Below are 72,089 nucleotides of genomic sequence, written 5' to 3' on the forward strand. Positions count from 1 at the left end.
CAGTCCTTTAATAACCTTGGTCGCTCTTCTCTGCACTCGCTCTAGTTCAGCTATGTCTTATACACCGGAGACCAGAACTGTACACAGTATTCTAAGTGTGGTCGCACTAGTGACTTGTATAGAGGTAAAATTATGTTCTCCTCATGCGCATCTATGCCTCTTTTAATGCATCCCATTATTTTATTTGCCTTTGCAGCAGCTGCCTGACACTGGCCACTAAACGTGAGCTTGTCGTCCACCAATACACCCAGGTCTTTTTCAGTTACAGTTTTGCCCAGTGTTTTACAATTAAGCATATAATTATACATTTTATTTCCTCTGCCCAAGTGCATTACCTTACATTTATCCCCATTAAAGCTCGTTTGCCATTTATCAGCCCAAGCTTCTAGTTTACATAGATCCTCCTGTAATATAAAATTGTCCTCCTCTGTATTGATTACCCTGCAGAGTTTAGTGTCATCTGCAAATATTGAAATATTACTCTGTATGCCCCCTACAAGGTCATTAATAAATATGTTAAAAAGAAGGGGGCCCAATACTGACCCCTGTGGTACCCCACTGTTAACTGAGACCCAGTCTGAGTGTTTTCCATTAATAACCACCCTTTGTTTCCTATCACTGAGCCAATTCTTAACCCACATACATATATTTTCCCCTATCCCCATTGTTCTCATTTTATGCATCAACCTTTTGTGTGGAACCGTATCAAAAGCTTTTGAAAAGTCCATATACACAACATCCACTGCATTTCCTTGGTCCAGTCCCGAACTTGCCTCCTCATAAAAACTGATCAGATTAGTTTGACAGGAACGGTTCCTCGTAAATCCATGTTGATATTGGGTCATGAGGTTATTCTTCTTCAGATACTCTATTATAGCACCTCTTAGGAAACCCTCCAGGATTTTACACACAGTAGAGGTTAAGCTTACTGGCCTATAAATTTCCAAGTTCAGTTTGTCCCCTTTTTGAATATTGGCACCACATTTCCTATACGCCAGTCGTGTGGACCCTGTTATTATTGAATCTTTAAAGATTAAAAATAATGGTCTATCTATGACGTTACTTAATTCCTGCAGTACTCGCGGGTGTATCCCACCTGGGCCCGGGGATTTGTCAACTTTAGTGATTTTTAGACGCCGCCGTACTTCCTGCTGGGTTAAGCAAGTGACATTTAATGGAGAATTTTTGTTATCACTAATCATGTTTTCGGTCATGCGATTTTCTTGTGTAAATACGGTTGAAAAAAAAATCATTTAGCATATTGGCTTTTTCCTCATCCTCATCCACCATTTCACCCAGACTATTTTTAAGGGGGCCAACACTATTATTTTTTAGCTTTTTACTATTTATGTAGTTAAAGAATATTTTGGGGTTATTTTTACTTTCTCTGCAATGATTCTCTCTGCCTCAATCTTTGCCGCCTTGATTTGCTTTTTACATAATTTATTTAATTTTCTATATTTATTTAATGCCTCATCACTACCTACATGCTTTAGTTCTCTAAATGCTTTCTTTTTGTCACTTATTGTGCCCCTTACAGCTCTATTTAGCCATAGTGGTTTCCTCCCATTTCTAGCATGTTTATTCCCAAAGGGTATATATTGTGCACAGGTCCTATTCAGGATGTTAATAAATGTCTCCCATTTGCTTTGTGCAGCTTTATGTCTCAGGATATCGTCCCAGTTTATTGCACTAAGATCATCTCTCAACCGTTGGAAATTAGCCTTCCTGAAGTTTAGTGTCCTTGTAACCCTTCTACTACACATCTTATTAAAGGTTACATGAAAATGTATTATTTTGTGATCACTATTACCCAAGTGACCCCCAACTCGTATATTTGATATGCGGTCTGGCCTATTGGTTAATATTAGGTCTAGCAGTGCCCCCCTTCTTGTTGGGTCCTGAACCAGTTGTGAAAGGTAATTGTCTCTCATAGTTGTCAAAACCTATTACCTTTGCTTGAACTACATGTTTCTGTCCCCCAACGTATTTCAGGGTAGTTGAAGTCTCCCATAATAATGACTTCTCCTTGAGTCGCTGCTTCATCTATTTGCTTTACGAGGATATTCTCCGCTACTTCCATTATTTTTGGAGACTTATAACAAACCCCTATCAGTAATTTATTATTTTTTTCCCCCTCCCCTTATCTCCACCCACAGGGACTCTACATTTTCATTAGATTCATATATCCTCCCGCAAGACAGGTTTTAAGGATGATTTTACATATAAACACCCCCCCCCCCCTCGCTTGTTTGTACGGTCATTTCTGAACAGACTATAGCCCTGTAAATTAGCTGCCCAGTCATGGCTCTCGTCCAGCCACGTCTCAGATATTCCTACCATGTCATAATTATTTTCCAACAAAATGAATTCTAATTCCTCCATTTTGTTGGTGAGGCTTCTGGCATTAGTGTACATGCATTTTATGTATCTCTCTGTACCTCTATTCCTTCTTACTTTATTGGCTGTTCTAACCCCACCCCCAATTTATTTGTGCCCAGGTCACTATCTGCACTATCTTCCCCACCTATAAAATGAATACCCCCCCCCCAATCCCTAGTTTAAACACTCCTCCAACCTTCTAGCCATTTTCTCCCCCAGCACAGCTGCACCCTCCCCATTAAGGTGCAGTCGGTCCCTAGCGTAGAGTCTGTAGCCAACTGAGAAGTCGGCCCAGTTCTCCAGGAACTCAAATCCCTCCTTCCTACACCAGTTCTTGAGCCACTTATTTATCTCCCTAATCTCCCGTTGCCTCTCTGGCGTGGCACGTGGTACCGGTAGTATTTCAGAGAATACCACCTTGGAGGTCCTTGCTTTCAGCTTGCAGCCTAATTCCCTGAAGTCATCCTTAAGGACCTTCCACCTACCTCTAACTTTGTCATTTGTGCCAATGTGCACCATGACCGCTGGGTCCTCACCAGCCCCTCCCAGTAATCTGTCAACCCGATCAGCGATGTGCCGGACTTGAGCGCCAGCTAGGCAGCACACTGTTTGATGATCCCTGTCTTTGTTACAGATTGCCCTATCTGTTCCCCTAATAATTGAGTCGCCCACTACCAGCACCTGCCTGGCCTGCCCTACTCTCCTATTTCCCTCTTTACTGGAGCTGACACTCCTCCGGCTTTCAGGATACATGCCTTGCTGCAGCAGTGCTACCCCTGTACCATCACTCCCCTCATCTGCCAACTTTGCAAACTTATTGGGGTGTGCCAGATCAGGACTAGCCTCCCTTGCACTCTTCCCTCTACCCCCCCTTCTAACTGTCACCCAACTAACGGCCTCACTGTCCTGCAGCTCCAGACTACCACCCTCCCCCACATCTACCCCAGTGAGCGGCTGCTCAGTGAGCAGCAGACTCCTTTCCATTTTGTCAATGGATCTCAGTGTTGCCAGCTGCTCATTTAGATCCAGTATCTGGGCTTCCAAACGCACAACGTGCTCACATCTCGCGCAGCAGTAAGCAACCACGACCGGCTGTTCAGGATTGCATACATGTGGCAAGATGTACACTGGATAGCATTGTCAATAATGGAGCTCATTTCCTAATGGGGATTGCAACAGACAGAATGTTAAGTAAAAAGAAAAGCAAAGAATTAATGAAATACAGACAGCAATTCAGTCCAAAGTCCTCCCTTCCAAACTTCCTGAATCCAAGTCACTGAAAAATAAGTCACACACTTACTTTCGTTCGCACTTACACTCTGGTCACACTCCGCTCGTTCACACTCGCAAATTAAGAGATTTAAAGAGGTTTTGTTTTGTTTTTTCCCCTTTTCCAGCAATACACCCTTCACCTCAATGCACTTCCAAAGGCAAGTTTGCCGTCACCAATATTGACGGAGATTGATATCAAATATAATATTTCTATGACGTTCAGAAGCTCAGAAACCATTTCCTAGGTTTCTGGTGGTTTCCCAGTTATGAAAGCTACACCATCATAACTGGAAAAAGGCGAGCATCCCAAAAATGTGGTCCATGTGTTTGTGACAGTCATGTGCATTATTAAACTAGACATTAAAATTTGTACAGTTACACAATAGGGCTTTGGAGGGGAAATCCAGTGTAAACCAGTATGCTTGCCCTGGGCTGAGGTTTATGGCGGTTATAAAAATTCCTTGTTTGGGGGAAGCAAGAGTAGAGTTCTATGGAGGTCCCTTCCAAGTGAACAGGGGACGGAGATTTAAGACATCTCTGGCTGTCCTTTCAACATTTTTAAAACTAGGACAAAAATACATTTTGCCTGACAAAGGAAATGTCACTAGGTTTATTGCCACCTGATCTGAGCACAGCACAACGTGTGGACAAAGATCCCCAATTCCAGCGACGTGTTGCTCTCTGGGCTGACTGATGTAGTTTTGATAAGTGATCCTCCACCAGCAGGAGACTGCCACCAGAGGACTAGTAAAGCTGCTGCCATGTAGTCCAACCCTGTCCCCACAACTGATGAATAGCTCTGTACACTGTGCATTGGTAGCTTTCTGCCCATCAGTGGTGTGGGTGGGGTTATACAGAGCCCAGCATTCAGAGAATTAGATCTGCAGCAGACACAGTTAGAGTATGTGCCCACGAAGCGTTTTTCAAGAGGATATGCTGCAGAATTTCCGCAGCGTAAAGGCTTTTTTATCGCTATGTTATCCGCCCCCCATGGTCCCCAATGTGATTACGCAAGTTCAATGCCCATGCTGCGTTTTTTTCCGCAGCGTTTTTCCGGCGGGGAAAAATCCGCAGCACGCTCATTAATTTTGCGTTTCCGCAAGCGGAATTGCCTTTGCAGTGCAATTAAAAACTCAAGGCAATTCCGCATGCGTTTATCCGGGAGAGGACATGCAGAAATGAAGCAGAAAATTTCTGCTTCATTTCCACAGCATGGGAACATAGCCTTACTCTGAACTGCACCAAGCGATCCATCACTGTAATCAGGGTCTCTGCCCCTAAATCACCCTGCTCTCAGATGGGGCAGCAAAATCCTGGTGACAAATTCACTAACCCCATCCAGCTTCAGATGCAAGTATTAGAATTGATTCTGATGCTCAAAATTAAATGTAATGGCCAGTGGCTAATGGCAGGCAATAGGTACAGCAAAGTGTGGAAAAGTTACCTGCAGGATTGTAGGGAACAAACTTCTCAGTGTCGGGGTACTGCTGCTCGTCTGTCTTATCAGAAGTGCCAGAAACCTAGTGGGGAACAGGAACCAGGTCACAAGCTTCATTTATCCAGGGTTTACCATTAGGTTCTCCATATAGGATCTGAAAAGTAGTGTTGAGCCACCCCCGTAGTGTTAGAGTTCGGTTCGTCGAACACCCGTATGTTCGCCGAACACCTTTGAACACTGTTAAAACCAATGGCAGGCAAACAAAAACACATAGAAAACACCTTCAAAAGGTGTCCAAAAGCTGACAAACTGCTCAGTAGACACAACTAACACATGGAAAAGTGACAAGTACAAATAGTCATGCGAAAAGAAAAGAGGTGGAGGAGTAAAAGGAGGGGGAGACACAGATATAGGCATGTCATGCCCTTCTAAAACCCCAAAAATGCGAAGCTAACACGGCCAGTCCGTTCCTGCCTGTGCGACCTCCGTGTCGCCGGGTTTGTGCCAGAGCTGCGGTGGACCCTGACGGCTAGCACCCTCTCCCAATACTGGTGCCTGTCCGCTGGTGGGTCGAGCGAGCCCCCCTGCGGTGGAGGCAGGTCTAAGCTTTTTAATTTAAATTGTCTCTCTAATTTGAATGAGTACACTTTAAATCCTTTTACAAGGATCTATTGGAGGGCAAGTCTGATGCCAGCAGCCGCGGGAATTCCAGCTCTAGTAGCGTCCACTAAAGCTGCTGCAGTTAAAAAGCTTTTATAAGATCGAGCTCGGCGGTCCACCGCAAGGCGTCCTACCGCCAGTCCCAGGCCCTGTGCCTTGGGGTGCCTCCCCGATGCTCTTCACTGAGTGTCCCGGGGGCCCGAGGCATTTCCTTTGAAAAAATTAAGTGTCCAAACTACAGGTGGTGCAGCTTGCTTAACAGTTGGGATAATCCACCGACTAGCAGATACTGCTACTAGGTCCAAAGTATTTCCTGGGCTAGATACAGTTAAAAATTTGTAATTAGATACTCTCGTTGGATGCCGAGAAAGCATTCCATAGAGTCTCCTGGCACGCCATATATTATTCTCTTAAAAAGCTTGGGGTAGGGATCTAGGGGACCCTTTCATAGGCAAAATCACAGCCCGGTATCGCAATACGTCACCTAGGCTGAAGATGAATGGAACATTTTCATCACCTTTCATAATCACCAATGGGACAAGGCAGGGATGTCCTCTGTCCCCTCTCTTATACATCCTAGTGATGGAGCACCTGCTCTCATCAATTCGCCATAACCCCAATATTAGGTGGATTGAGGTGGCAGGCACAGAGTACAAGTGCTCTGCATTTGCTCATGATGTCCTAGTATATAGCACTCAATCACATATATCCATCCCTGCTGTTATGGCTGAAATCGATCACTTTGTTACATGGTCAAATTTTAAAATCAATGCAGCGAAGTCTGAGGCCCTCGATGTCTCACTCCTCAAATCCATACAGGATTCCATCCAGTCCAACTTTCCCTTTGCCTGTCCCTCACAGGGTATCAAATACTTAGGAATTCGTATTTATAGAGACCTCTCCCGTCTATGTTATCTTAATTTTGGGCCCTTTATTGAACAACTCCATACAGACCACGGTTGGCAAGTTAGAACTGTAAGATTCACTACGTGAACCACTGGTGTTTTGTGGAAAAGCACATGTACACTGTTCCAAATTATTATGCAAAAAGTGTTTAGGAGTGATAAGGGAAGAATTTTTTTGTTTCTCAGTTAAACTCATTGATGGTGATGTGTGTCAGGGCTCTTTATATCACTGTAAGCAATTGCAGACACCTGTGCTAATTAGTTTGGCAGGGGTGTCCAATGAAAGGCAAGACTTCTTAAGAAGGCTGTCCCACATTATTAAGCAGCCTACATTTTCTGCCAAAATGGGAAAGAAAAAGGATGTGTCGGCTGCTGAGAAGCAACAAATTGTGGATTGTTTAGGTCAAGGCATGACTACAATCAACATTGCCAAGACACTTCATCCTGATCATCGCATAATCAAGAAGTATGTAGCTGATTCACAGTACACATGTGTGCGTGCTGATAAGGGAAAATTGAGGACTCTTTCCTACAGGCAATTACGTCAGGTTAAAAGAGCAGCGGCAAAAAAGCCTTGTCATAGCAGCAGACAAGTTTTTGACGCTGCTGGTGCCTCCAACGTCCCCCGAACAACAAGATGCAGGGTCCTTCAGAGGTTTGCAGCTGTGCGCAAGTTATCCTGTCGACCTCCTCTATCTAATGTACACAAGCAGAAAGGGCTACAGTGGGCCAAACAATACATGAAGACTGACTTCAAAACTGTTTTGTTCACCGATGAGTGCCGTGCAACGCTCGATGGTCCAGATGGATGGAGTGGAGGATGGCTGGTTGATGGACACCCCATGCAAACACGGCTACGGCGCCAACAAGGAGGAGGTGGAGTAATGTTTTGGGCTGGAATCATGGGGAGAGATTGTCGGCCCCTTTAGGATCCCTGAAGGAGTAAATATGAACTCCATAATGTATGTGGAGTTTCTCAAACAGCACTTCCTGCCATGGTTCAAGAAGAAGAACCGTGTATTCCGCAGCAAGATCATTTTCATGCATGATAATGCACCGTCTCATGCTGCACATAACACATCTGCATCTCTGGCTGATATGGGCATAAAAGGGGACAAACTTATGGTGTGACCCCCATGCTCCCCTGACCTCAACCCCATTGAGAACCTCTGGAGCATCATCAAAAGGAGTGTCTATGATGGCGGGAGGCAGTTCACATCTAAGCAACAGCTCTGGGAGGGTATTCTGTCCTCATGCAAAACAATTGAAGCAGAAACCATTGAAAACCTGACAAATTCAATGGACGAGAGAGTTCAGAAGCTCCTTTCGAACAAGGGGTCCTATGTGCAAATGTAACATCACCTAGAATAAAGTTTTGAGCTGAAAACTGTTTGATTACAGTTTGTAATAACCGGCTAATGCTTATAATTTCAAAAATGACCATTTTTTTGCTCTTTATTAAAATGAAAAGGTTGATCGTAGAGTGTGGGGGATCTAAGAGTGTGGCAACCCAGTAGTCAGGATTATTTCGAATTCTGACAATCTGAGGGTCATGTTGCAGGTAGTGCAGCAAGAAGGCACTCATGTGTCTTGCACATCTCGGAGCCCCAAAATTATTTTCCGGGCTAGATGCAGCAAAAAATTATTAGTAATTTGAAAGCTGGTGGAGCTTAGTATAGATGGTCTAATAGAATCAGTACTGTAAACTGCTACAAGGCCCAAATTATTTTCCAGCCAAGATACAGATAAACATGATTAGTAATTTTAAATCTGGTGGAGTTTAGTATAGATGGCCTAATAGAATCAGTACTGCAAACTGCTACAAGGCCCAAATTATTTTCCAGCCAAGATACAGATAAACATGATTAGTAATTTGAAAGCTTATAACGGTTGGTGAGGTGATTTTAACAAATCAAGCTTTTACTCTCCCCAGCATGACACAGGGGTAGAAAAGTCGTTTCGGATCCATGATTTGTTCATCTTTATGAACGTGAGTCTGTCTACATTATCAGTGGAGAGCCCCGTGCGCTTATCTGTCAGCACACCACCAGCAGCGCTGAACACACGTTCAGACAGAACGCTGGCTGCGGGGCATGACAAGATCTCCAAGGCGTAAGTGGCAAGCTCCGGCTATTTATCCAGATTGGAAGCCCAAAAAGAGCAAGGGTCCAGTGACACAGTCATGGCTTCAATGTTTACTTGGATATACTCCTGTACCATCGTCTCTAGGCGTTGACTATGTCAGACTTCTTGTCTCCTGTGGCCTTGCAAAGGATGGGCTAAAAAAGTGGTGAAATGATTCCGCAAAATTGATGTTACCAGCAGATACTGTGTTTATGTTAAGTTTTGAGTGCTGAACACTCGACGGTCCCACGGTTGGCAAGTTGGAACTGTGAGACTCACTACGTGCACCACTAGTGTTTTGTGGAAAAGCACATGTAAGATTCTGAAACAGTCTCTGCTGATACTCCAGCATGCGTGCATCTCTTTCTATGGCAGGAATAATTTCTGCAAATTTACTTTTGTACCGGGGATCTAAGAGTGTGGCAACCCAGTAGTCAGGATTATTTCTAATTCTCACAATTCGAGGGTCATGTTGCAGGTAGTGCAGCAAGAAGGCACTCATGTGTCTTGCGCATCCAGGAGCACCAAGTCCCTGTTGTGTTGGTGGCGAGGTAACAATCATGCTTCCTTCCTCTGCCCTCTCCCCCCAACCTCGCACAACAGAAATGTGATCAAGGTCTCCCTCATCTGATGAGTCTTCCATCAGTTCGTCCTCCACTCCTGCACCTTCCTCACTAGTTTGGCTGCTACCATGCGCCCTGGTAAAACCATCTCCCCCACCCTCACATGCCTGCCGCCTTGGTGCTGCCGACCATCTGGACCTTGCAGATGTTAGCCCTTCCTCATGCAACTCCTCCTCCTCTACTTCCTCCACCTCCTCTTCTGCCACCACCTGACTCCGAATTCTGTTTAACATGTGCTCCAGCATGTAAATCACCGGAATAGTCATGCTGATAATGGCATCGTCAGCACTAAACATCTTCTTCGCCATTTCAAAACTGTGCAGAAGGGTGCATAGGTCCCTGATCTGAGACCACTCCTCCAGCGTGATTTGCCCCACCTCTGGATCTCGTTGGCCCAGGCTATACGTCAGAACGTATTGCACCAGGGCTTGTCGGTGCTGCCACAGTCGCTGCAACATGTGCAGAGTTGAATTCCACCGGGTAGGCACATCGCATTTTAGCCGGTGAAGTGGCAGGCCCAACGACTTCTGTAGAGATGTAAGTCGCTGAGCTGCGGGATGCGAATGGCGGAAGCGAGCACACAGCGACCGTGCCCTCTGCAGAAGGCCATCTAGTCCGGGATAGTGGGCTAAAAGTTGCTCGACAACCAGGTTCAACATGTGAGCCATACAAGGCACGCGTGTGACATTGCCTCGGCAAAGGGCCGCACCCAGGTTTGCAGCATTGTCGCACACGACTTTCCCTGGTTTCAGGTCCAGTGGAGACAACCATTCATGAAATTGGTTCTCCAGAGCTGACCACAACTCCTCAGCTGTGTGACTCACATTTCCCAGACATTTCAAAGTAAAAACCGCCTGATGACGTTGAGCCCTGCTGCCAGCATAGTAAGGAGGTGTGCAGGATCCCTTCTGCGCAGTTAGAAAGCTTGTGGAATGACCAGACAGGCTTTGGGTGCAGGTGGAGGACAGAGAGGAGGTTGAGGAGGCAGAAGCAGTGGAGGAAATTCGAGATAAAGAGGATTGACGCACAACTCATGGGGACGGCAAGACTTGGACAGCAGCCCCTTGTCCTGCTGTCACCATAGTTACCCAGAGCCCAGTCAGCGACATGTAACGCCCCTGTCCATGCCTACTCGTCCAAGTGTCTATGGTGAAATGCACCCTGTCACACACAGTTTCTCAAAGAAGTGGTGATGTTGTGTGCGACATGCTGGTGGAGGAGCGCAGGCACACCTTTCTTTGAGAAGTAGTGCCGACTGGGCATCTGGTACTGGGTCACTGCGACAGACATAAGGTCTCGAAAATCCTCTGTGTCCACCAGGCGGAAAGGCAGCATTTCTGTAGCCAAAAGCTTGCAGATGGTGAAATTCAACCTCTTAGCTTTCTCATGGCTAGGAGGAAATGGTCTTTTACTTGTCCACATCTGAGGGACCGAGGGCTGGCTGTTGTGCTTAGACGAGGTTGAGAAGGGTGTCCCCGGCAAACTGCCGGTCCGTGAGGAAGATGCAGGCGGACATGTTAGGTTGCCTTGATCCAAAGGTGGTGCTATCGATGTCGGACAGCGCTGAACACCAGCTGGTGTTTCCACCTCCAAAGAAAATGATGACCTGCCAATCACGCTGGCTGTTGCAGGTAAAGAGGTGGCAGGTCTGCGTCCCAAAACAGGTGTGACTGCTGTCCCCCCAGTCACAGAGGATGAAGAGGCCGCGGATGCACAAGATGTGGCAGACGGCGGTTGGCCCGGCCGGCTAGGCCGCATTGTAGCACAGTGAGCTTCCCACTGCAATTTATGCTTCATATCCATGTGCCGGTTCATGCATGAAGTGCTCAAACTATGTATTTTTTGGCCTCTACTTAGCTTTTGCTGACAAATGTTACAGATAACACAAGTTGGGTCATCCTTATCAATCTGAAAAAATGCCCAGGCTATGCAAGGCTTAGCACCCATGCGACCTGAAGAGCCACCACGACTTGTGGTCAGAGGCAGAGTTGTGTTTGAGGATGCAGTTGTTGACGTGCTTCCAGTACTACGTCTGTCCAGGAAGGCGCAACCTGACCTCGTCGTCACTAGCATCCTCCTCCACCTCCTCTGCTGACCTCATCGACTGGCTAACTGTGGGTTGACAGTAAGTGGGATCTCCAACCTCATCATCATCACCCTGTGTGTTATCACACCCGTCGTCCTCAGAGCCAACCTCTTCCTGCCCTGACAAAAAACTAAAGTTGTCGCTCCAATCAGGTATATGAGTCTCATCATCATCTTCCTCATTGTCTCCACCAACAGGAGTTACAGTTTGGGAACGAGGGTCTACATTATGGTCAGAACCTTCTGCCTCAGGTCCTGGATCCGACTCCAAGATTCTGGGCATCAGTGCAGATCATTTCCTCGTCTGGATTCACAGAAGCTCTGCAGCCGACCTCTAATTCCCAGGCTATAGTATGAGTAAACAGCTCTGCAGACTCCACCATCTGTGTTACCCCATACTAAGACGGGCAGCTGGAGACTTGGGAGCTGTGAGGAAGCAAGTGCGATTGGGGTGACACCTCTGAGGACTGGAGTATTTGTGATGTTGAAGTTGAGGTGGAGGAGAGCCCACTTAAAGGAGCACTTGATATCTGTTGAAGCACATGCTGTTTTTGTGCCTCATCTGGAATTTGTAGCGATTGGCGTGGCCGTAAGAAAGGGATCTTCTCACATTGTCCGCTAAAAGAAGTAGACATCTTAGTTTGGCTGGAAGATTGTCTTTCTTCAGCAGATGTTACTGTTGCTTTAACACCTACCCCATGGATACAACCTTTCTTTCCCTTCCCAACATGCCTATTCCCCTTTCCACAAGCAGCAGGCCTTTTTCCACTCATTTTGGTGGTTAACTAATTGACAACTCTGGAGTTGTTTGCACAAAAACAATGAATGGGAACCGAGCAGAGCTGAGTGGCCAAACTGTGGTATTAGCCCAAAAGTATTGGCTGGGTTAGATGCAGAAAAAAATTATTTTGAATTTGCAACCTGGTGGAGGTTAGTATAGATGGACTAATAGAACAAGTCCCACACACTGCTACAAGCCAAAATATTTTTTTTTCAGAGCAAGATGCAGATAAAAATTATTTTGAATTTCCAACCTGGTGTAGGTAAGTATAGATGGACTAATAGAATGATGCTATGCCCAAAAGGTTTTCCTTCACTAGGTGCAGTAAAAAAATGTGCATTCTATACACAGGTGGTGTAGCTTGCAACACAGATAGGCTACTCCACTGACTAACACACACTGCAAGAGGCCAAAAAGGATTTGCTTTGCTAGATTTAGCCAAATGCTGTGAAAAAAACTTGCACAGCACTAGTACAGACCTGCCTGGCAAAAAGTGATAGGAACTGATGTAACCTAGTCCTCAAAAGGACTGCAATCACAACTATTCCCTACTCCCAAGCTATCTGTAGATTTGTGCGAAAATTGGCTTGAAATTAACACAAAGTATAGCGCACACAGCAACAGCAGTGCCGTCTAACACGCAGCTGCAGCAGTGAGAAAATGGTGGTGACGGGGAAAATGGCTGGGTCTTATAGGGCAAGGACATGTGACATACACTGCCAATGACATGCCCTTGCTTGTGTGAAAAAAAGCAGTTCGCTCCGTGTGTGCGCTGCTGATAGGCTGACAGATTGCACCTCCCCACTGTAAATGCGGGAAAGAGAAAAAAAAATGGAGATCTTCATTATTTATGCAGAGATCCATCCCCTGCCCCTCCCCCCACCCCGCTGTACACTCAAACTGCGTATTTACATTAATTTTCAGCATTACTGAGAAAAAATCCAGTTATGATTTTGGTGCACGAACAGTTATCGAACATAACCTCGAACAGCCGAATTTTTCTCAAATTGTTCGTGTTCGCCGAATGGCTCGAACACCGCCCAAAACAGCTCGAAGTTGAGATTGGCGAACAGTTCGAGTCGAACACCGCTCCTCTCTACTGAAACTGAGTCAGCCAAGTCCTTGTGGCATAGCTGTGGCCTGGCCATACACTATTTGGCTAGCAGCCATCTCTCCCAACATACAGATGAGTTCTCATGTGTTCTGTGGGGAGGAGGGTAATCGCCTGCCTCTAAGCAATTTGTGCCTAGAGAACAAGGAGCGGGTATTTGAACTGAACATTTGTTAGGGGAGCTAGATTAGCCAGATATTAGCCCACTTTAATCAAACAGAAAACAATGGGACTTGTAATTGTGGTGCCCCTGATGGTTCAGTCACCACAGAGATAGTGCACCTCACCCAGAGGTGTGGAGTCTCCTTCTCTCAGGTGAGGAGGGAGTGCTGCCCAGAACCCCAACACCCGCATTCAACACTACACTGCTCCAGGCCGGCTGGAGGGGCAACATGCATGAGCGCAACTGCTGAGCCCTGTCCCAGGCTGGAGTAGGGGGAACCCAGAGGTAGGGGGAACCAGTAGTGGGTGTGGGTGGAGGAAGTAGTTTAAGGGAGCACTATAGTAGTAGGTATATAAAGGGGAGCCATTTTAGGATGGCAGGAGAGTTCGGTAGAGGAGTCAGTGGAGAACAGTCAGGGATCAGAGTCTCTTTAGGAGCTCTGCTCCACAAGCAGGGCCCAGTGCTAGAGGCCCAGGAGGGGAGCAGAGGAGTAGGCTCCGATCTAAGGAAGGGATCCTAGGGGGTACGGCGAGTGCAGGACGGCACCCGTATGCCCCGCATCTGTCAGAAGACAGGGATCGTAAGCAGCAGGAAGGGGACGGACCCCTGGTCCAGCCGTGTAACTCCAGGTCTTGGCTGGGAGGCTTCTGGCTTATATAGTCAGTTGCTGAAGCCTCATTCTAATCCCCGTGAGGGACAAGCAGGTCCGGGAACTCCAACGTACAGGAGGGGCTTCAGAGCACCCAAATGGGATTGAGAGTGGGAAGCACAGGGCAGGAGGGAGACAGACCCAGTGTGAAGACTGTCTAGCTAGGAACACAGAAAGTGGAGTTCTGTCAGGTGCTCCTAATCTACCTGAGGAAGTGCTGAACCCCTGCCTGGTGAACGCAGCACGACGTGGGGAGGCTGACAACTGTACAGTGCACCAATGGAACTGTCATAAGAACTGTGAGAAAAGACTCTGATGACTGCATCGCACTGCCTCAGTCCATTCTTTATCTGCGCCATCTTTCCCTCCCTACACTACAACGCCCAGTGCAACTTTCACTGCCTTACACTGCCCAGGAGCAAGCTCTACCTGTGGAGAGCCACACCATCCCTGCTGCCGTAACATCAGCTCCAGAGGACTGCTCCGCAGCGGCAGCTCCCTTTGGCTGCCTTCCACAGGTGGCGTCACAAACACTTTCCCCAGATCCTCCAATATCTTCCCCTTTTTACTGACCGCCCTGGGTCACGGACCGGGCCAGCCACGGTGATATCCCCTATACCGGCATCCATAGGCCCAGCTGCCAGGGGGCGCGTCAGCTCTGGAGTCATGAACAAGATAAGTGACCAACCCGTTATCGGTGGGTGAAGTGTGCCTAAAGAACTGTGTAATGATACTGATGTGGTGCCCGCCCCAGAAGAACGGGCGCCATTATGTGCGTCATCAAAGACAACAGTATGGAACCTCCCATCGTGGGCCGGGTCCCAGAATGGCGCCAAAAGCATACCCTGCCCCTTGCAACTGTGACTGTCCGCATAGATGTGTCCGTCAAGGCAGGGAGGCCGTCACAAGGAGTGACCGACAGCAGATTGCCATGGGACCGACCCCGAAAGAGGAGGAGGAGGAGGAAAGAAGGAATGGAGACAGGGTGTGGTCTTAACCAGTCTAGACCAGGGTTCCCCAACTCCAGTCCTCAAGGCCCACCAACAGGTCATGTTTTCAGGATTTCCTTAGTATTGCACAGGTGATGGAATTATTGCCTGTGCAGGTGATGCAATTATCACCTGTGTAATACTAAGGAAATCCTGAAAACATGACCTGTTGGTGGGCCTTGAGGACTGGAGTTGGGGAACCCTGGTCTAGACAGACCGCACCCGGCAGACAACATGGACGGAAGTCAGGATCAAGCCTCCGCCTCTGGCCTGCTGCCGTGGCAAGCGACCCCCCTCACCCTGGAGGGAGAAGCCAGTAAGTTATCCCCGGAGTTCGCGGAGTTCCTCCAGAGTGAGATTCTGGAGCTGAGCCAACAAGTGGACCGGGCCCAGCAAGCAGCAGTTACCAAGTGGAGGAGCGAGCTGTTGGAGAAGTTTGCAGCACGGTGTAGAGCAGCACAGGATGCCAGCAGCGGCAACCCAGCGGAACCCGCTGAATACCAGGAGGCCGTGTGCAGCACAGGAGCAGGTGGGAAGAAATCCCCTGTCCCAGACGCTGCAAGCGCCGACCTGCTCCTGGGCTTCCTACACCAACACTCTCCGTACCCCGCCATGCCCTCCCTGGAGCAGCTGCTCAGCCCGGAACCTCCACCCCAGGGCACTGACTGAGGACCTTCCACTTGTTGCCCTCCCGGAACCTCCACTCCCAGGCACTGAAGTCAGGAACCTTCTGCTGGGTTCCCTCGCGGAGCCTCCACCTCCGGCACCTGAGTGGGTGTACGGCGCGCCGGGCTTCGATTGGTCCACCCGGTTTGAGGACCAGCAGCCGTGCACGCTAGTGTTGATCGAGCACTAAAATGCTCGGGTGCTCAAATCTCGGGCCGAGCTCGCTGTGATACTCGGGTGCTCGACCCGAGCAACGAGCCCAATGTTAGTCTATGGGAGACCTGAGCATTTTTGGCATGGCACTCCCGGCCGTCTTTTAAAAGCCTAACAAGTGCCCAAAACGATAGTGACAGTGCTCAAATGACATGGGGACAGCATGGGGATCGCCCCAGGAAGCATTTCTGATGCCCAGGTCACTGCTGTCAACAACGTGGTCAGAGGTATTAAGCCACTTTTAAGGGCTCACAATAAAACATTCAAAAATGAAACTGAAACTGCTTTCCTGTGAAATATGTTAAGGAACTTCTTTTCCAGGGTAAAGACTTGTGTATAAGGTAAAATAAATAACCCCCCCCCCCAAAAAAATACTCCTCCACACCTTGGGCTATGTTAACAAGTAGCATTTTTTTAGAAGTTTTTGCACTTTTGTATTGCTTTCAACCGTGACAAATGCATTCACCGGGAAATGTCATTTTAACATTTTACAACCTTATCTGACCATGTGCTGTGTGACACATGCATACAGTGCTGAAAATACATGGGAACAGCATGGGGAATACCCCTGGAAGCATCTCTGACACCCAGGTCACTGCCTAAAAGTGTGCCCATCAGAAATGATCCTTGCCGCGTCAGAAGATGCAGACTTGCAACTATCCCCGTGCAAGTTCTTGTCCCAGGGTATTGTTCAATTGTACCTCCCCCATTCCTTGCAATGCAAGCGCAAGTATGCAGCCTGCCACCCACCCACCCCCAGGCTGCAATACCATACTGCTTGCTTGCATAAACGGTCCCCAGCCGCCCCCATTTCTCCTGTCAACTTCCCCCCACACACTTTTCTTAGCCCGGCCTGCTTTAGGGCAGCATTGGACGAGACCACCAGAGAACCAGACTCCTCTGGTGGGCCCTGGCTTCTCCATCAGGGGAGTTGAGAGTGCCAAGGTGAGGACCATGATGATGATGATACAAGTTAGCATCTGCTTTGTTTTCTTGGAATGCAAGCGCATGTATGTAGTAGCGGCTAGGCCTGAGGTGGTCAGCGTTTTGGCGCATATCCTACCTCCTCCGAGGATTTCTGGATGTTTTCCTGCTACTATCACAGTTCTATGACTCCCATTAAAACAAAGCTTCAGGTGAAAAATGATGGATGAGGTAGTGGCAAAGGAGAAGGAGGAACAGGGACCATTCACATCAATATCAGGCCAGTCAACCACATATGTCTTGTAGGATATGTTTCTGTAACAAAAAGGAGCAGTTCGGCTACACAGTTATAGGGCATACAGTGAGTGCAATGCCTACCAAAAATTTTGAGGCACTCCAATGCCCCTTGGAAATGACATGGAGGTCAGAGGGCCTTAACTAAACAGTTTTTTCCATTTATACCAACTGGGTCTCCTGTACACTGTTAGCCTAAGCAGTGAATGGAAGGCTTTCCAAAAATTATGAGGAACTTGCAATGCCCCTTACAAGAGCCATGCAGCACAGCATATTACAAACATAAGTCCCATTATTGGGGAGTGGGTCTCCCATAGTATTTTCTTATGCCTTCCAAGCAAAAGCTTCAAAAAATTAGGAGGAAATGCAGAGCCCGTTCAAAGACTCGTGGAGGTCCCAGTAGCTTAACAAGAAGGTTTTAATGCCCCTTACAAGAGACGTGGAGGTCAGAGTGGTATAACAAGATGCTGTTAATGCCCCTCAGAAGAGACGTGGAGGTTAGAGTGGTATAACAAGATGCTTTTAATGCCCCTTACAAGAGCCAGACAGTACAGCATCTTAAAAATAGTATTCCCATTATTGGGGAGTGGGTCTCCCACAGTCTTTGCTTATGCCTTCCAAGCAAAAGCTGACAAAAATAAGGACGGAGAAACTTTCAATAATGGCAACACGGACCACGGTCACCCTGGTGGTATAGTGGTGGTGGAGGCTGAGGATAAGGAGAAGAACATAAAACAGCTGAAATGAGGAAGCGTATACCCATGTGTGGGTGTGAAGTGGTGCATGGGAATACACCTCCCGAAATAACACCGTGGATTTGACTTTATGTTACTCTGCTGTCATTTGGTGGTGATGAGAAGTCTGGCCCAATCTAGCCCTTGTTCATTTTGATAAGGGTCAGCTTGTCAGCATTGTCAGTTGACAGGAGAGTGTGCTCATCAGTTATAATTCCCCCAGCGGCACTAAAAACAAGCTCCAATAACATGCTAGCGGCAGGGCAGGCCAGGACCTCCAAGGCGTATAGAGCGAGTTCATTCCAAGTGTCCAGCTTGGATACCCAATAATTAAAAGGCACGAAGGACGCTGGTACGGTCGGCAAGGTACTCCCTCACCATCTTTTGAAACTTTCCACTCCTTGTGAGAGTACCCCATGCCTCAGGGTCTGAGAAAACTGTCCCAGAACGTTGACAGTGTTCCCCTGCCTCTACTAGATTGGAGTTGCCTCTCTCTCGCTTGTACGCTTTGGTTGGTCAACGAACTGTGACCTCTGCCGCTAGCGTGTTCAGATGGGAATTTTTTTTAACAGTTCTGCAGCAAGGGCCTTCTGGTACAGGCCCATTTTTGTAGACCTCTCCACCTCAGAAATAAGACAGTGAAAGTTCTCCTTGTAGCGGGGGTCTACAAGTGTCACCAACCAGTAATGACTGTCACCCAACATTTTGACAACGCGAGGGTCACAGTTAAGGCAGCGCAACATAAAGTCAGCCATGCGTGCTAGACTGGTAATGGGCAAGATTTCCTTGTCCTCACCAAGATGACGACTGACCATGCTCTCCTCCTCCCCCCTGTCCTCAGGCCACCCACGCTGAACCGACGGTATAACACTTGTACAGGTACTACCATCTACAGCACTTGATAGCAGCTCCTGTTCCTCCTCTCCCTCTGTCCCCCAATGCACGTTGGGATGAGATGAGGCTGGGCTGTGTGTAATCGCCCACTACGGCTTCTTGATCCATCTCATCATACTCTGGCTGCAATGCCTCCTCTTTAATTCTCTGCAGAGAGCGTTGCAAAAGACAGACAAGTGGGATGCTGACACTAATGATGGCGTCATCGCCACTCACCATCTTGGTGGCCTCCTCAAAGTTTGTCAGGATGGTACATATGTCAGACATCCAGGTCCACTCCTGAGGTCTTATGTGTGGAGTCTGACCTGAACATCGACGGCCTTGTTGTATCTGGTACACCACAACTGCTCTCTTCTGCTCACAAATCCTTTGCAACATGTGGAGGGTAGAGTTCCAACGTGTGGGGACATCACACACCAGTCGGTGTGCTGGAAGCTGCAAACGCTGCTGCAACACAGCAAGGGCGGCGGAAGCTGTAGCAGACTTGCGAAAATGAGCTGACAGGCGGCGTACTTTCACGAGCAGATCTGGCAACTCGGGGTATGATTTAAGAAACCGCTGAACCACGAGGTTAAGCACATGAGCCAGGCATGGTACGTGTGTGATCTCACCTCAGAGCCGCCACCAGGTTACGGCCATTGTCACACACGACCATGCCGGGATGTAGGTTCAGCAGTCTCAGCCACAGATCTGCCTGCTCTTTCACAGCTGTCCACAACTCACAAGCAGTGTGAGGTTTATCACCTGAGCTTATGAGTTTCAGCACAGCCTGTTGCCACTTGGCGGAGGCAGTACTGCAGTGCTTCCAGCTTGTAACTGATGTGGTGATATCTGAGATGGAGATGGAGGCTGAACAGAAGGAGGAGATGGAGATGGAGATGGAGGCTGAACAGGAGGAGGAGATGGAGATGGAGGCTGTACAGGAGGAGGAGATGGAGATGGAGATGGAGGCTGAATAGGAGGAGGAGATGGAGATGTGGGCTGAACAGGAGGAGGAGACTGAACAGGAGGAGGAGATGGAGGAGGAGATGGAGGAGGAGGCTGAACAGGAGGAGGAGATGGAGATGGAGGAGGAGGCTGAACAGGAAGAGGAGATGGAGGAGGAGGAGATGGAGATGGAGGCTGAACAGGAGGAGGAGATGGAGATGGAGGAGATGGAGGAGGAGGCTGAACAGGAGGAGGAGATGGAGATGGAGGAGGAGATGGAGGCGGAGATGGAGGAGGAGGAGCTATAAACTATGGGGGCAACTATGACTGACATAGGGCCCGCAATCCTCGGTGTGGGGAGGATGTGTTCCGTCCCAAGGTCCGACTGGGTCCCGGCTTCCACTATGTTTACCCAGTGTGCCGTCAGAGAGATGTACTGTCCCTGGCCACAAGCACTTGTTCATGTGTCTGTTGTCAGGTGGACTCTCCCAGTAACTGCGTTGTTGAGGGCACGGCAGATGCTTTGGGACACGTGCTTGTGTAGTGCGGGGATGGCACACCGGGCAAAATAGTGTCGGCTGGGGACCGAGTACCGAGGGACGGCCACCGCCATAAGATTGCGGAAGGATTCCATCTCCACCAGCCTAAAAGGCAGCATTTCCAATGCAAGCAGTCGTGAAATGTGCGAATTTAGGACTGTGGCCTGTGGGGCGTTAGCTGCGAATTTCCGCTTTCGTTCAAAGGTCTGGGATATGGACAACTGAACGCTGCGGTGGGACGTGGACGTGGATGCTGTTTCTTGAGAAACTGCCATAACAAGTGAAGACTGAGAGGAGGGGGAATCTTTACATGCAGTATGGACAAGGGATTGCCTTGCACACACAACAGGGGGTTCTATTGCACGCACAACAGTAGAAGAAGCAGTGGTGACACCCGCTGACACTGGTCGTGGACCCTGGGTTTCGCCCCACAAAGTCGGGTGCTTTGCTGCCATGTGCCTGATCATGCTGGTGGTGGTCAGGCTGGTAGTTTTGTCACCCCTGCTGATGCTGGCATGGCAGGTGGAACATATGACCTTTTTGGGGCTATCAGCAGAGTCTTTAAAAAAATTCCAGACTCTGGAAGACCTACCGCTTGTACTGGCAACGTCCCTCGTGTTGGTGTTACGGGGAACGGTTGCCCGCCTTCTGTCTGCGGCCACCACACTGCTTCTTCCTGCCTGTTGAGGTACTCTGCCTCCCTCCCCCTGTGTGCTGCTGGCCTCACTCTGCATGTCCTCCTGCCACGTTGGGTCAGTTACTAGATCATCCACCACCTCCTCCTCTTCCACTTGCGCACCACGATGCTCCTCCTCACTTCCTGGCAATTGTGTCTCGCCATCGTCCACCTCTTGTGACAAATTGGCAGCGTCGACTTCCTCTGGCCGTGGCTGTTCAAATATTTGGGCATCGCTACATGGGATCTCCTCTTCCACCACAAGCTTATCAGGCGAGGGGCACAAATATGGAAATGGACCAGTGAACAGCTCTTCAGAGTGTCCAAGTGTGGGATCAATTGCTGTCTGACGACACTCAGCATGGTGGGAGGAAGGAGCATCAGGGTGAGGAGGAGTATGCGGTCGAGACTCACGGCTACTAAGAGCTGACTGTGTGGAAGACAGAGCGGAGGTGGTGGTGCCCATGTAACTGGAAGTATTATCTGCTATCCAATTAATAACCTGTGCACACTGATCAGTTCTCAATACTGGTGTTGTTCTGTGCTTCCCTAATAATTCGGTCAAGAAGTGGGAGCGAGAAGATGTGGCGTTGGTTGTGGCACGTTTTCACCTTGGCCACGGCCCCGTCCTCTGCACAAACCATCACCAGAACGTCCAGTTCCACGTCCCTTGCCACGCGCCTTGCCCATTGTAAAGGAAGTAAAATAGCTTACACTCACACTATCAATGGAAAAAGGGTAATAAAAAGTAGATTAGATCCGTGGAAGAGGAAAACCACAGTTCTATTTCTCTGGCCTACACCCGACTCTTTTAAACAATCTGAACAATCAGGGAGAAACTATTACGGTTTTTCTTTACGTAAAAACTACTAAAACCTGAATAATAGAGATTTTTTACCGTGGGATGGCAAAACCACAGTTATTGTTTACTGGGGTATACCAGACTTTTTTAAATAGATATAATTGCGGCTGAACAGTGAGCGACACACTCAAACCATGTTTTTTTTTAGATACAAATGGGCCAAAGTGGATAATACAGAGGTTTGAACCGTGGAAGTGCAAAACACTTCTGTTTCTCTAGCCTACACCTGACTATTTTCAAAAGATATATTTGTGTCTGAAAAATCAGACACGCTTTTTTTTTTGGGGGGGGGGCAAAAGGTTAATAAGATGGGTATTTGTACAGTGTGAAGGAGAAAAAAAAAAAAAAAAGGATTTTTCCTGTCCCCTGAGACCTGGAGCTAAGTCCAGCAATTTCAGCAACAGGAGCACACAGGACTGTAATGCAGCGTTTGCTGGTATAACCACTGTGTCTCCTATACAGCCTGCCTGGTATCTGGGATGGATATTAGTCCTGAGAAGGACTGTTTGTTTGATCTGGCAGCCTTTACAGACCCTACACTAACTATTTCGCAGTTTATATCTCTCCCTAAATCAGCAGCGCTGTCTCTACACTGTCTGATCCGGAGCGACTGTTTCCAAGATGGCGGCGCCCGGTTTTAAATACTCGAGGTGACGCTGTGCGGCCAACCAATCACTGTAATGCCCACAAACATGGCTGCGGCATTACAGTGACTGGCTGGCAATCCCTGCATGTTCATTGGCTCGGTAAAGAGCGCCAAACATGCAGGGCGGAGACCCGAGCTCCCGCCCGAGTAACCCGGAAATGCTCGGTGCTCGCCGAACATCCCGAGTAGTGAGATGCTCGGGCGAGTACTGAGCAGTGTCGAGCATGCTCGCTCAACACTAAAAATGACCTCTTGAACAAATTGAAGTTTAATAACAATAGGACAAATTTCATCAGAATTTCTTCCTTTGTTTTTATATTATAAAATACTCATCTGAAGACTTAATAATACAGATACATCGATACAATCAGAATAAAAGTCAACCCAATGTCTATTATTATGGACATATTGATACGATCAAATGAAATGAACTTTGAGGAAAGAGACGTCCGCAAGCGTTTGCTGGTGCGGAAGCAGTGACATAGCCAGATGGCATTTGTCACGATGAAAGGAAGTTCTGCATCGATGTAAGTGTAGGTGGGACGAGGTAGCACATGAAACAGGCAGATCTGTCTGTAAACCAAACAAATGACAAACTACGAACAAACACTATTAACAACTCATATCGCAACAAACTCGTAGAGACTACATTATAAGATGCAATGCAATATACCAGTCTCCTTCCCTAGATATAAAAGACATATTAATACTGTGAGATCGCAGTGCAGCCAAGACACGAGACGAGTCCCTGCATGATTATATGATCGCAACATAATACGCCTGCAACGCACCCGAGTCACTCGATTGGATGACAGAAGGGGGGGCGCACAAGAGGGGGCACCAACTTTCCTATAAAGTCACGCTGGTTTAGCCGCCAGACGCTGCCGGCAACCCTGCCAATAAGTTTATTACAAAACCATCGTACTATCAAACCAAAAAAGATCATAGACTGTGAGCCCCTGATGACCATGAGAGTCTCATATAAGAATGATGAAACGCGTAGGGCTGAGCATTTCTATAGAAAGTCCTACAAGAGATGATTAGCCAGGCTACCTCAATATAAAGCTCCTAGATCAGGAGAAACAAGCACCGCACCGGTATATGACGGCAGCACTATAAAGCCGTTCTGAAGAGAATAGCACAGGACATGGTAAAATGAATATTATTAATGCCATTATCAGACTGCAGACTCACAATGAGGAGAAATGAGATGGCATGATTTCTAATAGCCAGAGGCCAAATTGAAAAGGGAGTTATACATATAAATAAAGAGATACCCCTAGGAATTGTGACTAATCCCTGGCCTCCCAACAAGACAATATATATAAATGGTTAGCCGGTGAGATAAATTAAAACCATACACAATAGTCCTATGTTTAGGATAATTTTAGGAAATTTGTCACGGATTTTGGACACTTAAAATCTTTTTAAAATATTGAATAAAGGTTATTTTTTATATTTTACTCCCATTGGATTTGACTGTGAAATACTGCAGAATTATCTTGGAGCATATTTATACTACACTGCTCAAAAAAATAAAGGAGACACTCAAATAACACCTCCTAGATCTGAATGAATGAAATATTCTCATTGAATACTATGTTCTGTACAAAGTTGAATGTGCTGACAACAAAATCACACAAAAATCATCAATGGAAATCAAATTTATTAACCAATAGAGGCCTGGATATGGAGTCACCCCCAAAATTAAAGTGGAAAAACACACTACAGGCTGATCCAACTTTGATGTAATGTCCTTAAAACAAGTCAAAATGAGGCTCAGTATTGTGTGTGGCCTCCACGTGCCTGTATGACCTCCCTACAACGCCTGGGCATGCTACTGATGAGGTTGCGGATGGTCTCCTGTGGGATCTCCTCCCAGACCTGGACTAAAGCATCCTCCAACTCCTGGACAGTCTGTGGTGCAACGTGACGTTGGTGGATGGAGCCAGACATGATGTCCCAGATGTGCTCAATCTGATTCCGGTCTGGGGAATGAGCGGGCCAGTCCATAGCTTCAATGCCTTCATCTTGCAGGAACTGCTGACACTCCAGCCACATGAGGTCTGGCATTGTCCTGCATTAGGTTTCACCCAGGGCACCAGCATAAGGTCTCACAAGGGGTCTGAGGATCTCATCTCGGTACCTAATGGCGGTCAGGCTACCTCTGGCGAGCACATGGAGGGCTGGTAGGTCCTTTCACAAGCATTTTGGTCGTACTATCACTTCTGGTCGGCCTGGGCTCGCGTCATTGTCGTGCACCAGCTGTGCCAAGGCCTGCATTTTGTCATGGAAGCGTAAGACATTCAATGACTGACACTCCAGGGGAGGCCAAGTCCCCTTCCCAGACCTCCTTCACCAGAGCCAGGCGCCCCGCGCACGCCAGTCGTACAGGAGCTCAAAAGGGAGAACCCCGTTGAGGCCCGTGGAACCTCCCGGTAGGCAAGGAGCAGGTGTGGAGGTACCGCGCCCAGTCGTGCCCCTAGGAGTCAACCAACATCTTAAGCATCTGCTTCAGAGTGCCAGTTCGCACAGGCCATTGGTCTGTGGGTGGTATGGGCTGGTCACCAGATTTTGCACCTGTATTTGCTTACAGAGGGTCTCCATCAGCTGCGACATGAACTGGGTTCCCCGGTCGGTGAGCATTTCCTGGGGAAAACACACTCGGGAGAACATCTTCAGTAAGGCGATAGCCACCTTGTCTGCCCGAATGGATGACAAGGCTACCGCTTCCGGGTACCGGGTGGCATAGTCTACTACCATCAGTATGAAGCGTTTCCTTGAGCTGCTGGGAGTGGCCATCGGGCCAGCCAAATCCACAGCCACCCTCCTGAAAGGCTCTTCGATGATGGGCAGAGTTACCAGTGGGGCTTTGGGCCACCGCCCCACCTTCCCCACCCTCTGACAGGTGTAACACGAACGGCAGTAGACAGTTACCTCAGCCCCCAACCTTGGCCATTAGAAATGCTGGGCTAGCCTGGCCTTGGTCTTATGGATCCCTAGATGTCCAGCCATCGGAATTTCGTGTGCCATCTGCAACAAACTCCACCCTGAACGGATAGGGTACCACTAACTGTCGATCCCTGGGCCACGCCTCCGGTGAGCCTCGCTGGACTGCTACCCGGTATAGCCATCCTTGGTCCCAGACCACCCACTGGAGGACCGAGTTCGAGGGAGGCTGTGCCGCCCGCTCCTCACGAGGCTTCAGGCTGTCAGTCTCTAACGCCACCTGAAACCCCTGACTGGACATGGCCAGAATAGACAAACCTGCCACGTCTCCTGGCCTCCGTCTGACCCGGCAGCCACTTGGTCGGAAAGGGAGAAGCCGTCGGACTCCCGAGGGGCCACTAGGGCCCGGGTGCCGCCACTGCAAGCAACAGTGGCTACGGCCGCTGAGACCACGGGTAGCGCCCGTTTCTCCTCTGCTTCTGACCAAGCATCTGGTCTAAAAGGACTACCCTGGCCCTCTAACATCCTGGTTGTGGAGGAACCCTACCATGCGGCCTTACCTGGGAGCCCTATCTCTCCTGGAACTGCCCCGCCCTCCATGGCATGCTCCCCCTCTGCAGCTGTTTGCCCCTTGTCTGCCCCCTCTGCAACAACCTCACAGGACAAATTTCTCCAGCCTGCCGTATGGCCACATTCTGAGGCCTCATCACAGCTGACTTGATTGATCTTGTCCCCCATGGGGAGAGAGGTGTTAGGGACTCAGGGTGGTAGTTGTGGTGAGGGGCTGCTGTGTTCCCACACTCTGGCTCCCTGATAAAGACACATGTCCCAATTCTCCTGTGCTCTGTATGTGGTGTGTAACACTCACGTTTTGGTCGCAGATCTCTGCTGTCTTCGGTTCTTCCACCTCAGGAACCACCGCACACACATTAGGGAACTTCCACTCCATTTTATAAAAAAGAACTTTACTTGAACGTTTGAATACAACTTCATACAGCATTGATCACATACACCTTGGCGATTGACAGCGCCGGCTTGATGCCTCCAATCCCGGAGCCGGCGAAAGTTTTATCAGGTATCAAATCCTAGGGTGACACCAGTTCGGGCCGCACAAGGGTCATCTCAGCACCGGTGTCTCACAGTCCCATTGCTCTGGCGTGGCCTATGGTAACAGTCTGAAAGTTGTCAAGGGACCTCCCACCACCCCCACTCACACACAAAACAGTGGACAGATTCTGGGACGAGGATCAACTGCTCTCATTAGGGCCCACATGTGATCGACCCAGCAGTCTGCAGGACACCACTGCATACTCTGGAGCTTCTTCCGGTATGACTCAGGAGTCAAGTTGTACTGCCAGACCAGAGCCTGCTTGAAGTCCTCATAGCTCAGGGTGGTCTCACTGTGCAAGTACCCAAAGATTTCCAGGGCCTTACCCCTAAGCTGAGGGGTTAGGAACCGGACCCACTGTTCCTCAGGCAGATGGTACTGATGGCAGTTTTTTTCAAATGCCAGCAAGAAAGTGTCCAAGCCCCCTCCTTTGTGCAGAAGGGAGAAGTCATTCGTCCATAGCTTCGGGACTCGGATCTCAGGGGACTTGCGACTGGCTGGGGCCTGCAGTTGGAGCTGGAACACATCTTTCTGGTGCTCGTGCTCCCGCTGACGTTCTGCCATGAGGGTCTCATAGGTGGCCCTGTCTCCAACCTGGAGACTCGCTAGGGAAACTTGTATGAGGGGGTCAGGTGGTGGGTAGCCCACTGCGGGACCGACCACTGGTGAATCTCTCTCTGGGGGGCCTAAGTTGGACTCCCCTTCTCTTAGAGTAACGTGGTCTTCCACCTCCTCAACACCATATGGTGCATTGGCCATCTCCTTGGTTTTGGCCCTGGTGCCACTGGCCATCCTCTATGGTCAGTGACACCGAACTGCCACCTGATGCACCCACACACACCTTACAGTATTTGCACTCGGACTGTCTAGTGCTGAGCTGATCTTAAGTGTCTGAGTATGCGTTACACACACACACTATTATCTTGATCCCACCGCTTGCCACCAATGCAAAGAAATTGGCAGCAGGAGGGACCCCACAGAATCCTACCACTGTTGGAACTGATGAATCCACACCCCACCACCTGCCTGACGTCACAATTACGTGAGACGGAGCACGTGGTACGGATCTGTCATTTGCACCATCATGACATTCCGCACCCCCTCGAGGACGTGTAAGGTCAGATTGGTACAGTTCTACACAGACAATGGGACCTCTGCTTATAAAATATATAATTCCCGGCATGACTATATTCTCAACTACAGCTGGAACTTTTATGCTGAAAGGGGCCCTGCCCACACATTCCCCTGTCATGACTTCACTGTGGGCTTGGCACCACTTCATGGTTTTATTAAGATCTCTAACTTCCACAATAACTCCTCGCTGGTTGATCGCAGAAGTTTCCATGTACTATCACATTTCTTATTACAAATTTACCTTTCTTTAGAGACTAGACATGACATATCTTCGGTTGGTCATTCCTGCCTTCTTGCATCATAGCGCACCCGTACTGTTCTCAGATAAGGAAAAATATGTATATTGTTCCTTAGCTAACCCTGCCACTAAAAATATGTATCCTATCACAATCAGTGTTATAGAAACTCTGATATTCCATATTTCATTTCAGTGCCTACCAGACTGCAGCTTGAATACATGTGCAAATGGAGATGAGCTAAGCTTCAAAGGAATTCTAGGAGCTGTATCCTTTTCACCCAGGTGTCAATTCATCACTCCTGTCTCCATTTTATATGGTGATTAGCCTGAACACTTTGTGGATCCCGCTATTTGCATATGGGCAATTGGGAAGAGTGTAAGCTCTTGCTCCTTTGACAAATGGTAGATAGGGGAGGAGGGAATAGTGAGTGGGATTTCGGAGGGGGAGAAAGAGATTCTCAATATTTCTATGACCGTGACATTTCCCATTCTCTTGGGATCTCGAAAATCTAGATTATGAATAACTAGGACATGCTATAATTCAATACCGAGTTATGGGAATACTGTATCTGACACAAAGGGCATGCTGCATGGCTGGGGTCCAAAGGGGGTCTTGCTGTGGCAGCTTCTTGGCTGAGAGCTGCTGTGACACATTTGTCACTCGCTGTCTCTCTGCCCCCTCCCTTCTTAGCTGCAGAAGTGTCCAGTTACAACTGTATGCTGTAGACCTCTATAATCCCGCCAAACAGGGCACAATGATTGACATGGGGTTAAATTTTCAATATTCTTCTCAAGGCAAAATCACATTAAAAAAAGATGGCATCACTTGCTAACTTCTGTGATCAACCAGTGAGAAGTTATTTCAGAAATTATAGATTTCATAAAACCATGATGGACAGAGATGAGCCCACGTGAGGTCATCACAGGGGAGTGTGTGGGCAGGGCCACCCCTTCAGCATAAAAGATCCAGCTGAATATGGGTCTATACTCATGCCGTGAGATACATATTTGTAAGCACAGGTCCTGCTCCATAACAGTCCATTGGAGCACCTCTCCTCCAGGTAAATTGAATAGTCTCTGATCTGTCTAGTAAGTTCTTCCATTAATACCTTTTATTTTGTGTAACTGTATATGTATTGTACTGTCCCTCTTTGTAAAATCCTTTGTATATTTTTTCATAAACCCTGCCTCCTTTTGGATTAAATATAAAATGTATTAGTCCTGTTTCTTCTGTTCTGTAATCGTTCCTCCCCCGAAGCCATACGCTACCAGAAAGCAGGAGTCCGATCAGGCCTGTATTTAGAACTGATCGGTGGTGGCAGTGAATACTATTAATTGGGTTATCGTGAAGCTGGCAATGATCGTTTGGGGGCATATACACATTCAATGCGTTGAAATTCGGAGGCGTGTACGCCATACGCTTACGGCTTGCTTGCCGGTAACTACATAGTGAGTAATCAGGATAGTCTGTGTGTGCAAATCCCTGACAAATTGGTGGCAGCGGTGGGATATTGTAAGATCTCGCCGATGCCTTCCCCCATAGTTCACTATCCAGCTACATCTAATTTTCCTACTTGTCAACTGGGCATTCTGCATATGGGCTGCTTAGATTGCCCTCTTTTGTCCTATTGCAAAAGAGGAGGTGAGAGGGGTGAAGGAATGCTCCTTTACTAGTGGCTTCAGAAATTGCAATATTTTCTATGACACGGTGCAATACCACATTATTATGCTATATAGTGAAAATACCAGTTTCCTTCAAAGCTCTGATTCAGATCAGTTCAAATATAGTCGAGACAGGGACCTTCAGCATGCCACCAGCTTTCATTTTAACTCATCGGCCTCATCCCAGAGCGCCAGTGGGAGCCAGCGGCATTTAAATGGTTAACAGCTGCGGCCGAAACGAAGCTCTGACTGCGACTGTTAGAGATAAAATGTCAGCTATATAGAAAGGGTTGTCCACTACTCAAACAGCTCTCAATCACAATATTTCCTACATATAAAACAGCTATAATCACCTTTTGTGCTGTTGCTGTTCTACCCAAGTCTGCGCTTAGTCTCCCAGGACTCGAGTGACCTCATATCACGCAGTCAGTAGCCATTTCACTCTCACTTCCTTCAGACGAAAGGGACACCCTAAAGAAGTGTAATCTGCTGCTGCTCTCTGGCTGTCAGTTCTGTTCAAAGGATGAGAGAGTGATGCAGTTGTAGCGCCCAGAGGGTTCGGTCGCTACAGGGGTATTGCACCTTAACCAGAGGTGTGATATTCCACTCCCAGGTAAGGATGGAGTATGGACCAAGGCTCAGTTAGCTGCATACACACACTCCTCATTTCCGGGGGACAGTTCGCAGATGCTCCCATTTATTGCAGGCACAACTGACCATGTCCCTGGCTGGAGTGGGGAGGGGGGAGAGAACCCGGTGATGCAGGAGCAGAAGGGGACAGTTTCTGGAGCATAGGAAGGAGCTCATTGGTTGCAGGTCACCTGAGCTCAGACACAGTGAAGCAGATAAAAGGTGGGGGCCATCTTAGGAGAGTGTTCAGTCGGTTAGTTCAGAGAGGGAAGAAGTTCAGCCAGAGAGGGCTGACAGGGAGCTGAGGCTCAGCTTGGGCTCAGCTCCACGAGGCAGGCCTAGAGAAGAGGCCGGGGCCAGGAAGGAGAAGAGGAGAAGGAGAAGGAAGGAAGAAAGGTGGAGAGAAAGAGGAGTAGAAAGGCTCCAGAAACAAGAAGGCAGAAGGGACCCTGAGAGAGAGAACTACATAACCGGACACTGGGATCCGAGGCTGTCAGGGTTGCAAGCCCGGCAGCAGATAACCTACCTGCGAGGGATTTTAGGTTCCTTGGCCTGAGAAGCCTGGAGGCTCCGCCACACAGAGGGACTGGTACAGCACAGAGAAGCAACAGGTACCTAAGGCCCGAGTCACAAGCCATACAGGTGTAGTACACTGCCAGCTCAGGGACGTGGGCTATCACACCACTAAAGGGGGAGATAGTCAGCAAGGGCAGAGAGAACGGTAGGCCTACCCACTCACCCTGACCAGTGGGGCTCGCCTGAATGTTCTCAGACACCCAGGCCCATTCCTACCCTGTACTCCTGTTGGGTCATAAGTACCACCTACAATAAAGACCCTGGACTGTTTGAAGTAGACTCTGGACCTTTATTATTGCGGCCTGCACCATCACCCCCAGCATCCTATTACCTGCTCTGAGGCTACACTCTTCCCGTGGGGAGTTATCCTATCCCTGTGCTGCATATCTACATCAGCCTCAGCGGTCTGCCTTGCAGCGGCGGTCCTCCCTGACCGCAATCCACGGGTGGCGTAGTCTGACATTCAAAACCCTACAAATAGATTGTCACAACATTTGGTCTGACCACCCTGAGCCACGGGATCAGGTTGCCACTACTACCCCATCATCACACTGAAGCCCGGTTCCAAGTGCCCCACGGCCCAGGGGGTGAGTCACAGTCACTGATTGGCTGCAGGGATCCTATGATTAGTCATGCATGTGACTCGCCCCCTGAGCCGTGGGGTACCCGGAACTAGGCCTTCTAGTGTACGGTGCTGATAGGGGTAGTAGTGGCAACCCGATCCCGTGGCTCAGGGTGGTCAGACCAAATGCTGTGGCAGTCTATTTATAATTTTGTGAATGTCCGACTACGCCACCCGTGGATTGCGGTCAGAGATAACCGCCGCTGCGAGGCAGACCGCTGAGGCTGGTGTTAGTGTGCAGCACAGGGATAGGATAACTCCCCATGGGAAAAGTGTAGCCTCAGGGCAGTGAAAGTGAATGCTGGGGGTGATGGTGCAGGCGCAGCATAAATGACACAGAGTCCAATGATGCAGTCCAGGGTGTTTTACTCACAGTTGATATCCAAGTCACTTCTGTCAGCAAGGACTGCCCGAGCCGTGCTGTGTCCACCAGGTGAGGAGCTCGGTCAACCCCCAGGCAATTCAGGAGTATGGCACAGGACCCCCTTCTGTCCTTTCTCTGGCCTCTCGTGCCCCACCAGTGTCCTGACTTCTGTCCGGCTACCGCGGACCGTGTCGGGTAAGCATTGGCCTTCACTTCCCGCTATCCTATATGGTGCCTCCCTAGCAGGTTTAGCGGGGGGTCGCACCAATAAATGGTCACAACCTCCGGTTCTTGGCTGAGGGTAGATTCGCCTCCACCAACTTAGGGATCCGGTACCTTTCCACGGCCTGACCCTTTCACCCGGTATAATGGGGTTTGCAATGGTTGCTGGCCGTTCTGCACTCTTAGGATCCCTCCTGCCTTCTTGTTTCTGGAGCCCTTCCACTCCTCTGTCTCTTCTCCTTCCTTCCTTCTTCTCTTCTTCTCTCTGGCCCCGGCCTTCTCTCTAGGCCTGCCTCATGGAGCTGAGCTCAGGCTGAGCTGCTGCTCCCTGTCAGCTCTCTCTCTTACTACTCCTACTATTCTCCTAGAATTGAGATGGCTCCCACCTTATATCTGCTTCTCTGTGCTGAGCTCAGGTGACCTGCACCCAATGCGCTCCTTCCTATGCTCCAGAAACCGTCCCCTTCTGCTCCTACACCACTGGGTTCTCTACCCCCTCCCCACTCCAGCCAGGGACATGGTCAGTTGTGCCTGCAAAAATGGGAGCACCATCGAGCTTTCCCCCGGAAATGGGGAGTGTGTGCGTGTGCAGCTAACTGAGCCCTGGTCCACACTCCATCCTTACCTGGGAGTGGAATATCACACCTCTGGTTGAGGTGCAATACCCCTGTAGCAACCGAACCCTCGGGGTGCTACACATGCCCCAGGAGACCAGACACAGACATCACTGGAATGGCGTTGGCTGCAGGGTTCCCGTGATATGTCATGCATGCTCCAGGAGACCAGACATAGACATCACTGGAATGGCGTCGGCTGCATGGTTCCCGTGATATGTCATGCATGCTCCAGGAGACCAGACGCCGACATCACTGGAATGGCGTCGGCTGCAGGGTTCCCGTGATATGTCATGCATGCTCCAGGAGACCAGACGCCGACATCACTGGAATGGCGCCCGCACCAGAGGAGAGCATAGCTGCTATTTCACATGATTGAAACCGTAATTAAGAAGGGGTTGTCTGAGTAATGGACAACCCCTTTATTTCAGTCTGCATCAGACACGTGTGGAAGGAGTTCAGCTCCTGAGCCGCCTCCACATGCGTTCACCTCAGCGCGGACGTACAGTTACGCCCATATATGCAAAGGGGTCAAATTCATATAAAACATTAAATGTTATTCTGAATTTATCTGCCTTTCATTCATTTCTAACAGTAAATCCTCATAGTAGTTGGTGCTCAGTTTTTCAGATTCAGAGCTCCAAATTTTCATAAGCAAAATTAAAGGGGAGGCATCATAAAAAAAGTTTTCTTTAAATGCATTCAAAAAAGTTGGCAATATTTTCCCATATCAAAATTTATATTTAAAATTAGAAATCTTAGAATTTTTTACACTGACCCCTGAGGCTATTCTATGTTCATATGTCCTGTTCTTTCAGGAAATCTACATTAACAGCAATAAACTCACTTAGACACTATGGGCCTCATTCAAAGCCAGAATACTAGTGTAAAAAGCTTTGAAAAGTCACAAAGTTTTAGCGCAACTCGAAGCTGGGCTGAAATTGTGACTTTTTAGCGTTCACACTCCATTTTCACCCAGCCCTGATAAAGTGGGCACCAGCAAAATTTTATAAGCTGTGGCATTCTCTGTGCGACATATCTTACTCCAGTCACTGACTGGAGTAAGATTATTGGCAAGGCACACATGGAGACACACAAGGCGCTCGCTAGTTCTCTGATAGTCCTGATTCATTGACCTCTGCATGACTCTAGCACACCGACCTCATCAAGATTAGCATGAACACCACTGGTCTGAAGTCAGGGCCTCTGTTTTGCATTGAAGCGTCCAATGAGCTTGTACAAAGATCATTGGGTGAAGGGGAGGGGAGTAAGGTCAGGTGTGACATCAACTGTGATTGGTGGAACCTGCGTTATCAGCTGTATGTTACCGGTCATTGTAATCCGGCCTCTGATAAAAAGCTTTGCTGAAAATTCTTCCAGAAAGGACAGAAGTAAATGTCTAAAATAGCCCTGGTGGCCAGTGTGAGAACTGCAAGATTGTGAGAAGAAAGTATGAAAACATTAAAAAAACACACGGAAAACAAACTAATTTAAACATTTTCTGATGACTAGATCTGAGCGAATCGATTCAACGGGAATCAAGTTCATGTTAAATTTTTGTGCCTAAAATGAATGTCACCTTTTGAGACATTGCAGAAGATTGCATCAGTCAGAGAAGACGGGCTTTCCCAGAATGCCTTGCTGCCATCATATTAGGTCTCATCTGCAATGCACGCACGAGTTGTAGCAGTTTTAATGGATAGAACGTGTACTCAATGTATGGTGCTATTCACACACCAGTGTTTTTACACACCCCTTGTGTCCATACAGAACACACAGAGCCATGTCCATTTTTTTTCCGGCAGCACGGATGACACGGAGGTCCAATAGTGGTCTATGGGTCTGTCAGTGTGCCATCAGTGTCCTGTACAAGTTTAACATTGTATAGGAGAAGCTTTGTAATTTCTTTATCCATCGGTGAAAAACACTGATCGAAAACTGAGGACACCGGTACCATTTTTTCACGTACATGTTTAAACCCTGCACATGTGAATGAGGCCTAACATAGTATAGCTCAGACAATTAAGAAGGACTATTATAGCAAGTATAAAAGCAGAAGCAGGAAAGGAAGCAGCCATTTTGTGGTGAACCTGGATAGAGAAAAGTACATCACAGCTCACAGCCTAGCCATAGAAATAGGGAGAGAAAGCCATGAAACATGATAGAAAACAGACAGAGAGAGAGGGCGACATCAATGCAGTGAAGGGGATTAGTGTGTTAAGGAAAAGAGGGAATGGCGTCATACATGTTTTTCAGGGCAAGTAGAGGCTTTGGAAGACATTTGCAGAGAATGGAATTTCCTGGGAAAACTCTGCAAATGTAAGTTTCAAAAGTCTTGCTCATCTTTACTGATCGGTCATTATCCATTGGTGGCAGTTTTACCTATAGTACGTTCCCCTCCATACAGGGCAGTAACTCCCCTGTGGGCCTCATTGTTCCAGTTACCTTACACATCTTCCTTCCGTGTAGTGCACATTCCCATCATCTTCATGCTTTCCCATCCTGCACAGCCGGCTGCAGCGGAGGAGGATCAGGACAAATTCCTATCCTCCTCCTTGAGGGATAAGAGGGAATGTGGAGCCATCACCCTGCTCCATGCTGCTCTGCTCCTCCAAGCTAATTACTCTAAAGGCAAACCTGGGACTGAGCTTTATATTAACTCTTCTCCTCCCGCCTTCTGGATGCTACATAGCTAATCTGTTGGGTTAACCCTGTAGTGTGTAAAGTGCTGAATTATACAACAGTGATATGTCTTCTACTCACAAAAATGGTGTAAGTGTGATGAGTGTTTTTGATCAGTTTCATCACAGTTTGGTCAGGGTTCATTAGCTTTTCTCAGCTGAAAATAAAACTGATGAATGTTTCTCCCCCTTCTCATAACCAACAGTCCATTTCATGACTGGCACACAGATGACATCCAAATGCTGTCCACAGTTTTTGCGGCCTAATAGACTTGCATTGGTGATACTGTATATAATTTTGTGTGGACCACTTAGGCCTCATTCAGACATCAGGTTTTTTCATGTACGAGAAAAATGGAGCGAGTTTAATCAGTGATTTTTACCTTAGGTTGGTCAGAATTACATCAGTACTTTTCCCATCGGTCAGTCAAAAACGGACAAACTTCATCCGAGTTCTGGCCCATCTTTTAACAGACCCGGACACTTTCATTGATGAATTTGATCTGACACTTGAATCAATATAAAACATATCTCAATGAAAAATCATGGACATGTGAGCATCCCCATAGACTGTCATAGGTACACATGCTACCTGTGAAAAAAATAAAAAATAGCACAGAAACTAACAGGTGAATGAGCCCCAAGACTGTGAAAATACACTGGCATGTAAACAGGCCCATAGACATGGGTGTACATAGAAATCATGGGATCCCATAGCAGAAGTGCTAGTTGCCCCCAACCAACAAAAAAAATAACATTCGACGGGGTCACAGAAGAGCATATCTCACAACTTTCCAGCCTTTAGAAAGTAATTTTCCTCCTACTGAAGCCCCAGATTCCTCTTTCATTGCATGTTTAAAGTATGATACCAACAAAAGTGCCCAACAAACACAGTATGTGAATTCTTTCACAGTACCCTGGACATGCACATAATGATGACCCTACTGTACTCGACTTCAACTCCCCCGGCAAAGTATGGTGACCCTGACACAGTGTGATCCCCCAGCTTTGGCCCCCACACGGCCCTCTATAAAGTATAATAGGTCATCATACAGTATAATGGCCCCACACCTCGCCATGCTGTATAATGGCCCCCACTAGCTCTCCAAACAGTACAACCAAACAGTGCAATGACCCCCACGGCCCTCCACATGGTATGATGGTCCCCACTCAAACCTTCACACTGTATAATTGCTTGCATACAGTATATTGGCCCTCACATAGCCCTCCACAAAGTATAAAGGCTCCCACATAGCCCTCGAAATATTATAATAGCCCCCACATAGCCCTCTATATACTATAATGGGCCCCATATTCCTCCATATTGTATAATGCAAAATCATAATCTTTTATATAGTGTGCTGAACCCTATAGTCCTCCATATAGTATCATGCACTCCCCATAGTCTTCCATATAGTATAATGCACTCCCCATAGTCCTGCATATAGTATAATGCAATCCACACAGTCCTCCATACAGTATAATGCACCCCATATTCCTCCATATACTATAATGCACTTCCCATAATCCTCCATATAGTATAATGCACTCCCCATTGTTCTCCATATAGCATAATGCACTCTCCATAGTCCTCCATATAGCATAATGCACTCCTCCATATAGTTAAATGCACTCCTCATAGTGCTCCATACAGTAAGATGCACTCCTCATAGTCCTCCATATAGTATAATACACTCCCCATAGTCCTCCATACAGTATATGGCACTGCCGATAGTCCTCCATGTAGTATAATGCACTTCCCATAATCCGCCATATAGTATAATGCACTCCCATAGTCCTCCATATAGTATAACACACTCCCCATAGTCCTCCATATAGTATAATGCACTCCCCATGGTCCTATATAGTCCATACAGTATAATGCACTCCTCATAGTCCTCTATACAGTACTATGACCACCACAATGTGTTCATTGATTTAAAAAAAAAATACTCACCTCTCCTCCATGTTCTCCGCTGCTCAGGTCTATGCAGCAAGCATTCTGAAGTGCTTGCACATCTCAGGGCAGTGGATGCCATGTAATGATGTCATAGGGCCCGCTGTACTGAGACGTCAGATGCTGAGGAAGAATGACGAAGTAGGAAGTCACAGGCCCCATAGTACTCGCGTGGCCTATGTTCCAACAATGAGCTTTTGGTTTGCTTTTGACACTAATTATTTTCTGTGGCAAAAACTGAGTGTTTTACAATTCAAGCAAAGTGGATGGAATTTATAGAAACCTCATGGCCACTGTGCTTTAATTTTATTCAGCGTAAACTGAGCTGCGGTGTGTGTATCAAATCCACATCATGTCAATTTCTCTTGTGAGTATGCTGAGTTTTATGTGTGGATTTTCCCCATAGATTTTCATTAGATGCCGAAAATCTGCAGGTAAAAACGCACATACATAGTCCTGCATATAGTATAGTGCAATCCACATAGTCCTCCATACTGTATAATGCACTCCACATAGACCTCTATATAGTATAATGCACCCCATATTCCGCCATATAGTATAATGCACTCCCCATAGTCCTCCACATAGTATAATGCACTCCCATAGTCCTCCACGTAGTGTAATGCACTCCCCATAGTCCTCAATGTAGTATAATGCACTTCCATAGTCCTCCATATTGTATAATGCACTACCCATAGCCCTCCATACAGTATAATGCACTACCCATAGTCCTCCATATAGTATAATACACTCCCCATAGTCCTCCATATAGTATAATGCACCTCCATCGTCCTCCATACAGTATAATGAATTCCCCATGGTCCTCTATACATTACTATGACTACCAAAATGTGCTCATTGATTTAAAAAAAAAAAAATACTCACCTCTCCTCCTTGTTCCCCGCTGCTCCGGTCTATGCAGCAAGCATTCTGAAGCGCCTGCACATCTCAGGGCAGTGGGTGCCATGTAGTGATGTCATCAGGCCCGCTGTGCTGAGACGTCAGACGCTGAGGAAGAATGATAGAGGAGGAAGTCACAGGCCCCATAGTACTCTTGGGGGTTATGTTCCCACAATGAGCTTTCGGTTTGTTTTTGACAATATTTATTTGCTGTGGCAAAAACAGAGTGTTTTGCAGTTCAAGCAAAGTGGATGGGATTTTATAGAAACCTCATGGCCACTGTGCTTTAAAGGGGTTGTCCACTACTTTCACATTGATGCCCTATCCATAGGATAGGGCATCAATTTATGTTTGCCCGGGGTCCCGCACACAGCACCCCCGCCATCAGCTGTTATCGGTGCTGGCGGTGGCCGCCGGCCGGAAGTGCTTACCTTCCGGTGACTGGTCGCCATGTTGTAGTGGTCGGCACTTGTTAGTGCACATCAAACTGCCATTCAATTGAATGGGAGGCGGATGTGCAGTACCCCGCGGCGGCCACTACAGATGGATGGCCAAACACCGCAGGCAAGTACTTCCGGCCGGTGGCCGCCGCCGCCAGCACCGATAACTTCTGATCGGCAGGGGTGCTGCGTGCAGGACCCCGGCCGATCATACATTGATGCCCTATCTTATGGATATGACTCGCCCCCTGGGCCGTGGGTTACCCGGAACCGGGCAATAGGGCAATAGGGCAATAATGGGGGTAGTAGTGGCAACCCGGTCCATGGCTCAGGGTGGTCATACCAAATGTTGTGGCAGTCTATTTGTAGGGTTTTAAATGTCCGACTACGCCACCCGTGGATTGCGGTCAGGGTTAACCGCCGCTGCAGTGCAGACCGCTGGGGCAGATGTAGGTGTGCAGCACTAAGTAGTATAACTCCGCACGGGAGGAGTGTGGCCCCAGGGCAGTATATAGATGGATGATGGAGGGGATGATTCTGACCGCAATAGCCAGGAAACGGAGGCCTCTTAAACAGTTCAGGGTCTTTATTAGAACAGGTGAGACGACCCAAAAACAGTCCCGGCTAGGAGGGGGCCTGGATGTCTGAGAACAAGTGGGAAGCTGGCCCTGGTCAGGGTGAGGGTGAAGGCCTACCATGCTCTCTGCGCTCTTTCTGGCTATTTCCCTCCTTGTGGTGTAACAGCCCACGTTCCTGAGCTCACCGTGTCTTCTCGCCCGTATGGCTTGCAACTTGGGTCCCTTTCTACTCTTGGCCTGGTGCAGCTTTGCTGGTCCCTTCTGCTGTGGCGGAACCTCCGGGCTTCTTAGGCCAAGGAACATACAGTCCCCTGCGGGCTGGTTATTTGCTGTAGGACTTGGATTCCTAACAGCCTCGGACACCAAGTCCGGTAGATCAGTTTCTCTCTCAGCCAGGACAGGCTCTCCTCGCCTTCCGTCCCTGGCTCGTGGCTCCTCTACTGCCACACGACCTCCTCAGCTTCAGCTGAACTGGCTCTCCCTTCTCTGGGACACCTCTCACTCCAGAGACAGGTCGTCCAGAACTCTCTAACCCTGCCCCCAGTTCCAGCTTTTATAGGGTCAGCCTGCTCCCCCTACTGACTTGGGACAGGAGGTGCTGCATGCTAATGGTCCCTGACCAGAGAACCTCCCCCTTGCTCTCAGACACAGCTTTATTATACATTTGTGGCATCCAGGCCAGGGTGACACATTCCCCCCTAGTAAAACTTAGTACTCCGGGACTAACAAGAAACACAAATATAGGTTATAAACAACAACATAACATATGTACAAGTGCATTTTGTCCTTAAGGAAACGGCGCTTCCGCGACCGGGTGTCCATTTCACGAAACAAGGCGAAGTCTTTGAGCGATGTGGGGACCTGTCCAAAGCAAACCCCAAACGTTGGGCGTGGCTGCAAGGCAAAACTACCTACTTTGGACCACACGGGGCCACGCCAGACAGGTTTTTCTTCCGTGGCCGTCTTCGCAAGAGGCACCAACTGCAACTATCTACATGATAGTTCCGGTTATTCATCGTCCATAACCTGTCAGTCCATGAGCTAGAAAAACTAGAAAAACATAATTAATAACCAGGGTACAACATAACACATTAAATACATACATTATCCACTTAGATCTTCCAGCGAGCTGGCATTTGCCCCTTAGTGCTTCGGGTTGACCTACGTAACCCACTGTCTGGTGGTGGTCTAACCTGGTTTTTCTCACTAGCGCTCGCGGTGCAGTCACTGGCTAAACTTACAGGCAGGGCAGGCAGCTGTCTGCGGGTCCTCTGGCTTACCGCAGGCATGGCAGGCTCACTGTCAGCAGAGGGTTGACTCTCCTGGGCTGCTGGTACAGGCCCTTCTGCCTCTGGAACTGCTTGTTCTTCTCCACCTTCCTGCTCTGGTGTAGGTTGTTGCTGAGCCGGTTGCAGGAAATGCAGGACGGGTACCACTATGGCACCGTTTATTCGAGTCCAGGACTGAGGGAATTCTCCGAGAATGGTGCTGATCATTTCTTCCTTGTCCTCTGCGGGTTCAAGGTCACTTTGATCCTCTTCTGCACTACGGAGTTGCTCGGGGCACATTTTTAGGTGGTCTCTGGAGACGGTACTAGTGGTTTCTCCTCCATCCTTAGTGACCACGCACACCTTCGGGTTGTCGTGATCAGACTGCAGTACTGTGTAGGGTTCCCTTTCCCACTGGTCATCCAGCTTGTGTAGCCTTCTCTTTCGCTTCAGAACCTGCTCACCAGGTTCCAGGGGACAAGCAGGGACGTGTTGGTTGAAGAGCCTCTCTTGCTTTTGTCTCGCCTGGGCCAGGCTCTTCTCCACACTCTCCTGTACCTTCTTGTACTGCAGTCGCCTTTCCGTATCCCAGTCCGCATCTGGGGAGGTGTCCTTGGGTGTTAGGACTCCCATCTCCAGGTCTATGGGCAGCTTACCTGGTCTGGCTCTCATCAGGTAAGCCGGGGTGCAGTTTGTAGCATTCACCGGGATATGGTTGTATAAGTCTATCAGGTCCGGCAGTTTTTCTGGCCACAGGCTGCATTCCTCCAGGGGCAACGTCTTCATGAGATCAATGACTATATTGTTCATTTTCTCACACATCCTGTTGGTTTGTGGGTGGTAAGGCGTTGTCCGAATCTTCTTACAGCCATAGAGGTTGCAGAACTCTTGGAAGATTTTGGCCTCGAATGCAGGACCTTGGTCTGTCAGGACCTGTTCTGGATACCCGTGTGGGTGGCAGAAGGTTTGCTGGAAGGCTCTGGCCGCCGTTTGAGCTGTCAAGTCTTTTACCGGGACCACCACTAGAAATCGGGAATAGTGGTCCATGATTGTCAGGGCATAAACGTATCCTGACCGGCTTGGAGCCAATTTGACGTGGTCCAGAGCTACCAGCTCAAGAGGCTGCTTGGTGACGATGGGCCTCAAGGGTGTCTTCTGGCTGGTGCGGTCCTTCCTCCTTAGATTACAAAGGCCACAGTCTCTGCACCACTTCTCTACAGCCCCTCTCATGCTGATCCAGAAGAACCGTCCTCTTAGCAGGAACTCCAGTTTCTTCCAGCCGAAGTGCCCCGCTCTGTCATGGTAAGCCTCCAGGACCATAGCTGCATCTCGCCTTGGGACGACTTGCCAGGTCAGCTCGTGCGTCCGGTGGTTGACGAGTCTTCTGCACAGCTTACCTTCATAGAGGAACAGCCTGCTCTTCTCTTTCCATAGCTGCTTGGCTTCCTCTGGGGCATCCGGATCTAGACGGACGTCTTCTCGGGTCAGCAGGTCTTTCACCATGCGGACTGCAGGGTCACTATCTTGGGTCTTGGCCCAGCTGTGGTGAGGTAGGGGATTGATCATGATGGTTGTTAAGTCTTCCTCCTTCACGCGGTGGGAATATTGAGTGGCCCCATACCGGTGGAATGCAGGGAGCTGTTATGAACTGCTACAAACACTAAGGAAAGAAAGGAAAACTGTCCCTACCATAGGACTAAGCTGATTCCCTACGATGCAGCGGGGGACCTGTTCCTTGTGAACAGACCCGCCTAAGTCCTCGGCTAGTCCGAACGCTGACCTATAGATATAAGGGAGGGGTCCCTACAAGAACTAAGGACTGGGATATAGTTGGACACCTCCTAGCAGAAATTGTAGCAGAGCAAAGACAAACAAACAGAAGTACTAGTGGTCAAAAGACCAAGCAAACTACAGAGTAAGGTACAAGGCACCTGGCTAGCTTAAGAGTAAATGTAACACTGAAGTCCTGCAAGGCCAGGAGGGCGGAGCTGGATTATATAGGCAAAAAGTCATGTGACCAGCAAAATAGAAAAAACTAACAGGAGGGTTCTAACAGTACCCCCTCTTCAATGAGGATCCTCCGGATCCTCCAGGCCCAGGTCTATCAGGAAACCTCCTGTGAAACGCTCCGACAAGTCTAGGAGCAGAGACATCATCCGCCCTTACCCAGGAGTTATCCTCGGGACCGAAACCCTTCCAAGCGACGAGATACTGCAATCTCCCTCTATGCCATCTAGAATTAAGAATGCGAGAAATTTCATATTCACCTTCTTCCTCCACCGGAGGAACAGAGACAGTGGCGTCCCTATCAGAAACATCAGCTTTTTTCAATAAGTAAACATGAAACACCGGATTAATCTTCCAGGAGGTAGGAACCTCCAACCTAACAGCAGATTGGTTAACTACCTGAAGCACCTTAAACGGACCTACAAACTTCGGGCCCAATTTCTTAGAAGGAATCCTCAACCGCAGATTCCTAGAGGACAACCAAACCATGTCACCAACAGTAAACAAAACCTCTTGACGTTTCCTGTCAAAGTACCTCTTGGATTTTTTGTTGGCCTCTTGAAGGTTACGACGTACATCAGTCCAAACTCTCTCCAAATCATCGGAAAAATTCTCCTCCTCCGGCACAGCCGATACCAATTTGGAGAATGACCCAAACGACGGATGTCTCCCAGTACAACAAAAAAAAGGAGAACACCCAGCAGAAGAGGATGTATGGTTGTTAAGAGCAAATTCAGCCAGTGGCAGAAACTCAGACCACCCCTCTTGATTGTCAGCCACAAAACAACGCAAAAACTGTTCAACATCCTGGTTCTTTCTTTCTGTCTGTCCATTAGACTCAGGATGATAACCAGACGAAAATGACAAATGGACTCCCAACCTGTCACAAAAGGCACGCCAAAAACGAGCCACGAACTGAGGTCCCCTATCGGAAACAATGTCGGAAGGAACGCCATGGAGCCTGACAATTTCTTTAACAAAAGCCTTAGCGAGTGTCCTGGCGCAGGGCAGTTTGATGAAGGGAACCAAGTGACACATCTTGCTAAAACGGTCCACGACCACCCAGATAACAGTGAAACCCTCAGAGGCAGGAAGGTCAGTAATAAAATCCATAGCAAGATGCGTCCAAGGAGCACTAGGAACCTCCAGAGGGCAAAGCAACCCCGCAGCAGGAGCATGTGAAGACTTAGATCTAGCACACACAGTACATTGACGCACCCACTTAATGACTTCCTTCTGCCACCCAGGCCACCAAAAACTGCGACCTACAAGTCTCTTAGTCTCCGAAATTCCTGGATGACCTGCCAACCGAGACTTATGACACTCCACAAACAAATCTCTCATAAAGTTCCTAGGCACAAACAACCTTCCATGGGGAGTGTTAGATGGGGCATACTCCTGGGCTTTCAGAATCCCATCTTCCAAAACGGAGTCCAATGCTGCTATCACAACATCTTCCTGTAAAATGCTCTCCTCCTCCTCGGTACCAACCATGGGAGAAAAACTGCGAGATAAAGCATCAGCTTTTACATTCTTGGTACACGGGATGTAAGTAACAGAAAAATTAAACCGCGAAAAAAAAAGTGCCCACCTAGCTTGACGGGCATTCAAGCGCTTGGCAGCATCAAGATAGATCAGATTCTTACGATCAGTAAAAACCTGAATGGTAAATTTAGCACCTTCCAAGAGATGACGCCAATGTTCAAATGCGAGTTTAATCGCCAGCAATTCCCGATTACCGACATCGTAATTAAGTTCGGTCTCAGAAAATTTTTTGAAAAAAAAAGCACAGGGATGTACTCCATCCTTGTTTTCCTGAGACAAAACAGCACCGACCCCCACCGAAGAAGCATCAACCTCGACCAAAAAAGGCTTGGTCTCATCAGGCTGCATAAGGATGGGGGCAGAACTGAACCTCTCCTTGAGATACACAAAAGCTTCAATGGCCTCAGTAGTCCACTGAACCGTATTCGCACCTTTCCTGGTGAGATCGGTCAGCGGCTTAACAATTATAGAAAAATTCTTAATGAATTTTCTGCAATAATTGGCGAAACCCAAAAATCTCTGTATTGGTTTCAAACTAATAGGCCTAGGCCATTCCTGCACCGCCTGAACCTTCACCGGATCCATCTCAAAGCCCTCACTGGAGATAATGTAGCCCAAAAAACTAATTCTCTGCACAGCGAACTCACATTTCTCCAGCTTAGCAAAAAGTGAATTGTCGCTTAACAACTGCAATACCTCACGTGCGCTCTGCCAATGAGACTCCAGATCCGGCGCAAAAATCAAAATGTCATCCAAATACAACACCACATTCTTACCGATCAACGGTCTTAGGATGTCATTAATAAGGTTCTGAAAAAAAGCTGGTGCGTTGGTAAGACCAAAGGGCATAACCAGATTCTCAAAATGACCCACTGGAGTGTTAAAAGCAGTTTTCCACTCATCACCTTCCTTCATACGTAACAAATTGTATGCCCCCCGGAGATCAATCTTAGAGAACCACTTGGCCCCCACTAACTGGTTGAACAAGTCAGGAATTAATGGCAGTGGGTAGGAATTGCGTACTGTAATTTTATTAATTTCGCGAAAGTCCAGACATGGACGTAAACCGCCGTCCTTTTTTTTTCCAAAAAAAAATCCAACAACCACAGGTGACTTAGAAGGTCTAATGTGACCGGCGGCCAAGCTTGTCTGTATGTATTCCTCCAAGGCCTTTCTCTCAGGGATAGTAAGATTAAATAAGCGACTCTTGGGAAGAGTTGCTCCAGGGACAAACTCAATAGTACAATCATAGTCCCTATGAGGAGGCAAAACTTGCAACTCCTCCTCTGAAAAAACCTTCCAAAAATCCTGAATAGGTACAGGTAATTCCCCTCTTTCCACAGCAGCAATGCGACCGTTACAACATCTATCATAACACTTAGGACTCCAAGACTTAATTTCATTGGTAGACCAGTCCAGTACAGGATTGTGCAATTTTAACCAAGGTAACCCCAAAACCACTGGAGCAGGCAAATTATTTAACCGGTTCCCGACCGCCCACTGTAGATAAACGTCGGCGCTTGATGGGCTCTGTGCAGCGCCGACGTTTAAAAACGGTGGGTGGTCTCGCAGCGCTCAGGACCCCCAGGGTCCTGCAAGCGCTGCGATTCCGGTGCAGAGCGTTAGCTCTGACAGGGGACATCATCGGGACCTGATTGGATCAGGTCCCAGTGATGTTAACCCTTTGCTATGTTCTATATGCCGCGATCTATAGTGATCGCGGCATATAGAAGATAGACAGAGGAGAGGGGGTCGTCTTACTTACCTCTCCGACGACCCCTGATACCTTCCAGGACCTGGGGTAGCTATGGCAGCTGGAGGTCACATGACCACCTCCAGATCTGCCATATATGGTGTCCTGCCTGGCTCAGCCTGCAGCTGAAGCCTGGCAGGAGACACGGTGTGAAACAGTCAGCAAAGATCTCATGTAATGTAATACATGTCTATTACATTACATGAGATCAGTGATCAGAAAAATAAAAATTAATGTCCCATACAGGGACTAAGTAAAAATGTAAAAAAAAGTTTAAAAAAAGTTTTTAAACTGTTAAAAAAAATCACAAAATAAATAAAAAATAAATAAAATATTAAACCAATAAATCCGTATATTTTTACAAAACCAAAAAAAGTACACATATTTGGTATCACCGCGTCCGAAACAACCCAAGCTATAAAAGTGTCACACTAATTAACTCCTTCTGTGCACACCGTAAAAAAAATAAATAAAAAACGGGGCAAAAAAATATGCTTTTTCATCATATCGCCAAACAAAAAGTGGAAAAAAATGCGATCAAAAAGCAAAATAGAAATAAAAATGGTACCGCTGAAAACGTCATCTTGTTCCGCAAAAAAAAAGCCGCCATACAGCTCCATCAGCCGAAAAATAAAAAAGTTATAGCGCTCAGAATAAAGCATAAAATTGTTTTATTGTGTAAAAGCGCCAAAAAATAAAAAAAATACAGTAAGTGTAGCATCGCTGTAAATGTACTGACCCGAAGAATAACGCTGCCTGATCACTTTTACCACACGCAGAACGGCATAAAAAAAACCCTCAAAAAACAATTCCTGAATTGTTGGTTTTTGTTAATTTTACCTCCCAAAAAACGGAATAGAAAGCGATCAAAAAATGTCACGTACCCAAAAATGGTACCAATAAAAATGTCAACTCATCCCGCAAAAAACAAGCCATCACATGACTCTGTCAGCCAAAATATGGAAAAATTATAGCTCTCAAAATATGGTGATGCAAAAACTAGATTTTGCAAAAAAAAGCGTCTTTTAGTCTGTGACAGCTGTCAATCATAAAAACCCGATATGATTCTGGTATCGCTGTAATCACACCGACCTGAAGAATAAAGTAATCTAATCAGTTATATCACACGAGGAAAGGAGTAAAAAATAAATAAAACCAATTCTTCACCGGCTACTGATTTGTTTATTATGTCTCCCAAAGATCGCAGTAAGGCTCTGCCCACATTTATCCTGCGCTCTGCGCTGAGCGCTTACACAAGAGTTTCCGTGTAAATCTCTGAAATACGTGATTCAGACAAAACCCATGACGGAAGATTCCCTGTAATGAGGCCGATATAGGCCACTGTGGATGCCGTCTGGCCTGGGATCCCACGGTGTCATTTGTTTTAGGCGTGCATAAAAGTGCGGTTGGCCACAGTTTTGTGCACTTCTGAAAAAAAGGACACCGCTAAACAGAGGCCAGACGGAGTCCAGAGTAACCCTGCTGCCTCATTATAGTGAATGGATCCCGCAGGGGTTTCATCTGAATTACATCACTTGGAAATTTAGATGGAAACCCCCGATGTAAGTGCTCAGCCTAGAGCGCCGGATAAATGTTACGTAAAATGTTCCCAATAAAAGCTTCAACTCAGTCCTCAAAAAAAGCTAGTCCCCACTCAGGTCCGTCATCTGTTAAAAATATAAGGGACTTCCAAGTTACTGGTAGCAGAAAGGCTCTGGAAAAGCGAAATGGCCCTTGCCCCGCAAAAGAAATTCAGAAAATGTTGTGCTCCCAAATCCAAATGCCTATTCTACAATAATTTGTTCTCCAATTGTCAAATAGCACTCCGTCCCCCCAGATCTCGCCGTATGGCTGAGCGGTACAATACAGCCACATATGGGGTATTGCCACTTTTAGTAGAAATTGTGTGACACATTTCGGCACCATTTTTACCCATTGCCCTGTGTGAAAATGTAAAATCTGAGGGTAAAACATTTTTTTGTGGTAAAAATATAATTATGCTTTTTTCACTGCCCAATGGTATAAATTTAAAAATTAAAAAATACTCACTACTTCCCTAGATGAATTCCTTGAGAGATGTAGTTTACAAAATGGGGTCACTTGTGGGGGTTTCTGCTGTTTTGGCATGTCAGCGACTCTTCAAATGTGACATGGTGTCTGCCACCTATCCCAGCCAACATAGCGCTCCTTTCTCTTCCGAACCCTGCCGTACACCAAAGCAGTGCTTTTCCCCCACATATGGGGTATCGGCGTACTCAGTGCAATTTATCCTGTTACCCTTATGATAATGCAAAATTAGGGAATGAAAAACATTTTTTGTGGGAAAAATGTGAAAATTGTATTTTTACGGCTCAATATTATAAACTTCTGTGAAGCACTTGGGGTGCAAGGTGCTCACCACACATCTAGATAAGTTTCCTAAGGGGTCTAGTTTCCAAAATGGTGGCACTTGTGGGGGGTTTCCACTGTTTAGGCACATTAGGGGCCCCCCAAATGCGACATGGCGTCTGCTAATTATTCAAACAAATTTTCCATTCAAAAAGTCAAATGGAGCTCCTTCCCTTTCAAACCCTGCCATGCGCCCAAACAGTAATTTGCCTCCACATATGGGGTATCGGCGTGTTCAGGAGAAACTGCACAATAAATTTCATAGTGCAATTTATCCTATTACCCTTATGATAATGCAAAATTAAGGGATATAAAACGTTTTTGTGGGAAAAATGTGAAAATTTTATTTTTACAGCTCAATATTATAAACTTCTGTGAAGCACCTTGGGGTTCAAGGTGCTCACCTCACATCTAGATATGTTCCCTAAGGGGTCTAGTTTCCAAAATGGTGTCACTTGTGGGAGGTTTCCACTGTTTAGGAACATCAGGGGCTCTCCAAACGCAACATGGCGTCTGCTAATTATTCAGACAAATTTTACATTCAAAAAGTCTAATGGCGCTCCTTCCCTTCCGAGCCCTGCAGTGCGCCCAAACAGTGGTTTTCCCTCACATATGGGGTATCAGCGCGCTCAAGAGAAATTGCACAAAAAATTTTGGGGTCCATTTTTTCCTGTTACCCCTGTGAAAATAAAAAAAATTAGGTCTAAAGTAACATTTTTGTGAAAAAAGTTAAATGTTAATTTTTTTCTTCCACATTCCAAAAATTCCTGTGAAGCACCTGAAGGGTTAATAAAGTTCTTGAATGTGGTTTTGAGCACCTTGAGGGGTTTTTAGAATGGTGTCACTTTTGGGTATTTTCTGTCATAAAGACCCCTCAAAGTGACTTCAAATATGATATGGTCCCTAAAAAAATGTTTTTGTAAATTTTGTTGGAAAAATGAGAAATCGCTGGTCAACTTTTAACCCTTATTGCTCCCTAACAAAAAAAAAATTTTGGTTCCAAAATTGTGCTGATGTAAAGTAGACATGTGGGAAATGTTATTTATTAACTATTTTGTGTGACATATCTCTCTGATTTAAGGGCATGAAAATTCAAAGTTTGAAAATTGCAAAATTTTCAAAATTTTTGCCAAATTTCCGATTTTTTCACAAATAAACACAAGTGATATCAAAGAAATTTTACCACTATCATGAAGTACAATATGTCACGAAAAAACAATCTCAGAATCAGGGGAATCCGTTGAAGCGTTCCAGAGTAATTACTTCATAAAGTGACAGTGGTCAGAATTGAAAAAATTGGCCCGGTCACGAAGGCAAAAACAGGCTCTGGAGCGAAGTGGTTAAAACATTATCTTTCTTATTATTCTAACATTTGGCAAATATTAAAAATTATGGTAATCCTAATTGACCTAAAACGGGAAAGGTTTATTCTTATTTCATGTCAGATTTTGAGAAAAACATGCATATGTGTCTTTTTATATAGTGTATGTAAACTTCTGGTTTCAGCTGTATATATGTATATATGTGCACATCTCATTGCTATAGCAAATCAGTGGGAGTCATCAACAGTGATAAAATAATAGAAAAAAAGGAAGAAAATTGAATCCTTAGAGGAAAAGTAAGATGATTTGTCTAAAAAATGCCAGTGTAAGGAGGCTCGTAAGCTCCCCGGGGAGCCATTGCATGGTTTATAAGCCTCCTTACTCTGGCATTTCACTCTCCTCACTAGGATCTAAGGGGTAAAGTTTTTCCTTCTGAAGTCTCTCACACAGCTAAATCAGATCTCATGCTTTGCACTGCTGAGGGGCAACACCCCGAAACACCATGGCTGCAAATTGAGATTCTAGTTTCCCATTTATCCTAAATCATGTGGAAAGGCTTGTTAAAAGGTTGATATTGACTTTTAGGATTGCTACTTCCAATAGGTGGCACTGGAAGAGACAGTTTGCAAGTTTTAGGTGGAATTTCTCTTCAATAAAAATACTTTTTGATTACACCAGTGATTTTTTTTCCTTTCTTACAGACTGGACCAGTCATTGGGGAAGCCCTCACTGTTTCTTTCTGGATAGATTCCACTTCCTACCACTATGAAATGGAATAAATGCTATGTTTTAGAGAAATTAACAATAGTAATGGTAATAATCTGACACCATATGATGGCAAATCCAAGCAACATGCCGTCATTTGTAACAATGGGAAAGCCTTTTTTTAAGAGGTTGTCCAGAATAAGGATGCCATATTTCATCGCTTTGTGGAAGAATAGGTAAATCGTTTCTCATGTTATATTCTCTGAACTGTAAATCGTAAACAGTTTCACAAATTTGGTTGAATGCCAGTAGACCCCAAAAAATGCTAATTTCTAATAGTAAATTTAAAAATGACTTTTTTTTACTTTTATTTATTTCCAGATAAAGTGAAAGATCGAGGCTCTAATACAATTGGGTCAAGATTGAACCGTGTCGAGGACAAGGTAAGAAAATAAGATAAAACCATATATATTTATATTATGCACAGCTACTACTTACACATACACACATGGAGTACAGGATATACAGACAATTACCACATACTACATACAGAATATTCCTCACTCTCTGAAAAAGTGTAAAATACATAATGGTGCATCCAGACACCAATTCTACAGCGCTGCTCATACACTGCAAAGAGTCTAAATACCTGTGGTCATCTGTGACTTGCACACACAAGTTAAGGTGGCCACACACAATAACTGAAAGTTGATTGCTGGTTCGGCCGTCCACTACCTCTCCCAACTCTCATACACGAGAAGGTTTGGCTTGGTTAAATGTTCATGTGTTTTCAAAGTGGAGAACTGTGAAAATCACTGCCAAACGGCTCTGGCAGTAGCTTATCACCTGAATAACAAAAGGGTCGGGCATTAAGGGTCAGGCAGTTTGAATTTTACCTCCTCTGACCTCATCTGTCAGGGAAGAGTCTGGATGTCCCCTTAGACTATTAGCTTAGTCTATTGTGTATGGAGGCTTAAAGGGGTTTTCCATTACTCAGACAACTCCTTCTCAATCCATATGTGTGTCCCCCAGTAAAATAATAACACCTATACTCACCTCCAGTGCCAGCACTATTCCAGCGGTGTCTGCACTGGCTCTCCTGGGGATTGCGTGTGTCATGGGTGTGTCAGAAGTGACAGACAGTCATCCTGCAGTTGGTTGCAGGAGATCTCTTCATTTGGCCTTACAGACAACTTCTTAGAATATGTATCTCTAGGACCCAGGGGCTAGCTTCCTCGGGCTAATTAACACCCTGGCCTGGATGTATAAATACCTGTTGTGAGCCAGAGGGAGGTGCCAGCGATATTCATTGCCCCTTGTGAAGGCTTGAGCAAGAGCAGTACTTCTATCTCTCTGGTGCTAGAGAACGTGTGCGCATTTGTCTGGAGTCGAGTAAAGCTAAGCGATTTTCCCTTGTTTGTCCCCCCTTGTTGTCTTTAGTGTTCAGTGGGGATCAACTAGTGCTCATCCTTTCTGTTCCCTAGCCTGAGCCTAATGCCAGGGATAGACAGGCTGAGGTATGCGTGCGGCGATTGGTGAAGAACCAATAAAGGGACATTAGTGGAGACAGGGTGACACTAGATCAGCCTAGGAGTTCTCCACTCCCCACTTTCCCTAGTCTGGGTTCCCTTTCCGTTTTCCCTTTGTGTTGCACTTAGTCTTTCCCACACCTTGCGTGACAGCATGACATTATGTCTCATGATTCCTAGGGGCAATCAGTGCTGACTTTACTCTCCCCGCCTTTGGCCAACTTGCATACATCCAGAGGAAGTGAGAGATGTTGCTGCTCTTACTTCCTCCGGATGTACAGGTATGTGCTATAACTGGAGGCAGGAAGAGTGAAGCCAGCGCTGATTGGCAGCAGGGATCACTTGACATAACAATGTCACGTGATCCCAAGGAGAGCCAATGCCGACACGGCTGGAACACTGGAAGGGAGTATAGGTGTTATTATTTTACTGAGGGCAAAAATATATATATGGAGAAGGAGATGTCCGAGTAGTAGAAAACCCCTTTAAGTGTTGGCTACTACTTTCATGGATGTGGACAGAAAGCTCTTTCTGAGTTCATTAAGTAGTTCAATCTGACAAAGGTTTCCAATAGAGTTGGTGCGAGTCAATTCGCAGGACCCAGTCCATCAGCCACATCCATAATCTGTGACGGCTGCATCGGAGCCCTGAGAACCACCTCCTACATCCCGGCATCCACAGCTGTTCTACTGATTAGCCGGCCTGATGCAATGTCACATATGCATCATGCTGTAACCATAAAGATGCAGCTAATCAGAAGAGAAGCAGGGATCTTGGAAGGTAGAAGGCAGGTCTTGAGGCTCCTGTCCAGCATCCAAAGATTACTGACGTGGCTGATGGACCCAGTGCTGCGAAACGAATCGCACCAACTATAGTTTTCAATTAAAACAACAATGTCTAAATGGCTAACCAATATTGCATTAAAGGATCAATCTACTTTATTTCTCCCCAAAACTGTGCCTCTCTTGTCCATGGGGTGTGTCTGGTATTGCAACTCAGTGCCCCATTGATTTGGTTAGGGATAAGCTACAATATCAGGCAGCGCTCATGGGTAGTGTGAAATGTGTATGGAGTGTGGTCTGTATCTATGCTATTTTCTTTGTTTGAATTTTTTTTTATATATTTGTAGGTAACTCAAATGGATCATAAACTCAATCTCATAACCGATATGATTCACCACCTGATAGCAAACCAACAAAGCGGTCAGTCTACCAACAGAACACCGCACCGGAGCAACTCTCTGAACGACGGGAGCAACCTCTCCAGTACTCTGCCTACCTACCAACAGTTAACAGTGCCAAGACGAAACCAAGATAATGCATCTTGATGAACAAACACAAACTAGTTCTTCTACTGTCCTCAATGCAGATATTCATTATTTTAATGAATGCATTTATAAGCAGAAAGTAAAATGAATGATGAAATTAGACTGAGTATCGAGTAAGTGTGTAACACTGTAAAGGACGTCTTGTCTATTCTCTGTAGATCCTATCAGGGTTCATTGAAGGTTTCTTAGAGGAAGGGACATGGAACATATGTGTATTGCTCCATGTAGAAACATGCAAGAAAGCATCTGATACATTGATGAATCCTTTCTCAGGAAGATTGTAGCTCATCGGACTGTGGGATCGTAAATCGCTACGGGTCGTGCTGTAAAACTGGCAATACAACTGAACAATTACCCTGATTTTTTTTATTGTATTAAAATACACTTTTTACATTGATTTTCAATTTTTGGGGGGCCTAAAATGACAATTCATTTGAGAAAAATAGAAATAAATATTGTACTGTAGAAAATTACACTTCTTTTTTTTTACAATGTATTTTTGGTAAAAATGGTATTAAAGAGTTAATTTTTCTTTATGATTTCTGATCACAATTTTTTTTTTCTGGAATATTTTTTGACATCTGATCAAATGTATTGTATTTTCTCAAAAATGTTGATATTTGCACATTGATTGGTTTAAAACAGTGATGGCGAATCTTTTAGAGACCGAGTGCCCAAACTGCAATCCAAAACCCACTTATTTATCGCCAAGTGCCAACACGGCAATTTATCCTAAATATTGAGGTTTTACTGATACAAACAACTGATACAAAGAGCAGGCGAGGGCAGTATAGAGCAACCACAGACAGGAGCAGGGGTAAGAGACTGCAGAAATAAAGAATGTGCTCGCCCACATCCTGGTATATATGCTGGCCCTCCCCTCAATCCTGGTATATATGCTGGCCCTCCCCTCAATCCTGGTATATGTGCTGGCCCTCCCCTCAATCCTGGTATATATGCTGGCCCTCCCCTCAATCCTGGTATATGTGCTGGCCCCCCCCTCAATCCGGGTATATATGCTGGCCCTCCCCTCAATCCTGGTATATATGCTGGCCCTCCCCTCAATCCTGATATATATGTTGGCCCCCCCTCAATCCTGGTATATATACTGCCCCCCCCCTTAATCCTGGTATATGTGCTGGCCCTCCCCTCAATCCTGGTATATATGCTGGCCCTCCCATCAATCCTGGTATATATGCAGGCCCTCCCCTCAATCCTGGTATATATGCCGGCCCTCCCCTCAATCCTGGTATATATGCTGGCCCTCCCCTCAATCCTGGTATATATGCTGGCCCTCCCTTCAATCCTGGTATATATGCTGGCCCTCCCCTCAATCCTGGTATATATGCTGGCCCTCCCTTCAATCCTGGTATATATACTGGCCCTCTCTTCAATCCTGGTATATATGCTGGCCCTCTCCTCAATCCTGGTATATATGCTGCCCCTCCCCTCAATCCTGGTATATATGCTGCCCCCCCTCAATCCTGGTATATATGCTGGCCCTCCCCTCAATCCTGGTATGTATGGTGGGCCTCCCCTCAATCCTGGTATATATGCTGGCCCTCCCTTCAATCCTGGTATATATGCTGGCCCTCCCCTCAATCCTGGTATATATGCTGGCCCTCCCTTCAATCCTGGTATATATGCTGGCCCTCCCCTCAATCCTGGTATATATGCTGGCCCTCCCTTTAATCCTGGTATATATGCTGGCCCTCTCTTCAATCCTGGTATATATGCTGGCCCTCTCCTCAATCCTGGTATATATGCTGGCCCTCCCCTCAATCCTGGTATATATGCTGGCCCTCCCCTCAATCCTGGTATAAATGCTGGCCCTCCCCTCAATCCTGGTATATATGCTGCCCTCCCCTCAATCCTGGTATATATGCTGGCCCTCCCCTCAATCCTGGTATATATGCTGGCCCTCCCCTCAATCCTGGTATATATGCTGCCCTCCCCTCAATCCTGGTATATATGCTGGCCCTCCCCTCAATCCTGGTGTATATGCTGGCCCTCCCCTCAATCCTGGTATATATGCTGGCCCTCCCCTCAATCCTGGTATATATGCTGGCCCTCCCCTCAATCCTGGTATATATGCTGGCCCTCCCCTCAATCCTGGTATATATGCTGGCCCTCCCTTCAATCCTGGTATATATGCTGGCCCTCTCTTCAATCCTGGTATATATGCTGGCCCTCTCCTCAATCCTGGTATATATGCTGGCCCTCCCCTCAATCCTGGTATATATGCTGGCCCTCCCCTCAATCCTGGTATAAATGCTGCCCTCCCCTCAATCCTGGTATATATGCTGGCCCTCCCTTCAATCCTGGTATATATGCTGGCCCTCCCCTCAATCCTGGTATATATGCTGGGCCTCCCTTCAATCCTGGTATATATGCTGGCCCTCTCTTCAATCCTGGTATATATGCTGGCCCTCTCCTCAATCCTGGTATATATGCTGGCCCTCCCCTCAATCCTGGTATAAATGCTGGCCCTCCCCTCAATCCTGGTATATATGCTGGCCCTCCCCTCAATCCTGGTATATATGCTGGCCCTCCCCTCAATCCTGGTATATATGCTGGACCTCCCCTCAATCCTGGTATATATGCTGCCCTCCCCTCAATCCTGGTATATATGCTGGCCCTCCCCTCAATCCTGGTGTATATGCTGGCCCTCCCCTCAATCCTGGTATATATGCTGGCCCTCCCCTCAATCCTGGTATATATGCTGGCCCTCCCCTCAATCCTGGTATATATGCTGGCCCTCCCTTCAATCCTGGTATATATGCTGGCCCTCTCCTCAATCCTGGTATATAGGCTGGCCCTCCCCTCAATCCTGGTATATAGGCTGGCCCTCCCCTCAATCCTGGTATATATGCTGGCCCTCCCCTCAATCCTGGTATATATGCTGGCCCTCCCCTCAATCCTGGTATAAATGCTGGCCCTCCCCTCAATCCTGGTATATATGCTGCCCTCCCCTCAATCCTGGTATATATGCTGGCCCTCCCCTCAATCCTGGTATATATGCTGGCCCTCCCCTCAATCCTGGTGTATATGCTGGCCCTCCCCTCAATACTGGTATATATGCTGGCCCTCCCCTCAATCCTCGTATATATGCTGGCCCTCCCCTCAATCCTGGTATATATGCTGGCCCTCCCCTCAATCCTGGTATATATGCTGGCCCTCTCTTCAATCCTGGTATATATGCTGGCCCTCCCCTCAATCCTGGTATATATGCTGGCCCTCCCCTCAATCCTGGTATATATGCTGCCCTCCCCTCAATCCTGGTATATATGCTGGCCCTCCCCTCAATCCTGGTATATATGCTGGCCCTCCCCTCAATCCTGGTATATATGCTGCCCTCCCCTCAATCCTGGTATATATGCTGGCCCTCCCCTCAATCCTGGTATATATGCTGGCCCTCCCTTCAATCCTGGTATATATGCTGGCCCTCTCCTCAATCCTGGTATATATGCTGGCCCTCCCCTCAATCCTGGTATATATGCTGGCCCTCCCCTCAATCCTGGTATATATGCTGGCCCTCCCCTCAATCCTGGTATAAATGCTGGCCCTCCCCTCAATCCTGGTATATATGCTGCCCTCCCCTCAATCCTGGTATATATGCTGGCCCTCCCCTCAATCCTGGTGTATATGCTGGCCCTCCCCTCAATATTGGTATATATGCTGGCCCTCCCCTCAATCCTCGTATATATGCTGGCCCTCCCCTCAATCCTCGTATATATGCTGGCCCTCCCCTCAATCCTGGTATATATGCTGGCCCTCCCCTTAATCCTGGTATATATGCTGGCCCTCCCCTCAATCCTGGTATATATGCTGGCCCTCCTCTCAATCCTCGTATATATGCTGGCCCTCCCCTCAATCCTCGTATATATGCTGCCCTCCCTTCAATCCTGGTATATATGCTGTCCCTCTCCTCAATCCTGGTATATATGCTGGCCCTCCCCTCAATCCTGGTATATATGCTGGCCCTCCCCTCAATCCTGGTATATATGCTGGCCCTCCCCTCAATCCTGGTATAAATGCTGGCCCTCCCCTCAATCCTGGTATATATGCTGCCCTCTCCTCAATCCTGGTATATATGCTGGCCCTCCCCTCAATCCTGGTATATATGCTGGCCCTCCCCTCAATCCTGGTGTATATGCTGGCCCTCCCCTCAATACTGGTATATATGCTGGCCCTCCCCTCAATCCTCGTATATATGCTGGCCCTCCCCTCAATCCTGGTATATATGCTGGCCCTCCCCTCAATCCTGGTATATATGCTGGCCCTCCCCTCAGTCCTGGTATACATGCTCCCTCTCCCCCCCAGCCATTGTGCATCCCATATTAAAAAAAAAAAAAAAACACATAATAAACCCTCCTCCTCACCTTCCTTCTTCTCCCGCGCAGCATCCTCTCCTGTAGTCGGCACATCTAGCTGAAGTGTATTGCAGCGCACGTACTAGCCAGGTCCGTGCGCGCTGCAGTACACGCTGCCGGCCAATCAGAGGCCAGCGACCGCTGGCCTCTGATTGGCCAGCCGACGTCATGCTGGCCTCTGATTTGCCGGCAGCCGCTTCTGATTGTCCGGAAGTCGCTAGCCTCTGATTGGCCGGCCAACGTCATGCTGGTCTCTGATTGGCCAGAAGCTGCAGGCCTCTGATTGGCCGGCCGAATTCATGTTGGCCTCTGATTGGAAGGAAGCCGCTGGCCTCTGATTGACCGGCCGACGTCATGCTGGCCTCTGATTGGCCGGCAGCCGCTGGCCTCTGATTGGCCGGCAGCGTGTATTGCAGCGTACGGGCCTGGCTAGTTCGTGCGCTGCAATACACTTCAGCTCGATGTGTTTCCGTCCGAGAGAGATCGCACATCTAGCTGCAGTGGCGGAGCTGGTGCCGGCACTCGGCGGCTCAGAGTTCTCCCCGCCGGCCCGATCCAGTAGCGCTAGTGCTGCGGCCATGGTGCCCCCCAGGAGGGCTCTGCTGCCCCCTCTGCACGCTGCCATAGGTTCCCAGCACTGGTGTAAAGCATTTCTTCTTTTACAGCTGACGACCCAAAATTGGGGATTTTCTGAAAAAAAAAATAAAATGGCCAGTATGCATTATATATGGTGGAAGTGAGAATGTATCATCTGGATAAGGGGGTGGTCTTCACAGAGGGGTCTATGGAGAGATGTCTCTTTATAAGGATCACATAGCATGGAATACCGGGGGGAAGCCTTCTGGCTCCTTATGTTGCTCCAGTCCGGAATGCTCCACTATGGTCCATCCTTCTATAGTTCTTCTCTTACACTTTCTGCTGGTCGGTATATGAACGTATTCGCTCTATGCTGACAGGCGCTCCCTTAGTATAGCCCATGTAATGCACGGCACCACAATGTTGTAGGTTCTGACTACTGTGTAAAAAAACACCACCCAGAGACCGGCCATAATCTTATAGTCTGGGTGTGAATACGCTGTAGGTAGAGCTACACTTTTGTTGTGGAAATTTTGGTAATTTTATTTACCTTTTTGCATTTAGGCTATGTGCCCACGATGCAGAAATGAAGCAGAAAATTTCTGCAGCATTTCTGCATCTCCCTGGCAGAAAAAACGCATGCAGATTCACAAGCGCTTTCCAGGCGATTTTAGCATCACTTGGAAAGTGCTTGACAACTAGGTCACACTGTATAAATTCATGGAAACAGCATGGATTTATATAGTGTGAACCGTAAAAATGAAAACAAATAAAGCTATACTCACCCCTGATGCCCGACGTGGCTGCAGCGCTGCTTCCTGTCTGGTTCCTGGATGCCGGCATATCGCGAGACAGAGCGGTGAAGGGCCTGCGGTCACATGACTGTGACGTCACCGCAGGTCCTCAAGCGATGCCGGCATTCAGAGAGAAGCCGCCGGACAGGTGAATATAAACTTTATTTGTTTTTTTATTCTTTTTTTACAGGTACAATGGTACCCAGGTCTGGATGAGAGTCTCCTCTCCTCCAGAACTGGGTACCATCCGCACATAGAGACGCATAGAAGCCGCTTGTAAAAATGTACAGTCGTGGTTTCTGTGCGTCTCAATGCAAGTCAATGGCGGGAGTTCCGCTGCGCTTCTGCAAAATTAAATGACATGCTGCGGATTTTTGTACGCAGCATAAACGCTGCGGAAAAATCCGAAACATGTGCATAGAACATGCGGAATCCCCTTGGGGACCATGGGGTGCGGATTACCTAGCGTTTCACAAGCGTTTATGCTGCGGAAATTCCGCAGCATAAACGCTTGAAAAACGCTACGTGGGCACCCAGCCTTACCCGAATGAGGCTTGTGAGAAATCCTTAAATATGCTGCAGATTTCTCCTGTATGATGCTGACCAATCATAAGCAAGCAGCAACACTCAAAGAAAAGAAGAACACGCCCCCACCATAGCTCAAAGCGGGTTTCTTAGGGTATAAAGCTACGTTCTCACTATGAGTTTTTAGTGAGTTTTTACGCTGCATATTTTAGAAATAATGCAAGTAACCTATCTTAATGGGTGCAGAAATTCTGCAACATCAAAAACTCACCAAAAGCTCATCGTGGGAACCTAGCCTAAGATGTGTAATGATGGAGAGTCCTGATCTCCTGGTCTAACCTTCTGCATGATTAGAAAGCAGAGGTAACAGCTCTTAGACAAGGAAGGAGCCGCACAGCTGAGTTTCTCTGTGTCACATTACAAACCCTTTTATTGACTCTCCTGATTATGGAGTGTGCCAGTATCACACTTATGTCTTCTGTGCTCAAGCAACTTGTATTCTTTCTGCAGTGATATTAGGCTGTTATTACACCTCACACAGGAGCAGTGTGTTCTGGGTTACTTCTATGGTGAAATGCAATGACAGTCTGCTCTAATCTCACTGCAGAATGAGTACAAGTTGAGCACAACGGATCTAAGTGTGATACTGACACTGTGCTCTCATTTCTGGACAGGCAGTTTGGGATAGGTGCAGAACAGCAGAGGTGAGAGTGCCATAAGAGGAGGAAAGCTGTTAGAAAGGTTTGTAATGTTGCACAACTAAACTCTCTTGTGCTGCCCCTTCACCCACAGAGACCTTAACTGAAAGGTATTAGTCAGTTGTGTGCTCTAATCATGCAGGAGGTTAGCCCAGGAGACCAGGTCTGTATCCTTACATCTTAGACACTGAGAAATCTGCTCTAAGCTATGGTGGGGATGTGATCATCTTTCTTTTCAGTGTTGTCGTCTGCTTATAATTGGTCAGCATCATGCAGGGAGAAGAATTTCGCACCCCCAGTGAAAACTCTGATAACATCTACTTGGACTTAATTTTTTTTAACTCATTAGGCGCCAAATACTTTCATTGCTAATATCTCTGCAAATGAAAGATAAAATAGAAAGAGCATGGATGAGATACCAGGACACTGTGTGTGGCACTTTATTATTATTATTTATTATTCTAGCTCCATTTATTCCATGGTGCTTTACATGTGAAAAAGGGGGTATACATAGCAAACACAATTGCAAAAATCTTGAACAAAAACGCAATGGCAAACTGGTACTGGAGGAGAGAGAACCCTACCTGCGATGTCTCACAATCTTCAAGGGATGGGTGAGGATACAGTAGGTGAGGGTAGAGCTGGTCATGCAGCGGTGTGGTGGAGCAATGATTACTGCAGGTTGTAGGCTTTTCGGAAGAGGTGGGTTTTCAGGTTCCTTTAGAAGGTTTCCACGGTAGACGAGAGTCTGATGTTTTGGGGTAGAGAGTTCTAGAGTAGGGGGGATGCACGGGAGAAATCTTGTATGCAATTGTGAGAAGAAACAATAAGAGGGGAGTAGAGAAGGAGATCTTGTGAGGATCGTAGGTTGCGTGTAGGTGTGTACCGGGAGACTAGGTCACAGATGTATGGAGGAGACAGGTAGTGGACGGCTTGGTATGCCACGGTTAGGGTTTTGAACTGGAGTCTCTGGGCAATGAGGAGTCAGTGAAGCATTTGACAGAGAGGAGAGGCCGGGGAGTAGGCGGAAGGCAGGTGGATTAGTCGGGCAGCAGAGTTTAGGATAGATTGGAGGGGTACGGGAGTGTTAGCGGGGAGGCCACAGAGCAGGAGGTTGTAGTAGTCGAGGCGGGAGATGATGAGGGCGTGCACTAGTGTTTTTGCAGATTCATGGTTGAGGAATATGCGGATCCATGTTTTTGAGTTGGAGTCGGCAGGAGGAGGAAAGGGCTTTGATATGTGGCTTGAAGGAGAGGTTAGAGTCCAGGGTTACTCTGATGCAGCGAGCTTGTGGGACTGGGGAAAGTGGACAGCCATTGATTTTGATGGATAGGTCAGATGGGGAGGCTGAGTGAAATGGGGGAAAGATGATGAATTCTGTTTTATCCATGTTAAGTTTTAGAAATCTAGCAGAGAAGAAGGATGAGATAGCGAACAGACATTTTGGGGTTCTGGTTAGTAAGGAGGTGATATCAGGTCCAGAGAGGTAAATCTGTGTGTCGTTAGCATAGAGATGATACTGAAAGCCGTGGGACTCTATGAGCTGTCCCAGGCCGAAGGTGTAGATGGAGAAGAGCAGGGGTCCTATGACTTAACCTTGGGGAACACTGACAGATAGGATGCGAGATGAGGAGGTGGTGTGTGAGTGAGAAACACTGAAGGTTCTGTCTGTTAAGTATGAGTAGATCCAAGATTATTATGATCTGCAACATAAACTAGGGAAAGAAGGGGAGAGCTGTCCCCACAGTAAGACTAAGCTGAGTCCCTACGTTGTAGCAGGCAACCTGTTCCTTGTGAACAGACCCGCCTTCGTCCTCGGCTAGTCTGAACGGAGACCTATAGAGAAAGGAAGGGGTCCCTAAAAGAACTAAGGACTGGGACAAAAATGGGACACCTCCTAACAGAAGTTGTTGCAGAGCAAAAGAAAAACTGACAAAAGTACTAGAGGTCCAGAGGACCAAGCAAACTAGAGATAGATAGGCACAAAAGCACCTGGCTAGAAAGACAGTCTAAACAACACTGAAGTCTAGCAAGGCCAGAAGGGTGGAGCTGGAATAAATAGGAAGATGGTCACGTGACCGCAAAACACAAGATAGAAACAAAAACAAACAGGAGGGTTCTAACAGTATCCCCTCTTTTATGAGGATCCTCCGGATCCTCCAGGCCCAGGCCTATCTGGAAATCTCCTGTGGAAAGCTCTGACAAGTCTAGGGGCAGAGACATCATCCGCCTTAACCCAGGAGTTATTCCTCGGGACCGAAACCTTTCCAAGCAACGAGATACTGCAATCTCCCTCTATGCTCTCTGGAATTCAGGATACGAGAAATTTCATATTCGCCGTCTTCCACTACCGGAGGAACTGTGACAGTGGCCTCCCTATCCGATACATCAGCCTTTTTCAACAAGGAAACATGAAACACAGGATTAATCTTCCAGGAGGAGGGAACCTCCAACCTAACAGCAGACTGGTTAACCACCTGAAGCACCTTAAAAGGCCCCACAAACTTCGGACCCAATTTTTTAGAGGAAATCCTCAATCGCAGATTCTTTGAGGACAACCAAACCATGTCACCCACAGTAAACAAAACCTCTTTACATTTCCTGTTAAAATACTTCTTGGACTTTTTGTTAGCCTCTTGAAGGTTACAACGTACATTAGTCCAAACTCTCTCCAAGTCACCGGAAAAATTCTACTCCTCCGGCACCGCCGACCGCAATTTGGAGAACGAACCAAAAGACGGATGTCTCCCAGTACAACAAAAAAAGAACACCCAGCAGAGGAGGATGTATGGTTGTTAAGAGCAAATTCTGCGAGTGGCAGAAACTCAGACCACCCCTCTTGATTGTCTGCCACAAATCAACGCAAAAACTGTTCCACATCCTGGTTCTTTCTTTCAGTCTGTCCATTAGACTCAGGATGATAACCAGACGAAAATGACAAATGGACTCCCAACCTGTCACAAAAAGCACGCCAAAAGCGAGCCACAAACTGAGGTCTCCTATCAGAAACAATGTTGGTGGGAACGCCATGGTGCCTGACAATTTCCTTAACAAACGCCTTAGCGAGTGTCTTAGCGCAGGGTAGCTTAATGAATGGAACCAAATGACACATCTTGCTAAAACGGTCCACGACCACCCAGATGTCAGTGAAACCCTCGGACACAGGAAGGTCAGTAATAAAATCCATTGCCAAATGCGTCCAAGGCGCACTAGGAACCTCCAGAGGTCAAAGCAACCCCGCAGCAGGGGTATGGGAAGCCTTTGACCTAGCACACACCGTACACTGACGCACCCACTTGATGACTTCCTTCTGCCACCCGGGCCACCAAAAACTGCGACTGATAAGTCTCTTAGTCCCAGAAATTCCTGGATGACCTGCCAACCAAGACTCATGATACCCCACAAACAAATCTCTCCTAGAGGTTCTAGGCACAAACAATCTCCCATGAGGAGTGTTAGATGGGGCATCCTCTTGGGCTTTCAGAATCCCTTCTTCCAAAACAGAGTCTAATGCTGCTACCACAACTCCTTCCTGTAAAATGCTCTCCTCCTCCTCGGTACCAACCATGGGGGAAAAGCTGCGAGATAAAGCATCGGCTTTAACATTCCTAGTACCAGGGATATAGGTAACAGAAAAATTAAACCGAGAAAAAAAAAGTGCCCACCTAGCTTGACGGGCATTCAAGCGTTTGGCAGCATCCAGATAGATCAAATTCTTATGATCTGTGAACAGGAAATTTAGCACTTTCCAAGAAATGATGCCAATGTTCAAACGCAAGTTTAATAGCCAACAATTCCCGATTACCAACATCGTAATTAAGTTCGGTTTCTGAAAATTTTTTTGAAAAAAAATCACAGGGATGTACTCCATCCTTGTTCTCCTGAGACAAAACTGCACCGACCCCCACCGAAGAAGCATCAACCTCGACCAAAAAAGGCTTGGTCTCATCAGGCTGCATAAGGATGGGTGCAGAACTGAACCTCTCCTTGAGATACACAAAAGCTTCAATGGCCTCAGTAGTCCACTGGACCGTATTCGCACCTTTCCTGGTGAGATCAGTCAGTGGCTTAACAATTATAGAAAAATTCTTAATGAATTTCCTGTAATAATTGGCGAAACCCAAAAATCTCTGTATCGATTTCAAACCAATAGGCCTAGGCCATTCCTGCACAGCCTGAACTTTCACCGGGTCCATCTCAAAGCCCTCGCTGGAGATAATGTAGCCCAAAAAACTAATTCTCTGCACAGCGAACTCACATTTCTCCAGCTTAGCAAAAAGCGAATTATCACTCAATAACTGCAACACCTCACGTACGCTCTGCCAATGGGAATCCAGATCTGGTGAATAAATCAGAATGTCATCCAAATACACAACCACATTCTTGCCAATCAAAGGTCTCAGGATGTCATTAATAAGGTTCTGAAAAAACGCGGGTGCATTGGTAAGACCGAAGGGCATCACCAGATTCACAAAATGACCTACCGGAGTGTTAAAAGCAGTTTTCCATTCATCACCCTCCTTCATTCGTAACAAATTGTATGCCCCCCGGAGATCAATTTTATAGAACCACTTGGTCCCCACTAACTGGTTAAACAAGTCTGGAATTAACGGCAATGGGTAGGAATTGCGTACGGTTATCTTATTAATTTCACGAAAGTCCAGACATGGACGTAAACCACCGTCTTTTTTTTTAACAAAGAAAAATCCAACGGCCACAGGCGACTTAGAAGGTCTAATGTGACCAGCAGCCAAGCTCGTCTGTATGTATTCCTCCAAGGCCTTTCTTTCAGGGATAGTCAGATTTAATAAGCGACTCTTGGGAAGAGTAGCTCCAGAAACAAACTCAATGGTGCAATCATAGTCCCTATGAGGAGGTAAAACTTGTGACTCCTCCTCTGAAAAACCTTCCAAAAATCCTGAATAGGTACAGGTAATTCCCCTTTTTCCACAGCCGCAATGCGACCATTACAACATTTATCATAGCACTTAGGACTCCAAGACTTAATCTCATTAGTAGACCAGTCCAATAAAGGATTGTGCAGTTTTAACCAAGGCAAACCTGCACATGCGGATTTCAATTGGGGAACATTGCTGCCCTTCTACCATGCGTTTTTCATGCGTTTCCGCGGCGTTTACGCAACTGCAAATACGCCGCGGAAACGCATGAAAAACGCATCATGTGAACTCAGCCTCAGGCTATGTGCCCACGTTGCAGAAATGAAGCAGAAAATTTCTGCTTCATTTCTGCAAGTCCTCTCCCGGAAAAACGCATGCGGAATTCCGCACGCGTTTATCGCGCGTTTTTCATGCGTTTATCTCGCGTTTTCCACATGCGGAATTGCCTTGCGTTTTTAATGCATTGCACAAGGCAATTCCGCTTGCGGAAACGCAAAATTAATTGACATGCTGCAGATTTTTGAACGCAGCATAAAAGCTGCGGAAAAATCCGCAGCATGTGCATAGAACTTGCGGAATCCCCTTGGGGACCATGGGGTGCGGATTACCATGCGTTTTACAAGCATTTCCGCTGCGGAAATTCCGCATCAAAAACGCTTGTAATCCGCAACGTGGGCACGCAGCCTAAAAGCAAAAGTATAAATACTAATTATTTATCAAAGCTGGACAAAATCTAGAAACCATATAATAAAACTGGCATAAAATATAGTGCTGAACAAGAGTTTAGGGAGAGATGTACAACTGGCACTGGCCTTTAAAAGGGATTGTGTAATCGCACAAAACTAGCAAAAATGTAAAGTGCCTGTAAAACAAGGAACGTGCAATTTACCTCTTAGTAAAAATCCTATTCTTTCTCAAGAACGGGAGGAATTTTAATTTCATGATTTTTTTTTAATCAAATAATTTTTATTGAAAAACTCCAAATACAAATTTTCCATCTTTCAAATAACATACATGACATAGTAATTCCATAGTATAAAACATGAACAAAGTATCTGAACTTCAATTCCCTAACCCACCCTAAACCCAAATCCCAACACTCTAGAGAGAACCATTTTCAGAGCAGTTCTAGAATAACGGACTACAGCATTCGTAGAAGGGGGAAGAAGATAAAAAAGTGACTAACAAAGGGATAGCAGCGTTTTAATTTTATCATTTACTGCTTGATGCCTGAGCCGGGAAGTGCACGCTTGAAAACTGTTGCAGGCTGCTGTAATCACAGGACACAAGCAAACAGCATGGCATTTCCTATCAGCAGGGAGGAAGTAAAGGGAACAGTAATGAAAGTCTCCTCCTACTCCGCTCCATAATGAAATGAACAGTGTGCATCCTACAAATGCGATGCCTACAGCAAACAATTCATTTTCCATACACAGGTTGTGAGTTGACCACTGGATATACACATGTGTATAACTAATTACCAGAACTGGAAATCGAAAAAAAAGACGAGCAAGTTTGGGGTGAATCCTGCCTTCATTACTGCACAGCCGCTCATAGAGGGATCGGTACTAGGAACAGCAGGAGTGCCGGCGATGTTCACAGATTTACCTGCTGCGGGACTGAAGGAGTCTGATAGTGTTCGGCTCTAAGCTTTTTACCTTGTTTACGACAGGAATAATTGAAAGCTGTGCTTCAAAGGCGAGGAAGAAGTTGGTCACTGTCTGCGCTTGAATACCCTTAAGAGGGGAAAAAATATATATATACATATATACAAATACTGAAACATCTAAATGCATTAGAACATCAAACCTGGTGAAGCGGTAAATGACTTGTCCTCCAGGGATACAGGCTACTGTCATTCAGTAATTATTTAATAGGAATTTTACATTTTATGTGATCACCACGCTAGAATGTAAATGATGAAAACACAACACAACTCCTCACCATATGAAGATATTTTGTGTTTTAGGCTATGTGCCCACGATGCAGAAATGAAGCAGAAAATTTCTGCAGCATTTCTGCATCTCCCTGGCAGAAAAAAACGCATGCAGATTGTACATGCAGATTGTGCATGCGTTTTTCCTGCAGAATACATGCGGATCCACATGCGGATTCACATGCATTTCCGCATGCAGATTGACAAGCACTTTCCAGGCGATTAGCATCACTTGGAAAGTGCTTGACAACTAGGTCACACTGTATAAATCCATGGAAACAGCATGGATTTATACAGTGTGAACCGCAAAAATTAAAACAAATAAAGCTATACTCACCCCCGAGGCCCCGGCGTGGCTGCAGCTCTGCTTCCTGGCTGGTTCCCGGCTGCCGGCATATCGCGAGACAGAGCGGTGAAGGACCTGCGGTCACATGACTGTGACGTCACCGAAGGTCCTTCAGCGCTGCTGGCATTCAGAGAGAAGACGCCGGACAGGTGAATATAAACTTTATTTGTTATTTTATTCTTTTTTTTACAGGTACAATGGTACCCAGGTCTGGATCAGAGTCTCCTCTCCTCCAGAACTGGGTACCATCCGCACTTAGAGACGCATAGAAGCCGCTTGTAAAAATGTACAGTCGCGGTTTCTGTGCGTCTCAATGCAAGTCAATGGCGGGAATTCCGCTGCACTTCCGCAAAATTAAATGACATGCTGCGGATTTTTGTACGCAGCATAAACGCTGCGGAAAAATCCACAGCATGTGCATAGAACATGCGGAATCCCCTTGGGGACCATGGGGGGCGGATTACCTAGCATTTTACAAGCGTTTCCGCTGCGGAAATTCCGCAGCATAAACGCTTGAAAAATGCTACGTGGGCACACAGCCTTATAGAACAGCATTTCTGTGGAATAACACGACTGATTTACTGTGTATGCACCATAGCCTTCATTTGATGTCACTTACTGTCACCTGTCACCTTGCCCCAACTCTGCAATCCCCAATATCAGTCCATGACCTCAATGGGGTCACTATAAAATTCTAAAGAGGACTGGTCATGTCTCTATTAGAAAATAGATAAACTTAGGATAGAAACAATATGAGCATATACCCTGCTATAAGTAAGTAAAAAGCAATAGTGAATATATATAATATAGGGTACTTAGTAAACATGGTTTTTGATTTAAAAAAAGCCATCCCACCCGCACCAAGGTGTACCCAGTCAGTTATGTGAAATATATAATAAAATACACTTTAGTACAATATTAGTGTTTTGTCCCTTTAAATCTGCTGCTACTTCTGTCACCATGGTAACTGCATTCATACTCAGCCAATAGGATTGCTCGGTTTGAATTTGGAAAAAAAAAAAAAAAGTCCTATATCGTCAGTTTGTTCCTTCTCATCTGAGTGTGAAGACTGATGTAGCACCCTGAGGATTCGGCTGCTACAGGGGTATTGCACCTCAACCCAGAGGTGTGATATTCCACTCCCGGGTAAGGATGGAGTGTGGATCTGAGCTCGGTAGGCTGCATGCACTACATACATCCCATTTCCGAGGAGCAGACCGACGGTACTCCCACTTAGAAATGTGCAGGTACAACCGAGTCTGTTCCTGGCTGGAGTGGGAGGGGGGTGGTACATCCCAAGTAGTGTAGGGGCAGATAGGGGGAGCAGCCTGGGTAAAGATAGGAGCTCATTGGGTGCTGGTCACCTGAGCTCACACATAGAGGGTGTATATAAGGTGGGCACCAACTAAGAACAGGGTCAGATGCAGAGAACAAGTCAGTTGGAGACAGCAAGACAGCTGCAGAGGAGCAGACAGCAAGCAGAGAGGAAGTCAGCCTGCAGCAAGAGAGAGACCCTGAGTGAGAGAGGAGCAGAGAAGGAGTACCCAGAGGGGAAAATAGAGAGGACCCAAGAACCCAAATTAAAGCACCGGGTGAGGAGTCGGCACAGGGTACCGGAACCCAAGCTGGAGGGGGCAGAAAACACACCCTAGCCAGAGACCGGAGATCGTGGGCAGCGTTTGCCACGGTCACCCATCACATCCACCCCGAAGGCACACCACATGAAGGGTCAGGGAACCCAAGGCCAAGGGTGTCCCAACAGAAGGCCCGAGGGAGCTGGACCTAGGTGGATCACTGGTGGGGACGGCCAGAGAACGGGACAGAAGGAGAGCTCAGGGCCACGCTCCGGGCTTGTTTGGGGGTTGGCTGGGTCCAGGACCTGGTGGACGCAGCACGGCTCGGGTGGTCACTCGCAGCTGGAGTGACCAGTACAACATCTGCAGTAAGTAAACACCCTTAACTGCACAACCCGACTCTGTCTTCATTGCCGGCTGCACTACACCACCACAACCCCCATCCTCTGCACCTGTCCCCCCTGAGGCTATACCCCTCCCGTTGGGGGTTATCCCACCAAGCTGCGCACCCACCATCAGCCTCAGCGGACCCTGCTGCAGCGGCGGCCACAGTGACCGCATCACAACGGGTGGCGTAGTCGACACAAAAGAACTCTTAATAACGTCTGTAGGACTGCCACAAAACACTGAGCTTGACGCCCTGGGCACGGGCTGGGTCACAGCCGCTCGGAGACTACAACCCCCCATCTGATCCGGTGCCGGGTATTCCCCTCAAAAAGGAATATGTCCCAGGGGGCGCGTCAACTTTGGCGTAGTCGGCAGGATTACGTGCCCGCAACACCCGGGTACTGCGTGCCTGAAGGAAAGTGCAAGTTTACCTCAGAAAGAAGTCTCCTGCCGGTTCCGGAGGGTCCACGCCATCGGACTCCATCACCAGTCGTTTCCCGCCGATTGTCCGCCATTTCCAGCTTGTTCCCGCCATCTGCAGAGTTTCCCGCCACTGGGCGACGCTTCCCGCCAAATCCGCAGATTTCCCGCCTTGGAAGAGCAGCGGACGCCATTATGGGCGTGCCAAAGGAGGGCAGGAGGCCGCCTCCCATCGTGGGCCAGGACAGAAAATGGCGCCAAAAGTGGAAACCGCCCCCACCAACAGAGACTGTGATGCTAGAGGTGTCTGTCAGCGTGAAAGAACTACCCCTGGAGCTGACAGTCACCGAGTTGCCCCGGGACCGCCCTCGAAGTGGGAGGAGACGAAAGAAAAGAACGAAGATGGGTGCCGCCTGGAGCAGTCTGGAGCGAGCGCACCCGGAGGCAAGAAGTCTAACGAGGAGTAGCGGAGGAGCTTACCCGGATATGGAGAGAAAGCAGAACAGCACCGGCCCACTGGCCAGGAGTCTGCTAAAGACTGAGGAAGGAGAGCAGAGCAGCACCGGCCCGCTGGCCAGGAGCCTGCTGGAAGAAGAGCAGAGCAGCACCGACCCGTTGGTCAGGAGCCTGCTAGACACCACGACCCCACTAGGCCTAGTGGAGGTCCTTGCACAGCTCCCCCGAGACCGGGAGTGTGCACAGACTGCCCTGGAGGGCCTCGCACGGAGGATGGCCCGGGTAAAGCGCGAGATATTGGCGGAGTGGAGCCGGGAGATGGCCCAGCAAGCTGAGGCCAGTCAACGGAGCACGCTACCCTGGAAGAGGAAACAGACCGCCTCTGAGGATGGCGCGGGAGGACCCAAGGCCGGAGACGGCGCCGAGAAGGGAGCCGAACGCATGGAGGCAGGTAAAGGGGACGCCTATACCCCAAGCCGTGAAACCGCCCACCTGCCCCAGCTCCCCGTCGCAGAGCCCGAAAGTCCCCCTGCTGTGCCCGTAGCCGCCATGTCACCGCTATGGACTAGGCCCCGACCGGAAGCCGCCGCGGCGACCCCTGTGACGTCACGCGCCTCGACCCGGAGCGTGACAAAGCAGGAAATACCACCAGCCTGGTCGCAAGGCCTAGTACCCCCGGGCGCCGCATCACCAACAGCGCCCCCTACCTCCGCGGAGCCTCCGGCCTGGCCGCAAGGCCAGGTAGCCCAGGGCGCCGCCGTCCTAACGGTGCCCTTCACCTTCCAGGTGCCCCAGGCCTGGCCGCAAGGCCTGGGCAACCCGGGCGCCACCACCACCGCGCCCGCGCCCGTAAAACCAAGGGTGCCACACCTGGGGGAGGACTTGTTCAGCCAGCTCACATGGCCGGACGGGCGGCCCTTCATCTGGCCCGAAGAATTCCATGAGCTGGAACGGCAGCAGAGACTAGGGCCCATGTGTGCACCCCTGATTCCGGCTCCGACGCCCGTGGCACGGATCTCGCCCCCGCTTGAAGAGGCCCAATTTGAGTGGGACCCCACCGGAGAAGACCTAATGGGGTTCACTCAGGAAACCAGGGCAGCTGCAGCGGAGCGTGCTGAGTGTTGCCGACAGCAGCTCGAAGAGTTTGCGAGGGAGCGGAGAGAGAGGCGGGTCCGGGAACAGCAGGCCCAAGTACGGAGTGCCGAGCAGAAGAGCCGGACCAGGAGGGACCCCCGTGCAGCGCACAGTCCCCGTACCACCGGGACTGTAATAAAGTTTAACCTGCAGCATGGGTGGGGCTTCATTAGAGACAACAACACCCCCGGCGACGTCTTTGTCACGCGCAGAGACGTGGAGTCCCATCTGCCGGAGGGGCACAGAGGTCGTGACCTCTACATCGGAGACGAGGTCACCTTCACCCGGCACAAGTGTGCCAAAGGACCTTACGCCCTCCATGTACACCGCCTGACGGAGGAGGAGTTGCGGTGCGAGGAGGAGGAGCAAGAGGACCCGGACGGGTCTGAAGTTACAACCAGCTATAAGCAAAGAGCAGGAGGAAGACGCCGTTGAGTGCGGCAGAGCAGGAGATGTAAATAGTTACCCGACCGGGGTATAAAGAAACTGTTGCTAAATATATCTAGTCCCCGTTGGGACCAGCTGAGTGAACTGTTTACCCGTTATTCCGTAATCCATACCAGGCTGAGGACTGTGAGCAGCCATTCCCTTCCCTTTACCTGGCCGAGGACTGAGAGCGGCCAACTTCCCCTGTATATAGTTGCGCTTCCTAAAGCGCCCCCTACTGGTTTTATAGGAAAAAACCATTTTTCCAGAGAGACTGTCGCACTTTACCCGGTCACACGTTGCACAGTGACCGGAGGAGGAGCCAGAGGCGACGAGAATGTTTTATTTGCTAATATATGTTGTTTTATATGTTTATGAAAAAAAAATTTTGTATGTTTTGGTGTTGTTTATGTCTTACAGCCCGAGGACGTGCTGTGATTTACCAGGGGGGAATGTAGCACCCTGAGGAT

This window comes from Phyllobates terribilis, unplaced genomic scaffold (genome assembly GCF_046119375.1).
Source record: "Phyllobates terribilis strain yellow unplaced genomic scaffold, ASM4611937v1 Scaffold_511__1_contigs__length_1272262, whole genome shotgun sequence".
In the NCBI taxonomy this organism is placed as follows: Eukaryota; Metazoa; Chordata; class Amphibia; order Anura; family Dendrobatidae; genus Phyllobates; species Phyllobates terribilis.